At 44.6% G+C, this 69,892-nt stretch overlaps 1 protein-coding gene across 2 annotated transcripts; it reads right to left on the reverse strand.

Annotated features, from left to right (window-relative positions):
• Positions 1-1,217: 1,217 nt before the first annotated feature.
• On the reverse strand, positions 1,218-49,005 carry SLC41A2 (solute carrier family 41 member 2). Of its 2 annotated transcripts, none has more exons than XM_066634083.1 (11): positions 48,854-49,005; positions 36,387-37,126; positions 35,204-35,311; positions 33,828-33,899; positions 32,069-32,213; positions 29,329-29,475; positions 23,862-23,982; positions 22,064-22,143; positions 16,765-16,896; positions 14,650-14,798; positions 1,218-2,499 (listed from the first exon to the last, which is right to left on the reverse strand). In XM_066634083.1, exons 2-11 carry the CDS (start codon positions 36,942-36,944, stop codon positions 2,314-2,316), a joined length of 1,698 nt encoding a protein of 565 aa, XP_066490180.1. In that variant the 5' UTR covers positions 36,945-37,126; positions 48,854-49,005; the 3' UTR covers positions 1,218-2,313. The 2 variants fall into 2 exon arrangements, with proteins under 2 accessions (XP_066490180.1, XP_066490178.1); XM_066634081.1 differs by having other exon boundaries at positions 23,862-24,009.
• Positions 49,006-69,892: the final 20,887 nt, after the last annotated feature.

The following is a 69,892-nucleotide window of genomic DNA, read 5'->3' on the forward strand; positions in this document are numbered from 1 at the left end:
GAAGTGCACAATGCCCATTCATACATTACAATGAAACCTGCATAGCCTCTTTAGAAGTTTCTGGAGGTGGAATGGGAGATTGTGCTGCCTTCATTTCAAACATTATTATATTTTTTGAATATATTTATCACTTTTCTTCCTATAAGGTGTGCAAGGGAATGGACAACTAATAACAAACCATCAAATTAAAACAATAGTTAAGCAAACATTTGTGTATTCATGGGCTAAGGCATCTCCTTCCCCCTCAACCCAAACCAACCACCATCATTTCCAAATGCCAACTACTTGAACAATAATAAACATTTTAAATCTCAGAATATAACATGTAATGCCACAGTACTGCATTCAGGAGCAAATCCTATTGCAATAAACTAAACCAACTCAAGAGAATTATCCAGAGGACTACAACCAGCATGATGGTTCCTCCTACACTTGAAGCGCTAAAATGATGAAGCACCTGGCCTCTAAAGAATATTTAAAAAATGACACATTTTAAAAGTTTATGAAATGGTGTGGACATGTGATGGGAACTGTGTTGCTCATCACCAATAACACCACAGGCACTAACCAACAGGTGCCTGTGACATTCACATAACCACGTTCTACAAAGCACTTGCTACACTATGTAGCTGATGTGCAAACTGGGAAGGGAAGAGGAATCATTTTCCCAGCAATAAAGTATTCTGATTTGAATACTGGAAAAACACAGTTTCCTTACAATAGCAGCACTACATTTCAGAAATATCTGGATTTTTTGCAATGCCAGAGTAGCAATTGCACTTTTATTGTAAAATAAAATAAACCTTTGGAAAAGCCCTTCAAAACTTCAAACTGCCACATGACAGTAAGATTACAACTAGGTGTATGTGCAGTGGCATTACCCATATCTGCAGGGGTTCCATTCCAGAACCCCCCATGGTTACCTGAAACTGCGGATACAGGGAACGCCTGCCCCCCCCCTCTGAAGTCAAGGGGAAGTCTGCTCCCCTCGCCTCCAAAGGGTTTGCTGAGCCCAGCAGAGGCCGCAAACATCTGTCGGGCTCAGACTGAGCTCGGCAGCTCAAAACACGTGACTTCTGGTTTCATGGAGAAACCATTGACATTTTTCATGCCTTATAAAGCATTAGGAGACCCAGGAAAGCCCACCGGGCCTCCTAATGCCTTAGAAGGCATTAAAAAGTCACTTTCAATTTCTCTGTGAAACCAGAAGTCACGTGTTTTGACCTGCCAAGCTCAGTCTGAGCCTGGCAGAGGCCATGGACAGATGTCCATGAACTCTGCTGGGTTCAGGGGACCCTCCAGAGGGGAGGGGTCACATGCACAGTGGGGCCCCATGAACCCAATTCATGGATAACTGAATCTGCTAATACAGGATCCACAGATATGGGCCCCACCAGGCTTCCTTCAATATAATTTCTTAAGAAACAAAACAAAATGCCAGCATTTCTCACTTCTGGAGATACACAGCTTTTTCAAAAAAGCATATCAATCTCCACTTTTTTTTCCCTCATAACCAACCCTAATTTCCCGTACTCTACAAAAATGACAACATTAAACATTTTCGAACTATGACATTGCACTTTCTGAAATATATTACAGCATAATTAAATGTCAAGGCATGATCGTAATATTTCTCTTAGAAATGTCTCACCCTTCTCCAGATGATTAAATTAGTTTTCAAAATTAAAGTTGCTTTTCCTGCCTCAACACAACTAAAAAGGGTTGCTAAATATCCTATGAAATGTCTTGCTTGAACTTTTTTAAAGAAATTACATGCACAAAAGTCTGGCTTCTTCCCTCTACAATTTAGCTAATGTGCCCAATTCCAAGGAACTTAACTATAAAATAGAAATATTTTATGCTGTGAATCCATTATGTTGTGAGAGCTGAAATGCACAGTCAACCTGTCAGTTTAAATGCAACCCAGTTTGTGGTGAAGACAGACATACTAGTGGTTAAATCACGTTGCTCTCTATTTATAGTTCATCAATTGCATTTCTGGGTGTAAGTTTCTCTTGGTTCAATACTGACCCAGCTTTCTCTTTTTCTTAATGTGGTCAGCTAGCAACAGCCACACTCACGTGCAGTGTAAAAATATTCTCCTTCTTATTTAAAACAATAAGTTCTGCCAGTTCTGCCTCTTATTTAAAACAAAAACATTAAGGCCATTTAAATCCGCATCCACATAACATTACCAAAATCAAACTGAACAGGTGGTCTTGAGATCCTTCAGATGATTAGCTAGTTCCAAGCAGTTGTCTCCTGCTTGTCGTCTTCATCTAATTGGATCAGCTAATGTGCAAGTCCGGACTACTAATCTCCTACATCCCCGTCTCTATCACCAATGAGCCACAGAAAGTGAAAACTCATTGCAAGTAAGGCAGTTCCGAGAAGATCTCCCAGTGCAGTAAGGTAAGGGATAGAAAAGCTGTCTGGATCTTTCCCTTTCTTCCAGAAGTGGTGTACCATCCAGTCAGCAATCCACAATAGGGTAAACACCTATGGGAGGAGAGAAAAGTAATCTAGATAATAACATGAAAATTAAATCAACTAGGAAAAACTCATAAAACCCATTTATTTGAGTATTTAAAGTTCCCCGTTTGGTGCCTTTTTGCAAGGGTCACCTGGGCTAAATAACTAAGGGCCTAATCCTGTCCAACTTTCCAGCACCAGTGCAGCCTCAGTGCAGGTAAGGGAACAGATGTTCACATATCTTAAGGAGGCCTCTATGACTGTCCCGACCACCACAGGATGCAGTGCACACCCCACTGGCATGGCTGCCGGCACTGAAAAATTGGATAGGATTGGGCCCTAAGTTGTAAAATTAATATTTAAATTAATTTGGGCTTTCAGGAAATCAGATAACCCAAAATCTTCCTAAAACAAAACACATATGGTTAATATAAACAATTATAGATAGTCTCCATCAACACTGTGATTTTTGGTACACTGACTCAGGGCCCAATCCTATCTGACTTTCCAGTGCCAATGCAGATGCAAAGCAGACCAAGATAAAGGAACAAGTATTCCCTTGAGCAGGCCTCCATGACTGCCCCCCCCATCAGAATGCAGCGCACGCCCCACTGGCACAGCTGCATCTGTGCTGGAACGTTAGATAGGACTGAACCCTCCGTGTTTCATAGATCATTTTAAAGATTTGTATTTATTTCAAGATAAACAGGCGGCCCCCATATCCATGGATCCCGTATCCATGGTTTCAGTTAAACATGGATTGGATATGCGGGACACCACACACACCCCTCTAGAGGCAAGGCTTCCCCAGTCGTCCTAATGCTTTTATTGTTGGCAACCTTCAGTCTCGAAAGACTATGGTATCGCGCTCTGAATGGTGGTTCTGGAACAGCGTCTAGTGTGGCTGAAAAGGCCGATTCGGGAGTGACAATCCCTTCCACACTGGGAGCAAGTGCAGTCTGTCCCTGGTCTGTCTCCCTGGCTATGGGCCTTCCTTCTTTGCCTCTTTGCCTCAGACTGCTGGCCAAGTATCTCTTCAAACTGGGAAAGGCCATGCTGCACAGCCTGCCTCCAAGCGGGCCGCTCAGAGGCCAGGGTTTCCCACTTGTTGAGGTCCACTCCTAAGGCCTTCAGATCCCTCTTGCAGATGTCCTTGTATCGCAGCTGTGGTCTACCTGTAGGGCGCTTTCCTTGCACGAGTTCTCCATAGAGGAGATCCTTTGGGATCCGCCCATCATCCATTCTCATGACATGACCGAGCCAACGCAGGCGTCTCTGTTTCAGTAGTGCGTACATGCTAGGGATTCCAGCACGTTCCAGGACTGTGTTGTTTGGAACTTTGTCCTGTCAGGTGATGCCGAGAATGCGTCGGAGGCAGCGCATGTGGAAAGCGTTCATTTTCCTCTCCTGTTGTGAGCGAAGAGTCCATGACTCGCTGCAGTATAGAAGTGTATTCAGGACGCAAGCTCTGTAGACCTGGATCTTGGTATGTTCCGTCAGCTTCTTGTTGGACCACATCCAACAATCTGGCTCCACATCAGACCCCTTTGACATCCGAAGCGGAGTGAAGCAGGGCTGTGTTCTTGCACCAACCTTGTTTGGGATTTTCTTCACTGTTCTGCTGAAGCATGCCTTTGGAGCTGCAACAGAAGGCATCTATCTCCGGACCAGATCAGATGGAAAGCTCTTCAACCTCTCCAGACTGAGAGCAAAGTCCAAAGTCCAGCTGAAATGTCTGCGTGACTTCCTCTTTGCCGACGATGCAGCTATCACTACCCACTCTGCCAAAGATCTCCAGCAGCTCCTGGATCGTTTTAGCAAGGCCTGCCAAGATTTTGGACTGACAATCAGCCTAATGCTTTATAAAGGCATAAAAACACAACTTCCAGTTTTGACAAAAAACTGAAAGTCACATTTGTTCCCTAAACTGTCATTCTGAGGCCTGCAAAGGCCAAGGGAGGACGCGGGCAACCTCTGTGGGACTCAAAATACCCTCTCGAGGCAAGAGGAGCACAGCTCCGCTCACATTTGGAGAGTGGGGTTATCCAGTATCCGCAGTTTCACATAACTTTGGGGGAGGGGTTCTGAAACAGAACCCCTGCAGATAATGGGGCACACCTGTATGTAAACAACAAAATGTTTTTAATTTGTTGATGTTATAATAATGTTATAATGAAATAATAATAATGTTATAATGTTATAATAATAATGAAAGATGTTATAATATTCGGCCCATCGCAATAATGTGATATTTGTAAAAAACAAAAGAAAACCTGCACCTTTGATTTGTACTACAAAAGGATATTTAAAATGTAACCATATGGTTTTAAAAATTAGCAAATGTCTTTTCCTCAGTTCCATTATGAAATATGCATGTTATTTAGATAAATACCCATCTGAAAAGGCAACTCTGTCGTCTAAGCCAATTATGTATGCGCTAGGTGTGCTTTCCTGCAATTCAAACAAATCTATTTGAAAGCACATGTTTTCTTTGGCAGATTCTTTGAGACAAGACATGTGTGAAACTCTCATCCATGGATCAGTTTGTGGTTGTCCTATTACTTTTCCTTTCATTCTCAATATATATAATTCTATTCTATTCTAAACACACACATTATAACACAAAGAACAAGAGCAGTGTTGTTTTAAAATCAATGTGGTCCAGTATTAAAATTCCACCTAGATTTAAATTGCTTCTAAGGCTTAAGACTGAATCAGTTACCCAGTTATTAACAGTTAGAAGTTACCACTAGCTCTCTGCACTGCACAGAGTTCAGCGGAGAGGTGCACGGCTGCATGGCTGTGCAACCTTAGAGGGAACACTGCTCATAAAGCAGTCTTAGGCTAGCCACAACCTTTCCACCACAGTTCCCCAGATGTAATACTTATTTACCTTATAGGGTTGTTGTAAAGAGTAGATAAAGTTAACACAGAGAAGTACTTTGACCTCTCAGAAAGAGCTATACAAATGTTTATTATTATTATTATTATTATTATTATTATTAAAACTATTTCCTGCTTTTCTTGGCAGATCCAAAGCACCTCACACTATGTAATAAATCAATATTGAAACACAAACAAAAGCAAAGGTAATACCACTGGTGTGACAGCCTATTATAGGCAAATAACATGGCTATTTCAACCACAGTAGCAGTAGCAACAAGAGACAGACCAAGTTCAAAGTTCCTCTGAAAGAGCCAAGTCTTCACTTAGCATTTGATAACAAACACTGTTGGGCCCAGCTTATGAGCAATGAGAGCGCATTCCACAAAATCTGCACCACAACTGGAAAAACCACTTCTAGTAGATGCCTAATGGAGAAAATAACTGGAGTAGGACCTCAGATCATGAGTGTCATGTGGGGAGGAACATGTGGAAGAAAATGGTCCTTTACAGTACCTACTCAGACCTATACCAGTGATTTGCTGGTACAAGCCTGAGTGGACCTGGGAAGGCAGAATGCTGCTGCCACTGATAAGACCCCCCCCCTTCAATTCCATCTCCTGTCTGTTTCTCTCTTTCCCCACGCTGACTTACTGGTATCAGGGGATGCAGAGAATCCACTGGCAAGACTACCACCACTGCTCCCCACTTGCTGCTGTAGCCCAGCTGCTCCAAATACGTGTCACATTTTGCAATAGCCACAAAGGATCTTACACTCTGTATGCCTCCTGCGATTGGTTTACAACAGCGGAAGGCTCCTCTGCTGTTGTAAATCCTTTTGCCCAGTGCTGCATAGGATGGGGCTGCAACAGGCTGATCCAATTAACAGCTTGACAGTAGCATTTAACATCAGCTGAAGTTTCTGAATGCTTTTCAAGAGCAAATCCTTGTTATACTAGTAAAATCTGAAGTGACCAATGAGTGGTAACTGGCCAGTTCTCATTTCTCTAGAAATGGCCAGAGCTGATAAACCTATGAAACTGGTAGACGGTGCTCCTAGTCACCTGGGCCTCCAACCGAAACTCCAGATCAAAGAGCACCCCAGATTCTAGTGCAACCCCACTCAAAGAGAGCACAATCACACTCTCAGATCAGCCCCTCAACCAATCAACAGCACCTCTGTTCGATCTCATCCATTTAGTCCTTTTCACAGTTTTAAATAATGGTTCAGGATATCCTCTGCCTCCCAGGGATCTGATTAAAACAAGAGATACAGTTGGCTGTCCTCAGTCCAAATCTCCAAACATCATCACCCAGTGGCTTCATTTAAATGTTAAACAACAAGGGGGACAAGACAGGAACCTTGTGATACCCCACGTGGCAGTCATCAAGAGGCAGAGCAGAAGTTACCTGCATTTAATGAAAAATGTTCAGGATACAGTGAATCAGGATACTGGCAACAATCTCATCGGGACAATTTACTTCGGGGAAAAACTGTCTTTATATTGCTGTAACAACAAAGGTTAGCACAAATGTGCTCTTTGTTTTTTAATTAATTTTCCCCCCTTAAATCCTATTAACTTCTGCTATTGCAATACCTATTTAAGCCAATTTTGTTCCCCTAAGATAAAGATATAAATGCTCCCAAATGACATTTAATAGCCATGGAACTGAACCAGAGTGTTTTAAGAAAAGATGGGTCAGCAACTAATCTGACTTACAAGAACTAGAATACTCAAAATGTGGCACTTTGCAGGGTAGCAATTCTAATTCTTAGTGGATACAATCAATTTTATTTTATCTTGGCAAATTTATTGAGCAATAATGTCTAGAGTTTCCTATTACTTGTTTATTCCCAGAGCCCTTAACACAACTGTGTTCTGAGATTTGCCTTGGAGGTGTGAAAATTCCAGAGGGTTCTTTACTGGCTCAGCAGGAACCTGGAGCACAGAGGCAGCCTTTGAAAGTCAGAAATACTGAATCACAAAACCGACGGCTTGGTTACTCTAGTCTGGCCTTCGGTCTGATGATGGCTGACAAGTCTGAAAATGAAGTCTTTTCTTTATACTCAGCTGAATATAGTTCAAACAGTAGTACTTTATTTTTTTTATTTTTCAGAGTATAATTCAATGATACATACATAGCTGTCTCAGAGCAGGATTATTCTTTATAAAGAATTCATCAATAGCTTGAATTTATATGGCTTTTTGAACAGAGTTTGTATGCTGCACCAGGAATGGTCACGTTATAAACAAGTTCCCATTGAAACAATGCAGCAGCATCCTCAGTGATATTAAGCCACCCCGTGTGAACTTGAAAAAGTCACGTGGCAGTTGGTAAACCACATTTTGAACATTTTAGAGTATTTCAAGTACTCTAGGATGTTATCAAGTTATCTTTTCTTTGGTCTTCCTCTTGGTCTTTTTCCACTAATTCCAGTATTAGATGGGAGTTGTTCATAAGCAGTATATGGCCAAATCAGCAAAACCTAGATTTTAAAACCTGCACGGCTTGGTTCCATACATCTTTATTTCTCCATTGTTGCTCCCACCTAACTTTCATTTATGTAGACAGTTTATGTAGACAGTGGTGGCAAAACTGTCTATTTTATGTTGATCATGTTTATTTAGAGTCTGTCTTGCAGCCACATGTTAATTAAAATTGTACAGTAATTTTTGACTAGCATGCTAAATACCTACTGTTCTACTAAACCCCTCAGGTCCCAGTCTAGAGGAAGTTGGTCGTGCTTAATCCATAGAAATTGGAGTATATCCATAGAAAAGCTACAATTAAATTAAGTTCCATTCATTTTCATGGGACTGAAGCACAATTAATTTTCTCTGGATCACAATTCATGCATTTTGCCTTTTAGAAATCTCACATAAGGGTCTTTGAGGGATTGTAAATTGGGATAGGAGGGGAAAGTGCTTCTACCAATTCAAATTAGCAGCACAGAAGGACAATTTAAACTGCAAAGTGGGAAGACCGTCTTACAGGTTAGAAAAGGTGTGTGAAGCTTGTTTCACACAGTGGGCCAAATAGCATTTCTGGCACCTACTGAGGGCTGGAAGTAGCATCGTTATGCAGGAAGTGACATCATTAAGCAGATGATGGCCAGAAATAACTTTGTTCTCATGAAGAAACTCATTAGCTACAAATGACAGAAGAAAAAATATGCAAATATGACCATATTTTCAAGATATGGAGGAGTCCAGTTATTAAGCTGAGAGAGCCCAATTATAACGCAGGCCACCCTTTCATCAGCACCACTTCTGCCAAGGCATCACTTTGCAGCTCAGCAGCTGAGAGGTGCTCTGATAAGTGATGCCCCAGCTGAAGTGGCACTGCTGAAAGAGAATCCGTGGACATTATATATCTGGACTTTCAGAAGGCGTTTGACACGGTCCCTCACCAAAGGCTACTGAAAAAACTCCACAGTCAGAGAATTAGAGGACAGGTCCTCTCGTGGATTGAGAACTGGTTGGAGGCCAGGAAGCAGAGAGTGGGTGTCAATGAGCAATTTTCACAATGGAGAGAGGTGAAAAGCGGTGTGCCCCAAGGATCTGTCCTGGGACCGGTGCTTTTCAACCTCTTCATAAATGACCTGGAGACAGGGTTGAGCAGTGAAGTGGCTAAGTTTGCAGACGACACCAAACTTTTCCGAGTGGTAAAGACCAGAAGTGATTGTGAGGAGCTCCAGAAGGATCTCTCCAGACTGGCAGAATGGGCAGCAAAATGGCAGATGCGCTTCAATGTCAGTAAGTGTAAAGTCATGCACATTGGGGCAAAAAATCAAAACTTTAGATATAGGCTGATGGGTTCTGAGCTGTCTGTGACAGATCAGGAGAGAGATCTTGGGGTGGTGGTGGACAGGTCGATGAAAGTGTCGACCCAATGTGCGGCGGCAGTGAAGAAGGCCAATTCTATGCTTGGGATCATTAGGAAGGGTATTGAGAACAAAACGGCTAGTATTATAATGCCGTTGTACAAATCTATGGTAAGGCCACACCTGGAGTATTGTGTCCAGTTCTGGTCGCCGCATCTCAAAAAAGACATAGTGGAAATGGAAAAGGTGCAAAAGAGAGCGACTAAGATTATTACGGGGCTGGAGCACCTTCCTTATGAGGAAAGGCTACGGCGTTTGGGCCTCTTCAGCCTAGAAAAGAGACGCTTGAGGGGGGACATGATTGAGACATACAAAATTATGCAGGGGATGGACAGAGTGGATAGGGAGATGCTCTTTACACTCTCACATAATACCAGAACCAGGGGACATCCACTAAAATTGAGTGTTGGGCGGGTTAGGACAGACAAAAGAAAATATTTCTTTACTCAGCGCGTGGTTGGTCTGTGGAACTCCTTGCCACAGGATGTGGTGCTGGCGTCTAGCCTAGACGCCTTTAAAAGGGGATAGGACGAGTTTCTGGAGGAAAAATCCATTATGGGGTACAAGCCATGATGTGTATGCGCAACCTCCTGATTTTAGGAATGGGTTAAGTCAGAATGCCAGATGTAGGGGAGGGCACCAGGATGAGGTCTCTTGTTATCTGGTGTGCTCCCTGGGGCATTTGGTGGGCCGCTGTGAGATACAGGAAGCTGGACTAGATGGGCCTATGGCCTGATCCAGTGGGGCTGTTCTTATGTTCTTATGTTCTTATGTTCTTATGAAAGGCCGGCCCATGTGATAATTGGACTCTCCCAGTGCCTTGGCAGTGCCTCCCTTTCTCATTCCTCTTGGTCCACCCCTTCCGCCACAGTGTTCCTTGCCTTCTGAGGTCTTCTTCCATCTCTCCCTCCTAGAACCTCAGCAGAAGCAGCACTGCTGAAAGGGCAGCACTGGTAAAGCCCAATTATCACATGGGCCAGATAAAGTGTTTCCATGGGTTGCTGGCCTTATGTTTGCCACTCCTGGCTTTGAGGATCCTGGAGGGAGGTAAATTGGGTTTGGGGAATATGCATTTGGCAGCATGCATCACAAACTATTTCACAAAGCACGGGCAGAAAGGTCCCCCCTTGATTGGCATTCCCACAGGCTTAAGGACCTTAAACCACTCTGCTGTTCTATAGCACTACAGTGCACAACTAACCCAGAACCTGCTACTACAGAACAAAGAGAATGTATTTAAAATCCACAGCTGACCAGTATTCCACTACATAAAAAAGGAGAGGGTTTAGGGCAGCGATTTTCAACCACTATGCCATGACATATTGATGTTCCATGAATGGTCTGGTCTGCATGTGTACCATGGGAATTTGGAGGGCCATTTATTAGTAGGAGCATTGGGAGTACAGTCTGCCTTGTCAGTTATCAAAAAACTGATGGTGTGCCTTGAAAAATTTTAGTGCCTTGTCAGTGTACTGTGAATTAAGAAAGGTCGAAAATTGCTGGTTTAGGAGCTCTGAAATGATTGTTGACAGAAGGGTTTTTCCCAACATTTATCCACTCATTCCATGAGTCCTCATGGGCCCTCAATTTATGTGCTACCAGTTTCAAAATGATCTACTAAGGCCAAAATGAGACAAGAAAAATGTTCCTGATTATACTATTTTTGCCATTATTTTGACATGTAATCAAACGGCAGAGACAAGATCTGGGATTTGTGCTTTAGATTCTGTCAGTTCACAAGAATACAAGTTTTGTTGGGGAAAAAATGAATATATTAATAGCTTTCTTCAGGCCTAGAAAGTCACACATTTTCAGTAATGAAGCAATTTTAACCTATCACTGAGAACAGGTTCAGAAAGCAGCTATAATCATTATAATAGAAGGAAAATGCAAATCTACAATTGCAAGAGTTTTTCCTGAAATCAATGCAATGAATAATGAATTAGACAGGATAACCAGTGTTAGATCAAATCAACTCTCATTTGGGGGCAGTTCATAACTGATTATTGCTTTGGGGTATTATTTTACTCTAGCTTTCCAGATGTATTAATTTCTACTTCAAACATAGTATATTTTCAGTTTATTTCCTGAAATGCAGGTGTTGCAAAATAAGAAGTGTAGCCTCAATATAAAGTTAAAAGAGCAAACAATAATTCACTATCACTGGGGCTTAATACAATGTTGTATTGCTCAGGAACTGCATGTAACTTAGGGTACAATCCTAACCAACTTTCCAGCACTGACATAGCTGTTGCAGTATGGTGCACACTACATCCTGCGGTGGGAAGGCAGTCAAGGAGGCCTCCTCAAGGTAAGGGCATGTTTGTTACCTTATTTGGGGGCTGGATTGTGGCTAGGCCAGGGCTGGAAAGCTGGTTAGGACTGCACCCTTATTTGGTTGGTAGCTAAAATGACAGTAATAGTCCAAGAGCCCCTGTAGAATGCATTATGTCATCAGATATGGGTTCAGTTTGGGCTATTTAAACATCTCACAGAACAGTCAGTCTTAACTGCAACTGTCAGTCATTTAGGGAGTAGCAGCGCAATATTTACCCCTAAAAGGTATATTGGGGTAGTCCATCCATTTATCAAAGTGATTTGCATTGCATCAGCAGCAAATTGCAAGGGGTAAGAGGGCAGGCAACATACACTCGTCTGCTTTCTACCCACTAAAAGCAAAGAGGAAATGGATCACCTGCCTCCTTACCTTGCTCCAAGTGTGATTTCTTCAAACACGGAAGTGCAGGACTTCTGGTCTGATTAATGGGTACCATGTGAATGAAGGAGCTCCTTCACTCGCACAGTCCCTTTAAATCAAACCAGAAGTCCTGAACTTCTGGAACTGAAGAACCACACAAGGAGCATAGTAAGTGCCTGTTTTTTGGAGGGGGGGGGAGGTATTGTGCAGATGTGGCAAACCAAAGGCTGCTCTGGGTTATGCCACCGCTGAGGTTCATGGATGAAACGAGTAATATATATGCATTGAAAGTGCATGTTATAGTCCATGAAAAGTGGTCCTGTCTGATCAACCAGATAGAATGGCAGTTGTGGAGAGGCCACAAATCTGCTAAGATATTTAAATAAGATAACCCTGCAGAAGCAGCCAGAAGTGACTTCTGGTGAAAATGGAACTTGCATCCAAAAACTGGAAGTCACTTCTGAATGCCTCTGCAGGCCATTCAAAGGCCTGCAGAGGCCAACGGAATGGGTCACCGGCCTGGCACAACCCGGGAGAGGCCTCTGGGCCCTCCCAAGTAGGCCTTGCAATGCATTGTAACCCACTGTGGAAGATGAGATGTGTAGGAGCCACTGAGCCACAGACAAATAAGGGTTGGATCCCAAATGTCATGGAAGTAAGGATAAGGATAATTGTTCTGCATTGTGCTTTTAATCAGGTGCTCAGAGACCAGTATCTCCACTCATTATCAGGAAACAAAAAAGGTCTCTCTGAGATCACCTCTTTACAACTTTTGCTGGCAGGTGAATTTGAATCTGTGACCCTTCCAGTTGCTAAATTTCTACATTTGAGCAACTTGAAGCAGCTTGAACAGCTAAGTTGCCAGCTAAGTTGCTGGTTCTAAGCAACTTGGAGTAACTGTGTAAGCAAACTGGTGTGTTTTAACTCTTATTTCTTATCTCTCTTTTAATATATACCTTCATACATGACTGTTTGGAGATATTAGTTGTAAAACTATATGCCTAATAAAGGTTTGTTGTATGTTGTATGTATGTTGTATGATAAGAGAGGAAAGGAAATCAGAAGAAAAAGATAAACAGGGGGTTTAGAAAAGAGATGAAATGGATTTAAGAGGACATCATATGAATGTATACATGTATGCATGAAACCCCAAGTATTACAATAGCACATCACAGTTTCATGCATTCCAATACACAGTGTAAAATGTAAAGTCACAAAATGCTTCATAGTTATATCACTGCAGTTGTGTAGGCCAAAAAAAAATTGGATTAGGGAAGGGCAGCCCAATCCCGAGCTGCCCGGAGCTGCGGGACCCAGTGGCTCCACAAAGTGCTCCCGCCGGATCCAGAGCCTCCCGCACTACCGCGGGAGGCTCCTCAGGAGAAGGGGACATTCGTCCCCTTTCCCCGAGTAAGGGAAGCGGTCCCACAATGGGACTACTCACTTTAGTGGCGACTGTTTGGTTGCTGCTAAAGTGAAGGCACTCATGTAGGGTGAACAGCCCTACCTGAGCGCCCTGGATCCTGCAGAGCTCAGCTCTGCAGACCCACCTCTCCCCCGCCCCCAGGAATGCCCCCGACCATGCCTCCCCCCTTCCCGGAACGCCTTCCCCACGCCCCCAGGTATGCTCCCATTCCCCGTTCCGCAGCACAGCGGTTGCAGGCACTGCTGAGCTGTGGAACAAGGGCACTCGTTGGGCAGTGGCTCAGTGCCCACCGGAGCTGAGCCACCTCTGGTGGAAGCCCGGTGGTAAGCCCCGCAAATGTGCCTTACGGCACGTTTGCGACTGTGGTCCACACCACGCAGGCGCGGCGCGGACCACAGAATTGGGCTCTAAGTTAATACTGAAGTATGCACACCATCTTTTAAAAGGATTAATGACAGGTTGGGGGTCTGCATCCATCCATCTTCATAAATGTTACCAAGTTCTGTCGTTAAGAGATGCTGACACTGATGATATGCATGGCTAGACAGAAAGTTAAAAGAGCAGTTTTGTATGCAGCTTACAGCTTTACAGTGCCTAACTGGCAAGAAGGACTGTGAATGCTAGTAGAGATAAAGGGGCTATTACATGAAAATGTAAAACTCATGAGGAGCAATCCTTTGACTAAAGAAGATGAAACATGAGGATACCACACTGGAACATCAAGAGCTGTAATTCATCTACCAAAGAAATACAACATTTGTCTGACCTGGCCAAAAACTGCAGGTAACCATTATTTGAAAATCTAAAGGAAACAGCAGTGCAATCCTATGCATGATTAGTCAGCTTCATCCTCAGGTGAGTGTGTATAGGATTGGAGCTTAAGGGCCCAATCCTATCCAACTTTCCAGTGCTGGTGCAGCTGCAATGCAGGCCCAAGGAAAGGGAACAAATATTCCCTTAACTGGAGGAGGCTTCCATGGCGGACCCCCACTGTAGGATGCAGTGCATGCCCCATTGGCACAGCTGCACCAGCACTGGAAAGTTGGATAGGCCCTAAGACAACTTGGGGAAGGTAAATAGCCCAAGGGCCCTTCAAACTAAAATGGAAAAGTTGATGTTTAGTTGAACAATTTATCACACCAAGGTAGATAAAGGAATGAATAATTAATTAATTATTATCAAAAGGACATTGGCTTATTCTACCTTATATGCCTGAAAACAAGTTTCAAATGCAACATTACTTTGGAAACTAGCAATATTGTCTCCAGGCTCTTTGGTGCTTACCTGTAGCAGGGCTGTGAACAAATATACCACAATGAAGATTGGAGTCAAGGAAGTGTGACCACTCTTCATTAAATGAATTGTGTACAAGAAAATTAAATGACCAGGGATCACCAAAAGCAGAAGAACCTGGGCTGATTTATTATTTACTCCTGCAAATAAAAATAATTACACAGGCAACTTAGAGACTTTAAAAACAAGTTATGCTTTTGACTATAATAATGTGTGAGCATGATGCAATCTGTAAACAAGTTAACAATGTATTAAGCATTTTTTGGAACTCTTACAAGCAACCCAAGGATGCTCACACATGGCTGGGTTCATTACTTGTTATACTGCTGAGTAACAAACACAGTACGTAAAACTAATAGATACAATAGAACAGTAGTTTCAACATAACCAGGTACTAAGTGAAACCTAAGGGAAGGCACATTCGCTTATAGCCCAAACCTAACTAAATCCATGACCCAAGCTGATGCAGTCTTGCCATCAGAGTGTGCAGTCCTGGAGGTCTCCTTCAGACAAGGGAACATTAGTTTGTTGATTTTAATGGTGCAAGTCTGAGTGGACCTGGGAAGGCAGATCCAGGCTGGGGAGGTGGATAGGATATCAGTGGTGCTGCTACCACTGATATCACCCCCTTCCTGGCCTCAATATGCTCTCTCCCCATTCCACCGACCCCCATGCTGACTTACTGACGCTGGGGCTCCTTGGCTGGCTGCTGGCACTTGGCCACAGCCACTCACTGCTCTTAGCAGCAGCCTGGTTGTGCTGAATGGCATGTTGCCTTTTCAACAGCCATAAAGTGTGCTGTACCTCCAGAACACAAGTTCCAGTGGCACACTGGCATAATACATAACATCTTTCTTTGTAACTAGATAATAATGAGGATTAAGATACAGGTCCAGCCTATTTATACAAGGATTTTTTTATACACGGATTTGACTCAACACGAACGGCCACTGCAAATGTGAAGGAATGTGCTGATCCCTAGAGAAGGGGAAAAATGCAGCTCTTTAAAATCAGTTTAAAAATTTTAAAAGTTTAAAAAACTGAAGTATAGTCCTTTAACAATAGCTTCCTTAATATGAGAGAGGGGGGGCAGATGGCTGACAATCCATCAATCCTTCTCTCTCCATCGGACCCCTCCCTTCCCCCTGAGCAAAGAAAGGTGATCACATTGCATTGGTGAAGGGAGGGGCTGAGTGTAAGCTCTCAGCTCTTTGTAAGCTCTTGGAGGAGGACAGATTGATGGATTGTCTTCTTAATGACTCTTATCTTACATCACAAATGTCAGCAGGCCTGTTTTTAAATCACCTTTAAAGAGAAAACTTTTGTTTTTTAAATTGATTTGCTATAGTGCCATTTTTTTGCCATCCATGTGAGTGCTTGGAATGGAACCCACGTGAATAATTAGTCTCAACCTGTACACATTTTGTTTTTAACCAATACATTTCTGTAGCCTCTAGAAAGATAATAAAACATTAACACACATAAGATAGTCAAACATTTTCAAAATTTGGTACAAGGTAAGGAATTACATACTAAAATATTAAGCTCTCTATAGCTGATCACCAAACACCAGTTTTTCATAATCTATGTAGTCAAGCTTTGGCGAATTAAGGCCAGAGAATGCCAGAGGTGAAGATTAGAAACCAAGATTGCCTGATGGTCTAACTTGTCACAATGATGATTAATGATCAATCAAAAAGAACTTGACGGAAAACAAAGCAGGAGTAAGTTCCTTGGGTACAGTGGGTTCACTGATGGTATGTGACTCCATTTCCATGAATAATAAGAACTGGCAAGGATCCAGAAATACATAGAGATCTATATATACAAAGTAAAGAAACTCTCATGTCTGTGACATTTCTGATAAAAGTGAAAATTTATCAGATAGTCCTTCAATCATGAGGCTATATGGCACTCCTGACTGGGTTTGCAAACTGCTATAGATCTACAAATAAAAGGATATTATAAAAATAATATCCTCAGAAAGATATTATTGCAATATTATTTGTGAAACTACAGGAACTGAACCCAAAGAGCTGATGGCTACAAATGAATATCCTGAGTAATAATGTTTAAGGATAATGAAGATAATTGGTGAATACATACCTGTGCCACAGTATGTCCTGCATGGATAACAGCAACCTTTGGCTTCTTCTGGCAATTCCCCTGGAATACTGTGTAAATGTAAATATGTAGAAATTCTGCTTGCTTGAATTGCCACTAGATTGCCACCAATACCTGCATGAAACAAGTGATCAGAGGAAGGAAATGTCACTAAATATAGATAATTAGGCAACAAGTAAACTTTCAAATCTAGCAGTACCTTATATCTTTGAAATTATTATTAACAGTATTTATATACCACTTTTCAATAAAAGTTCACAAAGCAGTTTACAGAGAAAAATCAAATAAGTAATGGCTCAAGCTTACCTGTTATTTTATGTCTGTGATACATAGCACAGTCACATCCATGCATTGCACATACACAAGCTACATTCACGCAAGCTGCATCCATTCACTGCATGATAACCATACGATTTATTACTCCTACTAAAACATTTATTTAGTGCAGGTTTGACCTTTAAAATCCTTTATTGGGGTTTTTAAAAAACATACCAACCCTTTAAAACCCGTTGGTATTTGATGAACCACCTTGCCATCTGAGGGAATCTGGTGGAAGATGCCACCTCTAGATGAGACCACAGTGGCGACAACAAGGAGTAAGTCCTACAGTATGTATAGTCATAGTACCAGCACAGAAGAGAATTCCCTCCCATTAGATTTAAGATCAATGGGGGAATTTGATCAGGAAAATGGCCCAAGGGGAAAGGGTTAAGCTCCTCCTCTTTCTGTTTTGATCAAATGGCAGTAAAGATTTTTTTTTAAAAGTCACTCAACATGTCTCTCATATCCTATCCAGCTTCGCCCATGTTAGTCAAACAAAAAAGCAGAATTTGGGTGCAATCCTAACCCCTTATGTCAGTGCTTTCCAGCACTGGCATAGTGGTGCCAATGGGACATGTGCTGCATCCTGCAGTTGGGTGTCACTCATGGAGGTCTCCTCAAAGTAAGGGAATGTTTGTTCCCTTACCTCAGAGCTGCATTGCCCTTATGTCAGTGCTGGAAAGCACTGACATAAGGGGTTAAGATTGCGCCCTTACACACATAAATCCAGTGTCACCACTAACACTTAGTGCCCTTATTGTCTTTTAGTTTGTTGTTTGAGCTTTTCAACGCATGTTTTCAGTTCTGAAAGGAGTTGTACGAGGTAACAGTCAAAACTATTCCAGATCAATTTGAGGTATATGCCTTCAGTGAGCAGTAGAAAGAAGTTTTCCTTGCCAAATAGACCATTAGTTTCTTCTAATGGCTTCTCTGCTAATAGCTTCTCTGCTTGCTGAATTACCTAGGCTCTTCTAAAAACTAATCACCTCACCAAGGGTAGTAGAAAGCTATTAAGGGACATGTAATTGAGATTAGCTCTACAGCACAACAGGTTGTCAATATACCAAATTATAGGTGCTAATTTTTAGGAACTGAATGATCTCCTTTAAACACCTTTAGCTGCAGCAAGTTTAGAGGTTGACATGAAAAAAATAAAGGTTTGAACAAATCTGAATAAAGGTCTGAAACCTTTACACAGCCCTTAAAGATCAAAACCATATTCATTTTAACACAACATAAACACATAACACACACAAAACATGTGTTTAATACACATATAACATGTGTTTTAAGAATCATGTTGTTCTTATTGTAGTATACCCCTCAATACATTATAAATTTTGCTGGTTTCTTTCTAGTCACTCGGAAACCAACACAAATGGAAATTTCAAGTAAAAGTGTGCCAGAGTAGTCGCAGGGGTTCTGTTCCAGAACCTACCCCCGTGGATACCTGAAACCACAGATATTGGAGGCGCCTCCCCACCCTCTGGAGGCAAGGGGAGCTGCTCCCCTCACCTCCAGAAGCTCTTCTGAGCCCTGCAGAGGCCATGCGTGTCCGCTGTGGGGCATAGAATGGCCATTTAGGCTGAAGAAAGTGACTTTCAGTTTTTTCGTAAAACCAGAAGTGACTTTTTATGCCTTTAGAAGGCATTATGAGGGCCAGGGAAGCCCTCACACCCATTCCTCTATTTCTGCATCAGCTTTTCTAGTCACTGTATAGGAAATCCTCTAGTGCCAGAATTTGCTAATTACAATAATGGGGGAGACAGTGCAGAATCATAAAAAGTAGATGGTTGGGGTAGCAAACCAACTAACCAAACCAAAATTCTTTCAATAACTGGGACACCAACATAAGAATAAGAATATATTATTGTATCCACTTTCTCTAGTATACTAGGCTGACTCTTCATCACCCATACCACTGTGAGGGCGACCATTAATATTCCTGCTTTTTTTTTTAATGCAGAAACAGAAGCTCGGGGAAAATGACTTGTGCACTGACTCCATGACTGAGCAGGAAAATGAACCCTGAGCTTCTCAGAGATTAAAGGCCAACATTCTAGCTGCTATGCTGTACTGGCTCTCATACAGTCTCACTATCATGTACCACCTAGTTGTTAGTAGTTGGCAACCTTCAGTCTCGAAAGACTATGGTATCGTGCTCTGAAAGGTGGTTCTGGAACAGCGTCTAGTGTGGCTGAAAAGGCCGTACCTTTTCACCATGGCTGAAAAGGCTGTACCACCTAAAGCAAACAAGAAAAGCAAAATACTGTAGTTTTCTAGTCTGCATGGATGGGTAATTCTAGATGCTGGCAACATGATGCTAAACATCTGTGCCAATATATTTGCTTCCAATGTGGCTGTAACACATCTGCAGTGCTGAAACAATCACATTATGTCATAGGATTAGAGTATTACAAATCTTCTAGGGAAGAAAGAGAATCAACACCTCATTTTCTTATTTTGTTTTTGTTGTTCTTCACCTGAAAATATAGCATTTTTTGTAGATACATCCAAAATAGGTGATACCAATCTATACAGTACAGCCCTTTACTTCTGAAAGAGAGAGATAATATCATAAAAAGACTAAAAAAAAATTTTTTTTTAAGGCTGCAGTAGGAAATGTGAGATTTTCATGTGAGAGACTTGAGATACTCTGCATTTTTCTTAAAACCACAGTTTCTGGGCTATATGTATGATCAACACTCTCTACTTTAAAGAAAAGTTGCTATCTTTACAATTGAAAAGTGCAGCTAAGAAATACAAACCCTCAAAATAAGGGTCGCAATGTGAGAAGTACCCCTATGGCAGGGGGTTAAAATCAACATTTAAAGCTGTAAGCCTTTTGTGGGCCTTAAAAAAAATACAGTATTTCCAAACATGTAGGCAGAGAGTAGTGGAAGGAAGGACAACTGCCAGAGAGAGAGGAGCAGAAGACGTAAACATATTCCTTGGACTACGGTAAATTCCAACAGGGGAGTTGGAACCAGGTAAGTATTTGCATGGGCAGGGAGGGAGCTGGGGAAGGGACAGCAATGGCACCACAGTGATTGCAGCACTGCTGCTACCAAGAGGCTTATTTCTTACCTTGAGGCAGAGCTGGCCTCCTGCAGGATCCTGGAGGCTTACAGCCCCCTCCGATGTCCTCCAAGTCTTCTGTAAATGATCCTTATCTCCGCTCAGCATTTTTTGTGCAAAAATGGAAGTAGCTGCTGAGTGGAGGTAAGGATCATTTACAGAAGACTTGGAGGACATTAAGGGGGCTGCAAGCCTCCAGAGCCCTGCAGGAGGCCAGCTCTGCCCCCAAGGTATGAAATAAGCCTCTTGGCAGCTGCAGAGCTGCAATATCTGCAGCCCTGGCACTGCCATTAGAGTAGGACCACTCCCCTTAAAGGAGAATGCCCTGCTTCCAGCACCAGTTTGGGAACCACTGTCCAAGAGTGTTTGAATTTAAAATATCCAGGTGAATGGCCTGGCAAGACTACACAGTATCAACTATGGCATTGTGCAACAAGAAACACTACAGGACAGAACTACAAGAGTTTCAGGGCCTTTAGTGAAAGTGGCAGACCCTTGTCAAAATCCCCCTATATAATGTAATACAGTTTACACAGTCTCCGACATTGTTATACTGAGCATTTTCCTACCCTCATCAGCCAATTATATTAATCTTCAACCTAGCAGCATGCCAATGAAGAGCAAGTGTCAGCTGGACAAATTAACATTTCTAATTAATTTAACATTCTGAGACATTAATGCAACATATTCTGTGCACGCTTAAGGAATTCAGAATCCAAGGAAGTTCTGCATTTAAATAATTGGATAATGTTCAAAGAGTAATCCATATGTCTTGAAAATTATGCATGGGTGTATGCAGAAAAAAAGCAATACTATTTCATTCATTCATCAACAGTATTTGCAGAATTATTCTAATACACTGCTATATTCCCTCATACAAACGGTTGCCTAATAAATATAGAGTATGTATGGAAAATGCATATCACCTAATGGGTTGATTCAATGTGTTGGAAAATAATTGTTTAGGTCAGGGCTTTTCAAACTGGGGCATTGCCCCAGCCTGAGGGCCCTGGCCTCTGCCCCCTTCAGGGAAGGGGGCAGTGAGGAGGCAGGGAGGAGGCAGCAACGCGATCCCCAGGATTGCATCACTAAGGGGGCTGCAGGGGCTTGACTGTATTTACCAGAGCCTCCTACAGCCTCCCAGGGGTGCGGGGAGCCCTGGAAGACCTTCTGCAGGGCTAACCCAGGGCTTAAAAAGTGAAAGTGGAGCAATCACACTCCACTTCTGGTTTTGCAGAGGCAGGGCACAATCACTCCACTTTCACTCTTGAAGCTTCAGGGAGCCCTGCAGACAGTCATGCAGGGCTCCCATGCACCCCCAGGAGGCTGCAGGAGGCTCCAGTAAATCCAGCCAAGCCCGCTGCATCCCCTGAGAGACGCAATCCTGGGGATCGCATTGCTGCCTTCCCCCCGCCCCTGCAAGGACTTAGTGGAGCTCAAACTCTCCCAGAAAGTTTGAAAACTTTTAGGTGTAGGTTTAGGTGTATTTATGGGACATATTGACTCTTGCATCAATACAATGTTGCGGACCAAGACATTACAATGCTATTTCAGGGCCCTTCTGCCTACACAAATCTTTACATGGATAAAGTACACATTTCTAAGACAATATTTTGAAATCTATTTCAAGGAGGTAGGCATATAAACCATAACTTAAAAAAAAATATTTTTTCCCATTTTCACATGTACCATTGACTTTAAATTTACTTTTTCCCACTGTCACAACACAAAACCAGGAACTGTTTTTACTCTAAAATTATAGTGTGACTTTACAGTAGTAGATACCCACCCACTTAAGTCTCAATTTGGTCTGGAATAGTCTTTTATCTAACCAGCATATATTGAGCCATAGCAATTTTAAGAATTCCTGTGTCTGCCTTACCATTGATTACTGGAGTATAAACAACAATCCCAACCAAATTAGGATCAGATACAGTTGTGTCCAGAATAAGGCCACCAATACTGAAAAAGAGTTCAAGATTTCAGTCACAAACAGATTATATGCAAAAAGTATACAACAGGGCAGCTTTTACAAACAGAACAACTGAAAACGTTACATCAGTGGTTCCCAAACTGCTGGGTTGTGACCCACGAGGGGAACTGGAAGAAGGCCATTCCCCTTAAGGGGAGTGGTCGTGAAATGACAGCAGCAATGGCAACTGCACAGCCGCCATGAAGGGGCTTTTAAACGTATCTGGATGTAGCTCCGGCCTTCCAGGGGGCATGAGGAGCTTGCAGGCTCCTCTGTGGGCCTATCCGCTGCTCAGAAAGGCTCTTGTATCCAATTGCAACCCACTTCAAGGATCGTGAGCATGAAAGTGGGTTGTGATAGGAAATAAGAGCCTTCCTGAGCAGCGTGGAGTTCCACAGTGAGGGCTACAAGCCCCATGTGCCCTCCGGATTGCCGGAACTACCCCCCAGGTACATTTAAAAGCACCTTCTTCATGGTGGCAGCGTAATTGCTGTGGTACCATCACATCACCATCAGCGCCAACCCCCCCCGCCCCCTCAAAGACTTACAAGGTTCCCAACGCCCCTGTAGAAGTTTGTGAACCACTACTTTACATGGCACTAGTTTTAGCCTAAGGTTTGTTATACGTTTTGCTGTATTAAATGCTTATTGATTCTAGAAAGTAGACCACAGCTAGACCACAGGTAGACCACAGCTGTGATATAAGGACATCTGCAAGAGGGATCTGAAGGCCTTAGGAGTGGACCTCAACAGGTGGGAAACCCTGGCCTCTGAGCAGCCCGCTTGGAAGCAGGCTGTGCAGCATGACCTTTCCCAGTTTGAAGAGACACTTGGCCAACAGACTGAGGCAAAGAGGCAGGCCCATAGCCAGGGAGACAGATCAGGGACAGACTGCACTTGTTCCCAGTGTGGAAGAGATTGTCAGTCCCGAATCGGCCTTTTCAGCCACACTAGACGCTGTTCCAGAACCACCATTCAGAGCGCAATACCATAGTCTTTCGAGACTGAAGGTTGCCAACAGTATAACAGATTCAAGAAATGAATCTGGCAAAAACAGAAAATGTTTGGGCAGCGCAATCCTAACTTGCGCTGGAACATGCAGGCCACCCAGCCTGCACTATATCCAGTGCAAGTTTGGAGCTGAATAAATTCCCCTTGGGTAACACTGCAGCAGCCCCAATGAGGCTACTCAGATCTGCACTACCTAAATTAGTGGCCCAGGCTGCCCAGTAACGGGGCATAAGTGCCAGTTCGTGGCTTCGCCTCCTGCTCCCCACCCACCCACAGAACCACCCACTGCCTGCCCTCCTCCCATCTTGCAAGCATCATTCCCACCTCCTCCCTGCCCTCCCCATGCCCTCCGACGCCTGCGCTGGCCAAGCTTTGTCGGCACAAACTCACCCTGCCCTGGGGCCTTTGTCAGCATGGGGAGGCCAGCACACATCTGAGCACCAGCCTATCTCCCCTGAGAGTGGCACAGAAGTCCTTTATGCTACTTTTGCGACATTCATTGGCTGGCACAAGGGACTTGCACCGGCCAAGCGGGCACTTTGGATTGCACCCTTAGTATCAGTGCTTCTTGGTTTTTGGAGAATTGTAAGAAAAATCAGAGTTGAAAACATCTGTTTAGAGTACAATGATCCACAGCAGGATCAGGCTCTTTTTAAAATAAGTTTTCCCATACTCAGCTTCGATCCAAGATACCCACCTGCTTATAACCATAGCAGTTATAACTGGCTCCCACCCTGAATGGAGGACAGTTCTTGTAGCTGGATGTTTAGCAGCTATTACAATCCACATAGGAGTCAAAGCCAAGAACAAGGCACCAACTAAAGGAGATATATAATAATATGACTCTACGACAAAAACAAAAACCAACACAGGTATTAGTATATAAATTACTGCAACTTTCTATAATTGTGGGGGAGGAGAACTACTAATTCCACAAGGATCAACACTGCTGATCTCAAACCTTCTTGATTCACTCCAGTTTCCTTGGGAATAATACCCATCATAATTAATTAAGTCTCATCTCCCAGCATGCAAACTTACAGTGCAATCCTACTCAGAAGTAAGCACCGTTGAATTCAATGGGATTTGTTCTCAGAGGATTGCAGTTTTAGGATGGCAGGCTCAGGAATATTATATTCTGCCTGAATAATTAGTGTCAGCATTTCTACAAAAAGGCATTATTGTCTGCATAGCTAAAGACATTATCTGTCCTTACTTCTGGACCTTGCTTGCTATGGAAACCAATGACCAACATAAACCACTGGTAGAGCTCTTTTACTGTTGTAGAATGTTACCTTTCATATCCAACCTGAGATGCTAAACAGCTGTTTTGATTTTGTAAACTAAAGTAGAATTAAAAATACAAAAGGAAAGATTACGAAGAATTCTTGTACAATTGTTCTTACACCTGCAATTCAGTTCTAGCAATGCAGAAAGGGTAATTTTGTTTTTGTAAAAACAGAACTAATTCCAAATATTTCAATATAAAGAAAGCAAAGTGATTATTTTATGGATTGCCTGTTTACTTTGCAGGAATCCATTTTCATTTCTTCACTAGGACAGCTGAATCAATTGTTTCAATGAGAAAGAAATACTACAGAATTATTTCTGTATTTTTAGAAGTCTTAACAGCATCATGGCTTTATTCTTCATTAATCTCCCCTACCTTCCATCTGTCCCTTCTCTTTTATAACTGTTCAAGAAAGAGACCCTACACATTATGATTGCCCAGTTCATTCCAGTCCATCAGCATATGGCCCCTGAACCACACTCAAGCTCATTTGTATAGCTGTTTATTATTTTATGACAATACTGACATCCTCCTACATCATTTTACTCAACTGAGTTTGTCCATAATTTAGCAAAATTCTCCTGCAGAACGAAACAGTAAGGGGAAGGTCTATAATGTCAATTTAAAAAAAAAGAAGACTGCATGCTAATCCTAAAGGGACTCTGAATGAATGCACTGCCAGCACAGCCTGTAGAAATGCCCACGGCAATCGCCACTCTTTTCAGACAGACACAGCACAGTGCCCACTCATTAATGGTCCTGGAAGCTCAACATGATCATTGGAGGGTATTATAACCACAAAAGGATTCTTGTGGGACAAGTGCACCCTACAGCCTTACCCTGGAGAGAATGAACGCCAAAGACTCACAGAGTGCTAAAGCTCTATGGAGCTCTGGAGCTTCAGAGATTTCCCCTCTACTCCCACTGTTGCTCACCATTTCTGTAACTTGCCGTGAGAATATGGAGATTTATTCTATCACACCCAGGGCATCGTAGCCAGGGCATCTTGTAAGACAACTTTTTATGTATTGTAATTATAAACTTCTTACAACTGCCAAGCTGTCTCTGAGCAATAAGCACAATCTACTAATGTGAATGAATGAGGCTCAACAAAAAGCAACTTTCATCAGCTAATAACAACTAATAACGTCATGATAAAATATTTTAGAACAGCGTTTCACAAACTGTAGGTTGGGATCCACTAGCTGGATTGTGAGCCAATTTCAAGTGGGTCCCCATTCATTTCAATGTGTATTTTATTTATTTTTAATATATTAGTCTTGATGCTATGTCTATGGTATGTGACTACATTTGGGGAAATCTTACCGATCTGTACTTTTAACAGGCTATTATGTATACGCTTTTTATCAATAGGGGTTTATTCCCAGGTAAGGATGGATAGGACTGCAACCTTTGGGATGTATGGAGAATTTTTTTTAAAACAGATCAGCAACTGTTTGGGAAGGTAAGGAGGGTTCTTTATTTTAAATAAATTTTTAAACTTATACTTATTTGTGAAGTTTTAATTTACTTAAATAATTGGTTTGAGTTTGTTGTATGGGCGGGTGTTAAAAATTTTCCTGCTTAATGACATCACTTCTGGTGGGTCCCAATATTCTAAAAAGTGAGTCCCCGTGCTAAAACGTTTGACAACCATTGTCTTAGAATCTATGGAAAAGATGACAAGAGTCAATTCAATTCTTTTCTCTCATATTATTTGTGAAGCTAATCAGGAATCATGATATCAATAGTGATAACAATAACAGCAATATCAGCCATCAACATTTTGAGACCGTTTTGAGAAATAGTGCCAGGGACCAAGGAGGGCACACTGAAGTGTTTCCATACTTAAACACAGATATCTATTCAACTTTCCAGAGCCAATGCAGCTCCGAGGGAAGGGAACAAACATTTCCTTACCTCGAGGAGGCCTCCATGACAGCCCCCACCCCCGCCTCCCTCCCTCCCCACTCTCTCCACCTGGTATGCCTCCCACCCGCCCTCTCCCCTCCTCCCCCTCCCTGGAACGCCTCCTCCCCACCCCTGCTTACCATACTGTGGCTCAGAGATCCTTACCATGGAGGCCAGTGCTGGGCTAGCACCGGCACTTGCCCAGCGGTAAGGTAAGTGGGAGCAGGGAGGTAAGCCTAGCAAACGTGTCTTATGGCACGTTTGCGACAGTGTGCACCAGGGGTAAGCCGGTGCATCGACAATAGAGTGGCAATTTTCAAATAGACAGAGAAGTGGATTCTCCACTTCCGCTAAATTAAACTAATGACCAAGTGAAAAATATCTAATGCACCAGGGATGAGCACTTTTCAAGTTTCGGTCTGACTTTCTATTTTTGTATTTATGCACTGACACTTCAGAAGACATTTAATTTGGGAGTTTATTTCTAAAACATCTGCTCTCATTGAATACACTCTGTTTTTATAAGCTTTCAAAATGATCGCCAAAGCAACCAAATTATAGCCCAACAGAGCCCTCTAGTGTTGCAAAAGAGTAGTAAGACAGATTATATACAACTCCCTCTAGTAGACTACCTCAAATGCCTCAGTTTGGAAATTAAAGAGGATCGTTCAAAATAAGGTAATGTTTTCTACATACCATGGGGATTCTTTAAGTCAACAGTCAACAAAACCTTTATTAGGCATAAACATTTGATGGGTAAAGACTCTGTACAGAAACCGTACAGAGAATAATAACCTAAGCAATACACAAATATATGTATAACAGACTACTGTTAGTGTCTGTAAATTTTTTTTAAGTGCTGTGAACAGTAGTTTTCAGAGATAAGCAGATCTGATCAATCTTAGAGTCATCTCACCAACCCTCAACTCTTTGGGATGAGGGAATCTTACCTAATTTGTTCAAAAGAGTAGATATTAGATCCTCAAAAAATGGACAATCCCTGGTTGATCCAGAGTGGACAACTGAGGGATTTCCTTTGCTTGTATCAGCGCACAAAACAAGTGTTTAGAATCTGGGTCCCATTTAATTCTTTTTGTTATATTTGGGTAGCCCTCTTCTTCCTGGGTGTTAGCGTTATGATAATGATTTGGGAGATAGTCTAAATCACACAACAGAGGAAGATGGTCACTAGACTGAGGGTACAAACACAAAAGTTTGCTATCTGGGGAAGGAGTTGAGGAGGAACCAAGATATAATCAATTACACTTGCACCTCTAGGTGAGATGTAAGTGAATTCTCCATTATCCCCCAATGTGTCTAAGCCATTTAGCAAAGTAAGGCCATAAGTAATACAAAATTTAGCTAGAAAAAACCCCGCGGCATTGATTTTTCTATCTTTCGATTGCCTTTCGAATAGACAGGTCTCTGGCAGTATTGTGTCAGTAGGTAAAGCCCAAAGTTGATGAAAGATGTCAGAATTATGCCCCACCCTGGAGCTGAAATCTCCTGCGATTAGAAAAGAGGGAAATTTACCAGTCATGTCACTGATTATACCAAGATATGCCCATTGCTTTTCAGTTGCAGATTTATCTGTTAAAGGAGGCATATATATGTTAATTATCATTATGCTTTAGGGCATTAGCTTCAACTTGATTGCTTGTATTTTGCAAAAACTATCAGCCATAAGTAACAATTCCTGTTTGAAAGCAGGTTTCACTAATATGGCAAGGACTCCAACTGGACGACCTTTTACTGCATTCTTCCTTGCAGTAAAGATATAGATAGATAGATTAGATTCTTAGATATAGATATAGATATAGATATAGATATAGATATAGATAGATAGATAGATATTAGATATTAGATATTAGATATAGATTCTTCCTTGCAGTAAAGATAAGTAAAGATATAGAAAGAAACCCTTCAAACTCATAATTGCCCAAGTTTCCTGCAGTAAAATAATATCTCGGTCTCTTAAAACAGTATCTAGCTCTTTTCCACGAATCTTTGCAAACCAACCAGCGATGTCCCAAGATAGGATTTTCAGCTGGCCCCATGGAAAGCTCTGGGAGCGGTTAGGTGAAAGTCAATCTGATGAAGTTGAAATTGAGGGGATTTGAGTATCTGGATCCCTCTGATTTCTTATAAGAGGATGTCCTGTCTCTAATTCAGGGGTAGTGTCCTCGGACAGTTTTGACTTGGCATCCAGGTTGTTCGATAGGGGATTCTTTAAGTTATGCTGAAGTATATATGTTTGTGAACTTAAAGTAAAAATTTTTAGGAGGGAGAAAGAAGAAATGGTCCTAGCAGCTTATGGCAGTGGTTCCCAAACTGTTAGCATGGCTTGCTGGGGAGTTGCAGAAACCAGCCGGAGAGTCGCAGAATCCTTGTGAAAAAGCTGCCACCCTACAGAATTTATAGGTTTATAGCCCTAATGGGGAGCAATGGCCAATGGTCCAGTAGGTCAAGGGAGCCACCATTCGAAAAAGTTTGGGAACCTCTGGCTTATAGCATTCTAGAGGTAAGCAACTGAAGGTGGGTGGAACAGATGCATAGAATAGGTTTAAATGTACTCCCAATGTTACACTTCCCTCATACAGTTATGTAGCATAAATGCTTTATGCAGAGAAATGTTTTAGGTGGTTTTTAAAACAAGATGTGCATGATAGCAAACTATTCCCACAAGTTGTTGCCCACTGCAAGAAACTATTTGGGAATTATGCAGTGCAATCCTAGGCACGTTGACCCAGAAGCAAGCCTCACTGTGTTCAATGGCATTTACTCCCAATAAATTGTGCTTATGACTGTAGCCTAATTCCAAGGACAAGTATTCTACTTCATTCAATCCTTTGTCTTATTGCATACATTCTGCATTAATGCCAGCAGAAAACAGGATCAGGTATTCTAACAGGACACAAAATATTTAGCAAAACACAAGTCTTTTGACTGAAACTATACTTACCAAGGCAATTATACAGACCCTGACTTATCCAAGCGAGTATTGCAAGAGTGATAAGATCTCCAAAACTTGCTGCAATTGGGGTTGCAACATTGTCAGGATTTATGCCAGTCTTCTTTGACCCAACTATAACTCCAACCATTATTATTCCTAAAACCAATTTAAACAGAAAGTACATAAGGCACATTGAAATTCCAAACAGGAAACTTTAGAAGATCTTTTAAAAACAAAACTAAACCTCAGTGCTATATTTTTATTTCCCCACTGTCACATTAATAACAACTCTACTTATTAAAGCACAACCTTTCCTAATAGCTTCAGTTTACACATGGTGCAAAATACCATACAATTCAGAGAGCTGCTAAAAAAAAGTTTGCACAACTTATTAAACAAGCAGTCCTATGTACAAATCCAGTACCACTGGGTTTGGTTGCATTACTAATTAATTCTTGCTGAACCAATTTTAACTTATTTTTCACTCAAATCTTAAGATGATATCAATATATACAAGATGCTTTAAAATGATATAACTTTTGGTGTTCAATCATAAACAGCCAGATTAAAAAAAAAAATCAAAGACAAACAAAACAATTTAAAAGGTTCCAGTATTTAAATTTCTATGTCATATAAGTAATAATTTGAACTAATTTATTCAAAGGTTATTGCGATATTACAGTGGGCCCATAATACCTGCAGATTCAGGACCTGCAGATTTGATCATCCGCTGGTCCCAAACTCAAGGGGTCAGCCAGATATGAACCCTCCAGAAGCTACAGAGCTGAGTGTGGCCTCCTTGGGTCTCAGAAGGCCTTATAAGGGTCTAAACGTCACATCCTGTTTCCCCCCAAAAACCGATGTGACCTTCTAATGCAGGAATGTCAAACATAAGGCCTGGGGGCAGGAGGGGGCCCTCAAAAGCTCTTTATTGGAACTTTGGCCTCTTCTAGCAACACCATCAGCTGTTCTCAGCTGCTAAGGGCAGCCCACATGATAATTGGGCTCTTCCATATCTTGCAAATATGATCAAGATTTGTGTTTTTTTTCTTCTGTTTGCAGTTAATGAGTTCCTAGGTGAGAAAAAGAGTGCTTTGTTTTGTCATGCCCTGCTTAATGACATCACTTCCTGCTAATGACATCACTTCTAGCCCTCAGCAGGCTTCATGAATGCTATACGGCCTTCTGTATGAAATGAGTTTGACACCCCTGTTCAAAGGCCTTCTGAAGGCCTTAGAAAACATTGTGAGGGCCAAGGAGGCCACTATCAGAACATCCTCCAGAGGCAATGGAAGCACAGCTCTCATAGCCTTCAGTTTAGAGGGCCTGAGACCAGTGGATTTCATTATTTGCAGTGGGTCCTGAAATGGAAGCCCTGTGGAAAACGCAGGACGCCCTATATTTGCAAAACATTTTTAATGTTCAAGTAAACCAATGGAGAAAACTTTGAGCTTGGTTAGTTTTTTCCTAATTTTTTTGTCAGCAATTTTCAAAAGGCTTTAGTTTTTCTTCATGTAGCTGTCAAGTAACTGTGGGCCCAATCCTATCCAACTTCCCAGCACCGGTGCTGCTGTAATGCAGCTAAAAAATAAGGGAACAAATGTTCCCTTACCTTGAGGAGGCCTCTATGACTGTCCCTCCACCACAGGATGCAGTGCATGTCCCATTGGCACAACTGCACTGGCACTGGAAAATTGGATAGGATTGGGCCCTATATTGTGTAATTAAAATTGGTTCACACACACGACATGGGCCCAGTTCTGTAATTGTTCAGATTCTCTATAACATAATTGTTTCAGGGACTGAGGGCCCAATCCTATCCAATTTTCCAGTGCCGGTGCAGCTGTGCCAGTGGGGCATGCCCTGCATCCTGTGTTAGGGAGGCAGTCACAGAGGCCTCCTCAAGGTATGGGAACACTGTCCTTTTACATCGGGGCTGCATTGTGGCTGCACCGGTCCTAAAAAGTTGGGTAGGTTTTGGTCCTAACAGAGCAATCCTAGGCATGTTTACTCAGAAGTAGGTCCCATTGTGCTCAGTAGGGCTTACTCCCAGGAAAGTATGCATAAGAGTGTAGCCTGCGATGTGTTTTTGGTTTCTTGCCTTTTTTTTCCTTCTAAGTATAGGGTAGGGATGTGGCAGCCAAGCAAGTGCCAGCATAAAAGAAGGTCAGAACAGAAGGTCAGATTGTTGGGACAAATCAAGTTTAAAAGGCTCATTGGTAAAGGGGAATACTGCACCAAACTGAAAGGACTGCATCCTAACCCTATGATGTCTAAGAGGAAATTCCTGCATAGAAAGTTGGCCATTCCTTCCTCCCTACAACAGCCACCCATGACAATCCTCACAACTCCAAAAATCCACTCTGAGGGTTGGGGAATCTTCCAGAACAAAATAGGATGCAGCACAGGGGCTGCTGAGGAAAGGAGAATCAGCAAAAAAATTTCCCCTCTACACAATGGAAGTAACTTCGATTTGCACAGAAGCAGATCAGGATATGACCTGAAGGATCCTGTACAATAGTGGCTTTAAAGAGATGCTCTTATTATATTCAAAAGTAGCATTACTAGAAATTTTTCTCTTTCTTTGTATGAAATTCTGGCAAGGTAATATGTAGGCAGAATGAAATTTACTATTGCTCTCAACGCTATGCAATCTGTGTGATGCAAAAACACTGCAAAGTCTTCGTAATGTTAAAATTAACGATTATACATTTTTTAAAAAGTATTTATAACAGAATGTTTATTTTACCCTGTAAAAGGGATGCTATGAAGGCTGTTGCCACACTGCTAGAACACAAAAGGACTGAGTGATCAAGATGGTATTTGCCCTCAGGAATCCAGCCCAATATAACTGCTGCCAGAGCTGCCAAAAAACCAACTACTGTTGCTTGCACCTACAGAAATGAAAACAAAGAGATATTTAATTAGAGTTAAAAGAAAGCTGCCTGCATGTAAAAACTCTATCAGAGTTTACAAATGGTAAACAAGAGTTTAAAAACTCAAGCAGAGTTTACAGCTGCTATCTAGTGGTAGAATGCCCATCTCTACCCTCCAAACCCAGGAAAGTGGAATTCTTTGTACTAGAACTTCTCTTCTGCCTTTAACTTCTCAAAGGGGCAACTGAAACAGAATTGGAACAAGCACAACTATTTGCTCCATCATTTTTTTTTATAGCACATGAAACATAGTACACAGTATTACTTTTTTTATTACTCACATCTATATCCCACCCTTCCACCAAAGAGCTCAAGGTGACATACATGGCTAACCACTTTTTTATCCTGAAAATGTAGAAAATGAAGCAGTGAGACTAGAATTCCAGCCGAATAGAAAACTAGAGGAAGAGCTCCACTCTACTTCTCAATTTCATTTGTACCTGAAATTGATGACATGAGTCAGTTGCAAACTTTCTTTTGCAGGAGCAACAAACTATTCTTAAATTGCTCTTCAAGCCTGAGAGAGTTTGCAGCTTCCACAGCCTATGAAAGTAGCAAGGAAGTTGCTGAGAAGCAAAACTTGAGACTGAAAGTGCAAGCCTATGCATGTTTACTCAGATGTATTTAGGACTGCAGCTTTAAGTAAGCAAGCTTGCAAGCCTACAGTATAAACACTTATATAAGAGTAAGGTTACCATCGTAACCACACTTTTCTGAGAGTAAGCCCCACTGAGCAAAATAGGACATCTGAGTAGACCCGGTTAGGATTGTGCCCAAATCCCATTATATTCAATAAGGCTTATTACTGAGTAGACATGCATAGGGTTGCACAGTAAGTGGAATGAACAACAGAGGAGAAAAATGAACAGAATGCCTGTTTATGGAGCATTTTTGAAACATTCCTAGATGCATAGACAAAAATCTGGAATCAACCCTGCAGACATTTTTTAAAAACTCAAACTGTTCCCCAACACTCATTCCTTATGTCTTCATATCTATTTTCATGTTTGTGCATGTATTCCAGTGGTAAATATTACATTTATTTCACAAAACATCCCACATGTTAATGTTAAGAAAAATAAAATAATAAACCTGAAAATATATATTGGAGTGTGCACAGCAAGCCATTTGAAACAAGCATATGTTCCACAAAGACTTACAGTGAATTCATGCTACAAAGAATTGAGAAAAACTTCCACAGTCTGTGACTACAGTAACCTCCAACAATGCCATTCCATTTAGCGTTGTTTTGCTACAGTGTCCTTTATCCTGGGTTGATTAAAAGCTATTGTAACCAATTGGAAGGACTGAATTCTGGTGAATCAGTACCAGCTTCCTTCAAGGACAACTCCTATAATGCTTAGAGCTCAGCTTTTCAGGAATGGACCCTCAAAATTAACAGAGATATTACTCTGCTTCTGTAATTAAATTATTATAAATTCAGAAATACCTGTAAAAAAGACACATTTTAAAAAGGCTGAATCATCTGAGAATAACAGTTTCGTGAGTATGTTTCTGTGATAAGGATGTGTTTATGTGCAATGACCTTCTAAAACTTTTCTGAATCCTTACCTGTTTTAAGGCCAAATTACCAATGATAAGATTCCACTTTTCAATTGGTGAATCCATTTTCCCAATATTTACCTGTAAAAAGCAACAAAGGTGTTTTTAACTGAAAAGTGCCTTGTAGAAATCAGGAACTGAACAATTCATTTGGGCAATAGGCACTTAGCAGCATAACATCATCAACTTTTCCCTGCTACTATAAAGTTGTAGGCTGCTTCTGAAAAAATGGAATCACATGCTCAGATCTAACCCACCGGCAAACCAAATGGGGGCTTGCCTTGCCTTACAGCCCAGTCTTATGGGCTTGCTGCACCACTGTAACATGCATTCCAAAGGCACAGCATACATTACTGCACTCTCAAGGTGCATGCAGTTGGGCTGCTGCCACAAGTGGCTAACAGCCATACTCCAGCAACCTCCTCTGGAAAATCAGCATTGAGGTGTGTGAGGGTGAAAAGAATGGGAAGGGGAAGGGATGAAGGTGCGTCGAGGCCAGGAAGGGGCTGGTATTGACAGTGCCAGCTCCTATCCCCATGGGGATATCCTATCCCCATTTTCATCTTCAATCCACCTCCCTGGAGCCACTCAGACCTGCACCAGCAAAATCGCTGGTGCAGGTCTGAGAAGACCAATTGAGCAGCAGAGGCTTACCCCTGGGCAAATGAACGAACGTTCCCTTACCTGGAAAAGACCTATGGCACTGCCTCCCTGCAGGATGCAGTGCATGCTCCAGTAGCACAGCTGCATTGGTGGGAACAGGTGTAAATAGGATTGGGCTCTGAAAGTACTGCTGAAAGTTCTTGGAGGTTACCTACTGTTATCAGTTATTTTTTATCTTTAGAAAGCTCCACAAAACAATTTTACAATCATACAATTCCCTGAAACATTCTAAAGAAAAAAATAGCAACCAACAGCAACAGCCAGCCACCAAAAATGTTAACAGCACTGCAAGTGCTAACTGAAACTGCTGCAGACTGCAAAGATGCAGCAAAAAGTGCCTCGGAACTGTGGCAGTAATATTTGTTAGTGCAAATCCAGATGGACCTGTGAAGGTGGATTGAGCCCAAAGGAGGAGGTTTGGATTTGGTGGACGTTGCTGCCACTAAACCCTCTAACTTCCCGGTCCTGATCCTTCCTCCTCCTCACCCCTGTTGCCGCCCTGTTCCACTCACTCCTCGCCACTTATCACCACCTGAACAAGGGCCGGTGGGCATCTGGAAGACACTGGCATGTGAAGCTGGTTGCTCGTGGCGGCGTCCAGCCCACACACTCCTGTGTGTTTCTATGTGCAACACCTGGAAAGCACTTAGTGCTGCCAGAATACTTGTTCCAGGGGTGCTAGCCTCTAACAGTATGGGGACAAAAATGCTACAACTACTTACAGCTGTTGACAGTCGAGATGCCAATGTCATTTCCAAGTTCCCCTTCAAACCAAGTAGTGCAGGAACCAAGATAAAAACTTCAGTGATATTTTTGAATACTTCCCAATGCTATTTTACAAAAAAAAACAACCATAAAAATCAATGAGCCACTTCTATTATGCCAATCTAAACAACACTGAACTCTTCAGAGGTTTCAACTTGTGCAAAGGGCAGGAGGGGATAAGATCCTGTGTGTTCCACTGCCTCCAGATCCACCCTCTCCTGCCTCCACTCCACCCCTTGTTCTTCCTCCCTCCCTGCCCAGAAATGACCCAGTTTCTCCCATACCCTTCCTCCCCCTGCCTGCTCCCACTGTGAACTCACCTGCCCTGGCAGATGGTGACCTTGTGGCTGGTCTGCACATGGGGTTGCCAGTAACAACGCTGGTGGCGTTATTGCACTCACTGGTGATGTCAGTTAGTGCAACAAAATCACACAACGTGCACAAGGATCCAGGCACTTCCACCAGCAGAAAGTGCATTCCACTGGCAGAGGCCCGAAGATAGGATTGGGTTATAAATTAGTTCAATGATCTCTGAGCCTTTTTGGCTAAGATCCAAAGTAATGATATGCATACACAGGTTAAATTATGAATGCAACCATTCATTGTTTCCATCTGAGCAGGACTGCTAGACGACAAAACAACAGCAGCTGCTAAAAAGAAAAATGTCTTTGATGTATAAGCTATGGGGGGGAGTGGTTTCCTATTCAGCAACTTTACATATGAACATAAGAAGAGACCTGCTGGATCAGGCTGAAGGCCCATCTAGTCCAACTTCCTGCATCTCACAGTGGCCCACCAGATGCCTCAGGGAGTATACAAGACAACAAGAGACGTACATCCTGGTGCCCTCCCTTACAACTTCAAAAAGTAATCACTAGGATAAACTGGAGCACTAGGATAAGCTGGTGATGGGGGGAACTCATAATAACTTTTGATCACACCTACTAACTTTATCTAATAGAGCAATTCTATCCTCAATCTGGATGACTGATACACTGTAGTAAAGTTACAATATTGTAAACAAAAACTTCAAATGATTGTACATTCTATATCAGCTTAGTTTACCCATACTAACTGCCATCATAAACGCATCAAAAATATTAAGAATGTGCATTGTGAAAACCATAGGCAAATGCCAACCTGCACAATATCCAGAACCATGCCAGCAGACACTGTTCCAAATCCTGCCAGCAAAAATGGTACAAGTATCTGCAATGCCATAATGCTACTAGATTCTTTTGGCTGTTTTCTGCTCCCTTCTGCAAGGTTATCTTCATCTCCCCCACTAGATGCGCTGTTGTCCTGCAGCATAGCATCCATTTCTGATGTGTCCTTTGCATCTGAATAACTGTAACTTGCAAAGTTATCATACTTCGGGCTACAGCTTGATGAATTATGTCCATTACTGGCATGATGAAAAGTTGATTCAGAAAAGTGATGATAATCCATATGTTGATCAGTTCTGACACTGAAACTGTGTCCTGATGTCTGTAATGCATCTTGCCAGAGTCCATTCACTTTCTTATGTCTCTCTTCCTGGTTTTTGTGATAAACAACTGGAACCATACTCAACAGCAGGTTCAGGAACTTGTCAGACTGAATTGTATTTAGATTTATAGTCCAATTTAAAAAACTTCCTCCATCATAGGCATCATCATTTGTTTTCTTGCTGAGAAATCTTCCTTTACAATTAGTCATGCTGTTTCAAAAATATTGTTCTGATGTTCACTTCAGACCCCAATGAAGAAATCTTGCAGATGCATCAAATGGTTTACGCACAAATCTTTGAACTAATATATTAATATTAAGTTATCTGTTATACAGAAAGTTCTCTTTTCATTAACTTTTGGTCCCGAGCTATTCTGCAACGAAGCTTTGACCTGAAAAACAACCAAGTAAAACATTAAGATGTTGCAACAGTGTTGCAAGGGTATCCATGGAAGTCGAAATCAGTGAGAACTATGTGAGAACTACTGCTACTGTTGTAATTCTGACAATGCTGTTGAGAGTGCACAGGTTATGTGCAACTAGATCTGTCAATCTAAGATCTGGGGGATTGGTAGCCATCTCAAACTGCACTTCAGGACTGTCTTTCCTGAAACTTAAACAAATGTAAACAAAATGTTTAATCCTAACTGGATTCCTAACCTGGCTCAAGCCTAACCTGAACCAGGACAGCCACATCATAGGGGATATTTTTCCCCTTACCCTGTGACAAACCTCAGCCTGCCCTACAGGGCTACTAAGATCTGTGCCAGCAAATCCAAGCAGCCTGTGTAAGGCTGACCTGGCCAGAGACAGGGGTTAGGATCTGGCCCAGCCAACTCTAGGTACAAACACACCTCAGGCATGTTTGCAACACTTGGGAACCAGCGCCTCTCAACTCATAGTCTGGATCAGGCTGTCAGTTATAGTGTTGGCAAAAGAAGGCATCAAAGAAACTTACATGACAAAATTTCTTACATGCCTGCTGAATGAAGTGAGGAGCACAGAATACTATGAGATGTGACTATATTAGGTTATTTAGGCTGCAATCCTCCTAACCTCACTTTCCTGGTAGTAAGTCCCATTGAACACATTAGGACTTACTTCTGAGTAGACCTGGTTAGGCTTGTGCTCTTAATTATTTACCACCACAAATGATAATGCAGATGAACATTCTGACTCTTTGAAATGATTCAGTTTGATTCAAACTTGAACTTAGTATAACACTTTCTGAGAATTTTCATAAACATTAGTTTTTGTAGTCCTGTTTGTGCAGAATCAGGCTGAAATTTCAGTTATTATCCAAGCCCCATGAGATCTGATAAACAAGTATGCTAATTACAAGTCCTACTGATTTCACTTCTAGGGAAGCACATTTAAAATTAATAATAATAATAATAATAATAATAATAATAATAATAATAATAATAATAATAATAATAAACAACTTTATTTCTATCCCGCCCTTCTCCCCCAAAGGGACCCAGGGCGGCTTACAACATATAAAAACAGATTAAAACATAATTTTACAAACAGATAAAAACATATTAAAAACGCATTAACGGAAACCATAAAAACAGCAGTCAGATAAAAGTCAGAATAAAAAAGAGCATAAAACAGCAGTTCTTAGAGGAATCAGGCCTGTAAAAAAGCAACTAAAAGATATATAAAAGATGTTAAAAAGGCCATGAAGTCAGAAGGCTTGTTTAAACAGCAAAGTCTTCAGGCCTCGCCGAAAAGCCTCAAGAGAGGGAGCCATTCTCAAGTCAAGGGGAAGGGAGTTCCATAACGTTGGTGCCACTACTGAGAATTAAAGCTTCTCAGTCCAATCCTCTGCCATTGCACAGGTTCAGTAACTCATAAAATCCCAGTTAAAAGTTCCAGGGCTGACACAAGTTACAAATGGTACCCTTCCTTATACATTGCGACCTAAGCAAAGCAACAGCAGCCGATTATGTTGTTGTCCCTATTACAGCAAATTGCAAGAAGCACTACAACAAAAGACATTTTGGGTCACTGAAAGACACAATGAAATGATCTTAATGTACTCTTACAAAACATTTTAAAGTAGTGCCATAACAAGGCTGCAAATGTTTTCTCATATTTATATACATTTTCAATGCACGCAAATTGGAATAAATAGAAATTGCAAGCAAAAACACAGCAGAACTTTAGTTAACCACTCATTTCAGCTTTTCATGTCACTTGTCTCCTCCTTTCTCAGTACTGCCTCCAACAACAGTGATTTCACTAGGCTTAATTAGAGGGAAAGTAAATACAGTGAGGTCACTCTATGGCTCGGTTGGGATCAACTGCAATTTGGCACCATCCCTCCCATTATTGTCTCTGTTAGTGGCCATTATGCTTGATCATTATTACAATTATGCAACGTAACAATAAGAACCATAAAACATACTTTTATGGTCCACCCCTCCACACACACACTTGAGGCACTCAAAGCCCCTTGCTCCAAGCCCCCTTTCCACTGCATCTTCCTGTGTCAAATGTTGCCCAGTGGGCACCCTTTCTTAGCTGGTGATTTCCCACTGCAGCTTCTGCTTCTTTCACTCCCAGGATTCTAAAAAGAAAAAGGGAAACAGCACAGAAGAGAAAGTGTGGGGGAGAAAAGAGTGGTGGGCTAGAGCAAAGATGCCAAATATTTACTCTTGCATCCCTGTTCCAAATACATTTTATTACTTCCAAAGAAATGTGCTTATACATAATGTGTTTATGATTATCAGCAATTGTTGTTGGATCATGCCTTGCAAGTCATATATGACACGTGTGACTGGAACACCAAATTGCTGACAATGGTTACCAGAGACTAAAAGGGATTTTGAACTATGCATTTGAGCTTATCATGTATCAAACAAAAACAAAATTCCATTTTTCAGATCTCTTATTAATCTATAAGGATTACTATCGTATATTTTAAGAAAAATAACAAACTGGAAACCCAGATGATTTGAGCATCATGCTAGTAAACATAAGAATAATCTCCTTACATTAAAATATTTTGCTCAGAATCTACCTAGTTTTACCTTCTGTCAAAATATTATCTTGGCTATTAATAGAAGGGGTAGAAACTTGCAGAGCTGCTTTAATGACATGTTTGCTGGAATGTTCTGCAGATGCTACATTCTATCTTTCAGCTTTCAAGAACTGTTCCTAACCTCTTAAATGAATATGGGTATGCAGTTAAGAGGCACTTTAAACGTAGGTACTGAATTTCACTGGGTGGTTAGATTGGGTGGTACCAAAGAAATGATTAGGGAGTCTCACAAGCATTATAAAAACTGATATTCTCTACAAAACGTTCCTGAGTGCACTGTAGTTCAAATGAGTTTGCACCAGCAATTGGATTACATTAACAGTGGCAGATCCTGTTCATCCATTACTCTTCCTAACTGCTAAATTGGATTATCTATAATCACATTAACTTCATTAAAGGTAACTTGTGTCTTAGAGCCCAGTGCCTGTGGTATGCTTGTACCACTGGCTCTGGGTTTTGCGAATAATAATAATAATAACTTTACTTATACCCTGCCCTTCTCCCCAAAGGGACCCAAGGCGGCTAACAACAGGTTAAAAGCAGATTAAAACATAATATCAAAAAGCAGATAAAAGCATTAACATATTAACAGGTATCATAAAACAATAAGATAAAAAATCAGGTAAAAGGAGCATAGAGCAGCAGATCATAAAGGAATCCGGCCTGTGTTATAAAGCATGTTTACAGCACCGATAGAGTAAGCAGTGCCATGGGAAGGCCTGTGCCATGGAGGAGGTCCCAGCTGCCGGTGCAGCAAAGGGAAGCGCTGGGCAGCACAGGGGTGTGGAGAGGGAGGTGGTAATGGGGGGGGCAGGAGGCATTTTGGGGCGGGGGGGAAGGGTGGAACGTGAGAGGGACCAGCCCAAGGGGGGTGGGACTGACAGAGGCCTCCTCTACTGGACCCTTTGCCCTGTGTTGGGTTCGGAAGTTGGGTTCCATGCAAACAGCATGGAGCATAACAGTTTTTACATTTGTGGAGCATTACAAAAGCCTATGGGAAAATCCGTTATGCTGATTTTGCAGGAATTTGACTTACTCAAATGTTTAGAAGTGGGTAATAGGAAGACATTGCTGTTTACAGTACACTTACATTTAGTAGACTATACTTTTCCTACTCCCACTCATAACAGTAGCCCTATTTGTATGTAAAATCAAACCTCAGAGGGGGCAGAAGTATGGAGTTAACCTCAAAGCCTTTGGCTTGCAATGGGTGTGGCTCACAGTTGCAACTTAGTAGGGATAATGAGGACCTTGGGGATAAAGGTGAGAGAATCACAGCCAGAGAGTGTGGAAGGATGGGTGGAGATTGATTTGTGGCTGCAATGCTAAGAAGCTTCTGGGAAACAAGGTGTTGCTGTTGTGGCTGGAGAAGCTGCTAACAGGAGAGGGGAAGAAGGAGGACCTCTGTAGTTTGAACAGGCAAGCTGCCCTTGTGGTGGGGTCTAGTGGTGTTTTCTGCAGAACTAGGGTTTTTTTGAGTAAAGAAGTGAGGCTAATTAGTCTTAAGTGGGTATAATATCTCTAAAGAAAGGTTTTGAGGGGACATCTGCATGCTGCATTTCAGGAGAGAAAAGCTGAGTAGGTTTCCTCAAAGGATTCTCCACCACGGGTGTAGTCTTTCTTCCACTGAAGACAAAGGTTCAATTCTAATGTCATACAAAATCATCGATTAGAATTCATATGTTTGGAGCTTCCAAATGTACAGACAAACCATCACTTGAGATATGCTTGTCTGCTTTCACTTTCCATCTGTCTGGTACTTCCATTTCTATGGAACAGCAACCTCTGGAAGCAGAGCTACAGCCATAACAATGGTTTGTAAATTCAGAAATCACACCAAATCAAAGTTAGTACAAATCACAGTTTGAAAACCTATTGGTTCCCCCCCAGCTTGCTGCATGTTTGCAAACCATAGTTTGTGAACTCCAATATTACATCAAACAATAAAGTAGCTTTTTAATTGTGTTTTGCATGTGCTGTCAGAATAGAAGGAAATGGTTCCAATCCAGTGTGCAGGTTGCTAAATTGTATTCTATGAAATTTAAGCAGCTAAACACTCCAGTATCACAGATCTAGCCATTCCAATTAAATCCTCTGGGCAGCCCAATCCTATCCCCACCAACATTAGCAAAGTGCAGGGGCCAAGAGAGCATACACTGCATGCTGGGGCAGGGGTGACCAGACAGCTGGGCAGAGGTAAGTAAAAAAAATTTCACTCACCTCCTTGCAAACTGCCCAGCTGCCAATGGGTCTACAGGTGTGTGTCACTTATGTCATTTACTAGAGGGACAGGATCCATCCTTATGGGATTAGGTCATTATGTGAACATTCAGCCCCATCTAGTGATTTGTTGTGGACACTGTTGCAGGCGACTGCAGACTTGATTGCCTTATTAAGACCAATTAAAATTTATAAACACATTAAAATATATTCAAATTTTAAATGTAAATTAATTCTTTTTCCCCAGACCCTGACACAGTGTCAGAGAGATGATGTGGCCCTCCTGCCAAGAAGCTTGGACACCCCTGGTTCAGAGGAAGGCAAGGCATGCATGCACTTGGACCTATGCCAGCTATTTTGCTAGTTCTAAGTCCAAGGAGAGTCAGGGAGCATGCTGGGAAAAAGAAAGTAAGATCTTGGCATGCATGACTGCTGCTGTCTGCCCCCTTTCATCTTCAAACTGTATTCTGCCAGCCTTGGTCCCCATCCCATTCTCATCTGAATCACCCCTTGCAGCCACCTTACCTGCTTTGGCACAGCCTAGGTCAACTGTGAATGTATGCGCAAGGTCTCCAGCTGTTTGTACCAGCAGTCCTGCAGCACAGGACAACAGTACCCATTTTGCGGTACTGCTCCAGGACTTAGGGAAGCATATCGAGAGATCTGCTGCTATAAGTCCCCAATAGGATTGGGGCATTAATCAAGCAGGATTGTACCACAAAAAGAAAAACAGAGCTTTCCCCCCTGTTTTTCTATGAAGATAAACAAATGACCTGTGGAAATCCAAACCAAGAATGAATGACTTGCAATTTCAGGACAGAGAACTAAATTCAAATCACACAATCGCAGATTACATGACAATCTGAAATTGGGTTGCTACGGAACATTTAAAGTGTGTATACATAAGACTTGGGCCCCAATCCTATCCAAGTTGCATGCCAGGCCTTTGTGCTTTGCAACAGCAAAAGGTTAGGTGCACCAGCAGGAAGGCCAAGACTTCCCAGTGGCACCAGCATGCACAGGAACACCCACTGTAGCAGGTAAGTGAGGTGTAGAGATGGGGGAAAGGGTGGAGGGAGGATTAATAGGGGTGGAACGGAACGGAACAGAATGGGAGGTGAGGTGTGGTTGCACTGGGCCCAGGAGAGTGGCGGGATCAGTGACACCAGAGTAAGTCCCCTTACTCTGAGGTGACCTTCAGCAGCCAAAACTCCCCCTCAGGATGCAGCACAGCTCACTCCAGCACGGCTGCACCTCTGCAGGGGAATTTAATTAGGATTGGGCTTCCAACACATTTTCTTGTTTCATGTATTTGTGGAAATTATGCTTAACAAACAACATACAAAATGACTAATAAAAGGAAAGTATATAAATGTTGAACAAGTAGACAATAATCACAATGCACACAACTGTGCCTTGCTCATAGTTTGCTTACTATGCTATCTCCTAGTTCCTGGCGAATAAGCTGTCTGATGCATTTAACAAAAATAGGAGTTACAATTTTACATGCCCCCACCAGCATTTTAAATATAGGTTGGGCAGTGGCATATGAAATTGTGGTCTTTGTTACTGGCAAAAGGTCCAAACAGGTTGCCACAACTAGGAGCCAACACTAGGAAATAAGAAAGGTTGCTGCCCCAAGCATGGTAGTCATGTCTACTGATCTCAATTATTGCCTTAACTGGTATGTAGTAAGAGAACTGAAACATTCCAAACTTAACACTCCCGATGTAAACAAAACTGTGTTAGCCTGTCAAATATTTCACTACAAAGCAGTGACCAAATGTATATGAATTGTAAACATAACTATGTAAAAAAAAAATACTATCTAAAATATGTGTTGATATATTTTTAAAAGAACAAAGGTGACAGGGGTGACTGCAACAACTACCGCGGCATCTCTCTCCTTAGCGTTGTAGGAAAGCTGTTTGCCCGAGTTGTACTAAAGAGGCTCCAGGTACTTGCAGAGAGCGTCTATCCAGAATCGCAGTGTGGATTCCGAGCCAACAGGTCCACCACTGATATGGTATTCTCCCTTAGACAACTGCAGGAGAAATGCAGGGAACAACGACAGCCACTCTTTATAGCCTTCATAGATCTCACAAAGGCTTTCGACCTGGTCAGCAGAGACGGCCTCTTCAAGATTCTCCCCAAGATTGGATGTCCACCCAGGCTCCTCAGCATCATCAGATCTTTCCACAAGGACATGAAGGGCACTGTTGTCTTCGATGGCTCCACATCAGACCCTTTTGACATCCGAAGCGGAGTGAAGCAGGGCTGTGTTCTTGCACCAACCTTGTTTGGGATTTTCTTCGCTGTCCTGCTGAAGCAGGCCTTTGGAACTGCAACAGAAGGCATCTATCTCCGGACCAGATCAGACGGAAAGCTCTTCAACCTCTCCAGGTTGAGAGCAAAGTCCAAAGTCCAGCTGAAATATCTGCGTGACTTCCTCTTTGCCGACGATGCAGCTGTCACTACCCACTCTGCCAAAGATCTCCAGCAGCTCATGGATCGTTTTAGCAAGGCCTGCCAAGATTTTGGACTGACAATCAGCCTGAAGAAAACACAGGTCATGGTTCAGGATGTGGACTCACCTCCCTGCATTACAATCTCTGAGCATGAACTGGAGGTTGTCCATGACTTTGTGTACCTTGGCTCAACGATCTCCGACACTCTTTCTCTCGATACCGAGCTAAACAAGCGCATCGGTAAAGCAGCTACCACATTTTCCAGACTCACAAAGAGAGTCTGGTCCAACAAGAAGCTGACGGAACATACCAAGATCCAGGTCTACAGAGCTTGCGTCCTGAGTACACTTCTGTACTGCAGCGAGTCATGGACTCTTCGCTCACAACAGGAGAGGAAACTGAGCGCTTTCCACATGCGCTGCCTCCGACGCATCCTCGGCATCACCTGGCAGGACAAAGTTCCAAACAACACAGTCCTGGAACGTGCTGGAATCCCTAGCATGTATTCACTGCTGAAACAGAGACGCCTGCGTTGGCTTGGTCATGTCGTGAGAATGGATGATAGCCGGATCCCAAAGAATCTCCTCTATGGAGAACTCGTGCAAGGAAAGCGCCCTACAGGTAGACCACAGCTGCAATACAAGGACATCTGCAAGAGGGATCTGAAGGCCTTAGGGATGGACCTCAACAAGTGGGAAACCCTGGCCTCTGAGCGGCCCGCTTGGAGGCAGGCTGTGCAGCATGGCCTTTCCCAGTTTGAAGAGACACTTTGCCAACAGTCTGAGGCAAAGAGGCAAAGAAGGAAGGCCCATAGCCAGGGAGACAGACCAGCGACAGACTGCACTTGCTCCCGGCGTGGAAGGGATTGTCACTCCCGGATTGGCCTTTTCAGCCACACTAGACGCTGTGTCAGAACCACCTTTCAGAGCGCGATACCATAGTCTTTCAAGACTGAAGGTTGCCAATACAAATTTTTAAAATACCAGGAGAATGTTAAAAGATTTCTAGCATCATGCTATTGGGTATCAGCCCCACTGGTGCATACAACTGAAATGGTGAAGAATTCACCAGCTATACGTTGACATAGCTACAGTTGTATTGGCATCCTGTTCTTAACGTATTTAATCTCTTGCACTGCTTGGCCATTGCAATCACCTCTATTAAAAGGCTATTACCAGATATCAGGAATCTCTAGTAATAGATACTTTAGTAACAGATTAATAGAGAGCCAGGATGGTGTAGTGCAGGAGTGTCCAAACATTTTGGCAGGAGGGCCACATCATCTCTTGACACTGTGGCCAGGAAAAAAAGAATTAATTTACATTTAAAATCTGAATAAATTTACATAAATGAATATATTAGAGATGGAACTTATATGAATGAAGGTCTTGCAGTAGCTCAAGGCCTATAAAAGGCCTTGCTCAAAGCAAGGCTGAACTTTCCTTCGCTGCCACTGTTGCATCACAGATATGAAACAGCAAGTAGTGGAGGGAACCCTTGCCCCACAGCTCATGCAAGCCGTTGAACAGTAGAACCTCATGCTGAGAGCAGCTATCTCAGGCCAGCATGGGCTCCAGCAAGTCTCCAGAGGCTCATTGGAGACTGGTAGCTCCCTGCAGGCTGGATTGGGAGCCCCGGAGGGCTGTATGTGGCCCCAGGACCGGGGTCTGGGCACCCCTGGTGTAGTGTGATGCACAGTTTGGGAACTGCTGCGACGCCCCAGGGCATCGTGGACATTGCCCCAGCAGAAGATTGTGTCACGTTACTCCAAACAGCAATTGGAAGCTCTGGAAAGCCTGCCCTGGCCCCCTTACCTCTGATGCTATGTTTTTTGGCCTCTGAACCTGGAAATAACTGGCAATTATGTCATCACCAGCCACTTCTGAAGCTGTGCACTAGAGGAGTCGTGGGTCCCAACAGTTTGGGAATTGCTGGTGTAGTGGCTCTGGCGTTGATCCAGGTTCAAAACCCACTCAGCCAGGAAGCTTCCTGGATGATCTTGGGCCAGTACTATCTCTCAGCCTAACCTAACTCACAGGGTTGTTATGTGGACAAAAAGAGGGAAGGAACACCACCCTGAGCCCCTTGGAGGAAGGGTGGTATAAAAATGTAAATAAATTAAACACCAGACAGTGCAGATTCAGAGTTGGGTTAACTCTTCCCCAAAGATCTGACCCCCAACTAAACTGTGACTTGCTTTCGTTTCATTATCTGGGACTCCCTCTCACAAAGCAAAATATGAACTGAATATATTTCTGGCAATCCAGCTAATTACCAAAAACTAACATAGAAGGGATATCTGTCACTCAGTTTCTTTCTGCTGTTTCTAATGTTTTCTCTATGCGGGACTGTATATTTCCATTTGGTAAAGTTGTTTAATACCTGCTGTTTCAGACAAACAACAGCCAACAATCTCTTGTTTCTCAGTTTTATGTACTGCATTTTGGAAATACTAGTGCTGCAAGGGTGCACTTGTATGGAGGCAACGATTAAAAATATTCTAATATAAGCTGCTGAACTTTGTACATAGTGTATAATAACTCTATTACATTTCAATGGAATTCATATTTTTAGGGACTGCAGTAATATTTCAGAGTTGATTTCACCCTCATCACATTTCTTCTACTGAATCAGTTTCCATTGACATCAACAAATTATCTGTCCCACAGTCCCTTCTGGGGAAACAGAGAAACGAAGATCATAAATGATTATTACAACTGTACAGCAGTTCCCTGTAACTAGTGCCATTAAAAACTCAGGCTAACTTGTATAGCTTATTTGAAACCACTGCAGACTGAATACAAAACTACAAAGCGTGAATAACAAGAACAGAAAATGCCTGGCATTCTTAGAAGTAATAATCTTACGTTTTAACTGACCTATTTTGGAGCAGGCAGAAAGGCAGTCAGAAGAATATGAGTCTTTTAACTTTGTACATGATCGTATGTGTGATAATAACTCTCTTACAGCATTTCTCAACTTTTTCCCCTGCCACTTTGCATGGTCCACCTATTGAAAGTACCACCAGAAGTAACTGGCGATGACGTCATCACCAGTTACTTCCAGATTGGGAGCCTAGGTGCAACACAACTAACACTTGTAAAAGGCTTTGGGCAGATGGGAGGGCTTTTTTGAGTGTACAGAAAAATGTGTGCTGGAGTTCTGCCCAACCAAGCCGAACCTCCAGCTGCTGCTTGTTGCACTGAATTGCTGGTTCGCTGCCAGGTGGTGGGGGTCCATGAGTACCACTGGACACCACCTCAAGTACGACTGGTGGTGCCCATACCACTTGATGGAGAAACAGTGCTCTATTACATTTCAATGGAATTCATATTTTTTTTAATTCATATTTTATTTTACTCTGCTTGCAATTCACCCAAAACCCTGAGGATGAGGCAGGCTCATGAAGAGAAATAAAATCGGTTCTGCCTGAGAGCAGGCAGGCAGGTTGGCCAAAAGATCAAGTGCATCTCTGCCAGGAGGACTGCAAAGTGGGTAGTGGGGAAGAATGCTGGGCTTGGGAAACAGGGATGCTGGCCACTGTGGTCCTATAAGGTGGGCAGGGGAAGAAGGGAAGCCCCACCCATGATGATGAGGAAGAAGAAAGTCGGGTCAGGTGGGTGCCATCTGTGGGAAGAAGGGAAGGTGCCCACCCAGAATGATGAGGAGGCGGAAGGACAGGCTAGGTGGGTCCCACCTGGGGCAAGAAGGTGTCCAGTCATAGAGACGATGAGGAGGAAGGATGGGTCAGGTGGGTCCCATCTGGGGGAAGGAGGGAAGGTGTCCACTCATAGAGACAATGAGGAGGAAGGATGGGTCAGGTGGGTCCCACCTGGGGGAAGAAGGGAAGGAGGAGGAAGGACTGGTCAGGTGGGCCCTATCTGAAAGAAGGGAAGGTGCCTACCCAGGATGTGGGGGGGGGGTCAGATTGGTCCCACCTGGAGGAAAAAGGGAAGGTGCCCAGCCAGGGTGATGAGGAGGAGGGTCAGGTGGGTCCTACCTGGGAGAAGGGAAGGTGCCCACCCAGGGTGAGGAGGAGGAAGGATGGTCAGGTGGGTTTAACCTGGGGGGGAAAGGAAAGGTGCCCAACCAGGGTAATGAGGAGGAGGGTCAGGTGGATCCCACCTGGGGAAAGAGGAGGTCAGGTGGGTCTGACCTGGGAGAAGGGAAGGTGCCCACCCAAGGTGATGAGGAGGAAGGATGGTCAGGTGGGTCCCACCAGGGCGAGGAAGGGCAGGTGGGAAGGGAAGGGAGCAGGTGGGTCTCAGCGGGGGGGGGGGCAGAAAGAGGCGGGTCTCCCCAGGCGAAGCACCATCATGTCCTGCCCCCCTTTTGCTGCTGCGACCCCCCGCCTTCGCGCCTCAGGCCTCCCCCAGCCCTACCTGCGCAATGGCGGCGAGGCGCCCACCGCAGCAGCAGCAGCAGCCCTGGCCGCCGCTCTCCATGCTGGGCGCCGGGTCCGCTCCGTCGCCCGCTCCCCGCAGGAAAGAAGCATCCGCCGGGCGGCGCCAGGAGCGGCAGCAGCTCCTCGGGCTCCGGGACTGCCGCCTCCGCCCGCACTGAGCAGGCGCGGCCGGCAGGGGGGAGCGAGGCGGAGGGCGGGGAGCCCCGGCGGTGGTGATGTGGCCGGCGTCACCGAGGCGCCTCCCCGCCCGCTGAGGCGCCCCGGGGGAAGCCCCGCGCCTGGCCGGCGAAGCGAGCGCCCCCGGGCGAGCAGCCACCCACCACGTCTGAAGGCCCCTCTGAACACACGCAACAAACGTCACGTGTGAGCCAGGCGGCACGCGCGTCTCCTTCCATACCCCCTCCCTGGGACAGACTGACAGCCCAAGCCTATGCTTGTCTACTCAGAAGTAAGACCCATTGTCATCCATGAGGCTTACTCCCCCGTGCACACTTGGCTACAATCCCATGCGCACTTTCCTGGGAGTAAGTCCTGTTGAACGTTAGCGGCCTTACTTCTGAGTAGACCTGCATAGGGAGGTGGGCAGCATGATGCACAGCGGAGGAACAGCTTCGGATGGTGATTTGGTGCCAGTGGTACAGGTACCACCGGTGGTACTTGAGGTGGTGTCTCATGGGACCCCTGCCACCTGGCAGCAAAACCAGGAATGCGACACAACAAACTGCAGTGGGAGGCTCCAGAGCATGCTTTTCCATGCTCGAAAATCCATCCGGCGTCCCTATGGTTGGCAACCTTCAGTCTCGAAAGACTATGGTATAAGCCTACAGCGCCCGGTAGTCCCAGGCGGTCTCCCATCCAAGAACTAACCAGGCTTGACCCTGCTTAGCTTCCGAGATCATTGTATAAGCCTACAGCACCAGGTATTCCCAGGCGTCCCAACCCAGAAGTAACTGGCAATGATGTCATCGCCAGTTACTTCTGGTGGTACTTTGAATAGGTGGACCATGTGAAGTGGTAAAGCAGAGGACAAATGTTGGGAAAACACTGCTTTAGGAGGAAAAAAGCATATGACCCTTGCCTTAAATCTAAATCAGTGTTTCTCAAGGTTTGTCCTCCACCATACCACTTCACATGGTCCACCTATCCGAAGTACCACCAGAACTAACTGATGACAACATCATTGCCAGTTACTTCTAGGTTGCAAGGCCAGATGAAATGCAACAAACACCAGTAAGAGGCTCAGGGTAGACAAGAGGGCTATTTCAAGCATGGAAAAACATGCTTTGGAGCTCTACCTGCCAAGTCTCCTACCGCCATTTGTTATGTCACATCCCTGGGCTTGCTGCTAAGCAGCAGGGATCCAAGGGTCCTGTGAATACCACCACCTCCAGTACCACTGGTGGTACCCGTACCACTGGTTGAGAAACACTGATCTAAATCTAAACACTGACATTCTTAGGGCACATTCCTAAGCAGGTCTACTCAGAAGTAAGTCCTATTGTGTCCAATGGGACTTACTCCCAGGAAAGTGAAGTTAGGATTGCAGCCTTAGCTTTCATTTCCCCTTATCTGCAGTTTCTGGCCCTTGCTCATATTGGTGGGCCTGTGATGTGTCCTAAGTACTAAATAGACAAATTAAAAAATCCTTCAAAAAGGCTGATGTCCTTATTTTTCATCTCTAACTTCTGAGAATTCTTTCAGTAGTTGGTAATCCTGCAATATCCCCAGCTAAGGAAGTGAAATTTAGAGGAAAAGGAGAAAATTGGACAGCACAGGGACCAGGATCACCAGTGAACCAAGACTGTAGGTATGTCAAATCATTCCTTAAAAGAAAGAAAGAAAGAAAGAAAGAAAGAAAAGGAAAGGAGCTGAGAGGCAGATTTCCATCCTCAACCCAGAACAGAAAGGAAACAACAGGAACCTGCAGAAGAAGTAGTCGTTATAGAATAAGAATGCAGAACTAAGAATATTCCTTCCCAAACCCTAAGGAAAGGTTTTAAGGGGAAGCCATAGCTAAACGGTAAGTTTCCCCACACAGGAACAAAGTTAATTAAGAACTTCTCCAGAAAACGGCGTTTTAAATTACCTGAAGTCCAGGAAGAATGCCTTGAAATGCCAGCTTGTTGTCATATCTTTCTTCTTTCAGAGTTCAAATTAACTGACAAGTCACTTTTATTGTATGCTTATGAGGAAGGGATGTACTACAAAGAATGAAGAAAAGCTTGAAGCGTGGCATGTTCCTTCTGAAAGGTCATTGCAAAAGGAGGGGGAGTGTGCACAACCTTCTTCTCTGGTTAGCTCACTAATCACTCTGATCTCTTCCTGATTCTGTAACTGTCACACTTTCTCAACTACCTTATCTAAAAAGTGCAGGGGAGTGGAGCTGGGAGGGGGAACCTTTATTCTCTGGACTGAAAAGCAAAACAAAAACAACCAGGAAGCCAAGCAAGCTCCAAATACTCTATATGTTCTAGGCAGATGAAGAAGATGCATTAATTTCACTTATGAAAGCTTTATTGGCAACAAAAGACGACAGTCAACAATTTTCACTTATTTTAGAATTTGTGTAAAACACACTTTCCTTGGAAACATGATTTGTCTTTGCTGAATATAATATTCTTGCAGTGTTTCCTGGCTGCATTAATTGGCCCAGTGGTGTCGCTAGGGAGGTATGGAGGTGTGGGCCGCACTGGGTGACGCACGCTGGGGGGTGACGCGCTAAAATTGCACCTTTATGAGCTACCATGTCATGCCATAAACCGTTGGATGCGGAATGACCAGCGGAACACAATGCAAAAAACCGTGTTGATATCGCTCCTTTCCTTCAAAAGTTATGGCCAAAAAACCAGAAGGAAAAATGCATGGAGCCCTATGGAAATTGAAAGTGAGCTGTATCGCGCATTTACTCGCCAGTAGGCATACTTGCCATAGTCCGTCAGAAAGGGCAGGCTGAGAGGATTCCAACAACATCAGAATGGTCCTGATCCAATGAGTGTAGCCTCAAAAAAACACCGGAGAAGGAGGTTCCCCCTCCCAGCTGTGTGTTCAGCTCTATGGGAAGGGAAAGTAAGCCACGTGGCCACATTTGCTTGCGACTAGGCGACCTTGCCTTGCTCCATCCAAAAGGGCAGACTGAGAGGACTCCAAGGTCAGAATGGTCCTGATCCAATGAATGCAGCCCCAAAAACACCTGAGGAGGAGGTTCCTCCCCCCCAGCTACGAGTGTATGGAGCCCTATGGGAAGCGAAGCAGCCTCATGTAGCATTTACTCATAAGAACATAAGAACAGCCCCACTGGATCAGGCCATAGGCCCATCTAGTCCAGCTTCCTGTATCTCACAGCGGCCCACCAAATGCCCCAGGGAGCACACCAGATAACAAGAGACCTCATCCTGGTGCCCTCCCTTGCATCTGGCATTCTGACATAACCCATTTCTAAAATCAGGAGGTTGCGCATACACATCATGGCTTGTACCCCATAATGGATTTTTCCTCCAGAAACTCGCGAGTAGGTAGACATGCCTTGGCTGGTGGTCAGGCCAGGCAAAGAATGTGAGGACACCAGAATGGTCCCGATCCGATAGGACTGGAGTGTAACAAAAGCCCCAGAAGGCAGCCTCCCCCCCCCCCCCACTAGAAAGGACCAACAAAGAGGCTTGAACTGGTAAGGGGAAAGTTTTCTATTTTGCACTTGCAAAGTTTCCCTCACAGCCCAATCCTAGCCACACTTTCCTGGGAATAAGCCCAACTGACTCTAATGGGACTTACTTCTTAGACATGCATAGAATTGGGCTCTGAGGCTAGACTCCTATCCCCACTTTCCTGGGAGTAAGCCCCATTGACTCTAATGGGACTTACTTTTGAGTAGACAGGCATAGGATTGGGCTCTCAGACTTGTAAAGCCAGGTGGGTCTTTGTATTGATGTGCTTGAAATAGAAGGACTTTAAACTGGGCACTGGGGAGGGCTGAAGATCTCACTGATTCTTTTGGGGGGGGGTGTTATTGCAGGCAGACTACAGAGAAAACTCACTGGTGATGGTACATCACCAAGCCCACCACCTGGGGTGTTGCCCGGCTCACTGCATGGGGTGATACGCAGGCCTCCCGCACTGGGTGACACGAATCCTAGTGACGCCACTGAATTGGCCACAATCCAGAGTTGTTTTGGTGCAGCAATATAGTGTGCACCTGCTGCTTTTCATGGGGATAAGGGGTCAGCATTGTTAGTTCTGATAGTTCTGATCATGTGGGTTGGAGGAAAAGGATACTGGGAATCATCCCTCAATACTCACAACTCACACAAGTGTCCAGAACTAGCAGGTTTGTTGATACTGATGGTCTGTTTGGTAGTGTGGGTGCAGCAAAAAAAATGTCACCCCATCAGATGCAGGGTGCCACATTCCCATATCTCTCAGAAATCATTTCCATGTCCAGTTGCAGATCTGGGAATGTAATCTGTGCATGAAAACCTGTTTCGATACATTGAATGCAATTGAGTGGATGATGAAACAACCAAATTTAGGACAGTTTATATAATATTTATCCTAGGAAATTTTTCCATGTGGGACATGTTCACTCTTCTTGTTCAAGACATCACCAGTTACTGCTTTTATAAATTGTCATTAATTATCCTGGAACGTGCTGGAACGTGCTGGAATCCCTAGCATGTATGCACTACTGAAACAGAGACGCCTGCGTTGGCTCGGTCATGTCGTGAGAATGGATGATGGCCGGATCCCAAAGGATCTCCTCTATGGAGAACTCGTGCAAGGAAAGCGCCCTACAGGTAGACCACAGCTGCGATACAAGGACATCTGCAAGAGGGATCTGAAGGCCTTAGGAGTGGACCTCAACAAGTGGGAAACCCTGGCCTCTGAGCGGCCCGCTTGGAGGCAGGCTGTGCAACATGGCCTTTCCCAGTTTGAAGAGACACTTGGCCAACAGTCTGAGGCTAAGAGGCAAAGAAGGAAGGCCCATAGCCAGGGAGACAGGCCAGGGACAGACTGCACTTGCTCCCGGTGTGGAAGGGATTGTCACTCCCGAATTGGCCTTTTCAGCCACACTAGATGCTGTTCCAGAACCACCTTTCAGAGCGCGATACCATAGTCTTTCGAGACTGAAGGTTGCCAACTACATTAATTATCATTTTGATATAGTGGAAAGGAGGGATACAAAATACTCACAATAAATAAATTGTGCTTTTCCTTATATTCATTTAAGCCTTACATACAATTGCCACAGGTTGTGCTCTTGCATTCCATGGCTATTTGACCCCACTGTGTGTAATATTTTGCTTTTCTTCTATCTCCTCACACTTATGTGAGTGTCTGTGTGTTTGTGCTTCCCAACAGATGATACATTTCATGCATTTGTCATATTCCTGTTTATTAAAAATTTATATCCTGCCTTTCCTATGACAAAGCAAATGCACAAGGCAGCTTACAAATTAAAAAATATATAATATGTAAGACAATAAATAAAATCACTAATAAAACCAATTAAGCTATTAGGGAGAGCAACCATTTGAACCAGGAGGAATCAGCAGACAAGGCATATAGAGGAGGGCCCCCTCAGATGACCTTAGAGGACAGGTCAGAATGTGTGGGAGAAGGGGGTCCATCAGATAACTTGGACCCAAACGAAGGGCTTTTAAAGGTCATTACCAGCATCTTGAATTGGGCTCAAAAAGGGCAGTCAGTGCATTCACTGTTCAACATATTCCACCAAAAGCTTATGCTACAATAAATGTGTTAATCTGTAAGGTGGTGCAAGATTCTTTGTTTTTTTTTCCCCTGCAACTCATTAACATGGTTGCCTCTCTGGAATGTGGTTTCTTGATATTCCCACCAGCTCTTAAGTCAAGATACCAGCTCATCAGCTGCAAATGCAATTGTGTTTCGCAAAAAAAATTCCTGAATTATGACTTTTCCAGTCTTGAGAAAGGCCATACAGATCTCATCCTGCAAAAGCTTTCATAGAACAATACACAGAAATACAGCCAACCATGTATAGGTGCTGAGGAAGAAAAGATTGACTGGGCCTGGGAGTTCCCTCTGTTGTTTGAACCTGCCAGTTCCAAGCTTGTGTGTACTAAACAGCACGTATACTTCACTTTCCATCAAATGACACGTAGAGGGCAGTAAATGTATCACAGCTGATATGAACTGGACCTTGTTAATATACAAGTGAATATTGCCCATCCTATTATTTATTATCCAATTGCTTTACTGATTTCATAATATAATCAGCATATACAGCAATAAAAGTGTAGAGTAAATTCTGTTGCCAGCCTGAGTCAGCTACAACTGTGTGTGAGTAATTTTATCAACAGATAATTTAAGTGCCTTAAGGGAACATTTTTAATCTCAAAGGCATCTGCCAAACTCTGACAATTAGCACAGGAAAGTGTTCAAAAATAGCACCTAGTCATCTGACTAGTCTTGCACTTGAATGCAGATTATGTATTTGTTTAATTTAATTTAGCAGTGCAAGTGTGTTTTGAATGCCAAACCATCTCACTATTATACAGCCAAAAATCCCATAAGCAATCTTGCTTGTTGTGCATTATCGTTTCTTTGCATTTCTAATTATCAGAGTATTTGTGCACCTGGAAGAACATTCTGTATATTTCTTGTGAAATGTCTATTGGTCATACATAATATACATAGGATTTACAGCCAATCCTATCCTTCCCCACCCCTACCCTGCTGGTGCAGCTGTACCAAAAATGGGTGTGCTGCAAGTTCTGTATTGGGGGGGGGGGGGAGATGAATCAGAAGGCTTCCAAGGGGAACAAGGATTTAAATCCCTTACACCTTGCTCTGCAATGAGTCTCCTTGGACCTGCACCAGTAATTTTGCAGGCACAAATCCAAGAAGAGAACAAGTGTGGGAAGGCTGCCTACAGAGGGGATAGAATCCAGTGTACACTATCATCAACAGATTCACTCCTGCAGAGATCCACTCTCATTCCACCCCCCTCCTTGTCTAGTTTTGCCCCTCCCACCCCTGTTCCGCCCTTCTCCCACCTCCTGCTTTCCCTGCTGGCTTAACTACTCCAGCTGCTGGACAACAATCCCCCAATGCATGCAGGAAGCGCATGGACAGCTTCCCCCCAGCACTTAGACAGCTCACTAAGAGCCCAATCCTATGCATGTCTATTCAGAAGTCCCATTATAGTCTATGGGGCTTACTCCCAGGAAACTGTGGATAGGTTTGCAGCCCAAGTGCTCATTTTAGGGCCTACTCTAGTTGTAAGGGCAGTGAAGACAGCTTTTATCTCTGCCGCCGCCACCACATCTGCATAGAGCTGTTCCATGTTGTTCAAGGCCAATTCCATCTGGCCTCTCGGAGGTGCAGAGAAGAACACCAGTTGCTCACTATGACGAGTTTGTGAAGCACTTCATAGACAAGATTGGCTGCATCCACCATGACTTGGACTCCACATTGTTATTCACTTGTCTCATTTGATTGATGGGCAAGAATTTCTAACATGCAATCCTAGGTGTATCGACTCAAAAGTAAGTCCCGTTTTAGTCAGCTTACTCCCAAATAAGCGTGTAATAAGAGAGGTCAAACAGTTGCCCTCACTTTGAGAGCAGTTGCGTCCAGCCAGTGAGGGCTCCAACAAATCTCCGTAGGGCCAGAGGCTCATTGGAGACAAGGGGTTTCCTGAGGGCCGCATTGAGAGGCCTCAAGGGCCGGGGTTTGGGCAGCCCTGCTCTAGAGCCTGCTTGACCTGTTCAGTTTCATTTCCTTTAAAGGTGCCTTAGGCTAAAAGTGCTATTGAGCAGCTAAAGGGCTTTCAACTGGAAAGGAACTTCCAGGCTGTCTACAGTCAAAACATTGGTTGAGCAGTGAGCCATGCCAAACTTGTTCTCTACAAACCATTTTTATCTTCAGAATTGAGTCAAGAGAAAACCAGTTCTGCAACTTTGCATGTACTGACAGGCCTGCTGTGTATGTATTGATAGGCCAGTACCTGTAATGTTAGGAACCCACCTCCTATAACTGGCTAGAACACTTTTGCAATTGCAATTATTTCTGAGACTGATTATACACCCATTTCTCATTTTACTCTGGGGTTATGTTTTTGAAAAATAGCAGATATCTCAAAACATGTAAATTATATTTTTACCACAAGACACAACTATGCTACCAGCAAAAAACATGGGAGGGCACAGGAAGTTTCACTGTATTATTCCAATAATTTGCAAGCGTAAATTAGTTTTTGGTGTTCATTAAAATCAAATGTTCGCGAGTCAAACAGTGACCTTCCAAATTAAACAGTATTTTCCAAAAATGTCTAAGGGAGCAATCACAACCTTGTGCTGGGCCGGCAGACCGGTAAGAGTAGTAATTAGTATATACTTCTCAAACTAATTTTGACAGGCATAAACCCCACTCCTTCCAGTCCCTGGGGCATATATCTTGCCCCCTGGCTGTTTCTCCTGCTGGAAATTCCTCCCCTAGGGGAAGTAAGGGTGTGGTGGGAAAAGGGTTCATGTGACCCCTCAAACAACTGCCCCTATCATGCCTGATCAATAGAAAAGGGTTTCATGGACCCCGGACCAATGGTACTGCGGGAAAGGGGTGATGCATTCTCCCTGCACCAGTGAGAAGGAGCTTTGTGGACATGACCGTGCAGGTCCAGTATTTATTGCGGTGCACTTCTGAACTGGAGACTGCCTTCTGAAAAAGGAGACCACCCAGAAAATGAAAGATTCTGCCTGCCAGACCCCTCGGCCTTCCGAAATGGAAGCCAAAGATGTACAGTGCTTTGGAACAACAAGATGTTTTTTAAATCATGCAATCAAGGAAATGGAGCCACTCATCAAGGCTTCTGAACAACTGACAGGAATGGATGTGATGCAAGTGCTGGGAGAAATGTTCAGAATGCAGGAATTGCAATTTACCCAATAAGAAGGAATGCAGGAATTGCAATTTACCCGACAGCCAGGAAACAGAACTGGATGCATCACCCTGGTGGTTGCAGTCACAGGTAAATATTCAAGGGCTGAGGGAATAGTACTTCTGACATAGCACATTGAGTCCTAATGTATATATTTTTAATAATCAGATGGAGGATCTAGGAGATGCACAGATGGAGGAGCTAGGCGTTACACCTATCGACTGGGCGGTGTTTTGCCAGAACCCCAATCCAAGCTTTACTTGGAGAATTATGCCCACTTTCAGCTAATTAGTTCCCCTTCTTTCCCCAACAATGGCTGTAGTTCTGCCTTGCAGCATTGCTGGACCCCACCACCAGCGTAGCTTACCTGTTCAACCTGCAGAGGTCATCCTTCCTCCCCTCTCCTGCCAGCAGCTTCTCCTGCCACTGCAGCAGCACCTTGGACCTCAGCAGGTCTTGGGCGTGGCAAGATCCTATTACTAATGGACTAGAGCAGTGGTTCCCAAACAGTGGATTGGCCCACTGTTGGGTTGAAACCTGATTTTTGGTGGGTTGCAAAACTGGAAAGCTGATAGCCAACAAGGAAAATATATTGAGCCCTATGGAAAGTTAAACTGCGCCACACAAGCATATTTACTCACAAGTAGGCAAATGTGCCTCTGCTCTTATCAAAGACCAGATGAATGGGAACACCAGGTCACCCTACTGGTCCTGACCTGATGAACATGGAGCTCAACAATTTCACCAGAAACATTTGTTGAGCTCCCCCCACACACCCTCCACCACAGTTAAGGATAAAAACAGAGGCTTGAGCGGCTGGGAAAATGAATTTTTTTTTAGTCTCATAAAGCTAGATGGGTCCTGATGGAGTTGTTTTAAAAAGTGGGTCCCAGTGCTAAAAAGTTTGGAAACCACTGAACTAGGAAGATCCAAGTTCAAATCCTCACTCAGCCATGACCTCATGCCAACCACACTCACCCTAATCCGTCTCGCAGGGTTGTAGTGAGGATAGAATGGTGGGAAGGCGAAGACCCATGGATGTCATTCTGAACTTCTTCAAAGAAAGGCAGGATGCAAATACATTCTTTGTAACAACCCAATCCTATGCTGCTTGGAGTATGGGGCTACCGCAGCGCTGAAAATGGCTGTCACTGCATCCTGAGCACTAACCGGGCAGTGCTGGCAGCACTTCAAGAGAAGAAGACTTTCCTCCCCTTCCCCTGGGTAAGGCGTGTAGCCCCGCAATGGGGCTACTCGATGCCCAGGCCTTAATGCCCAGGCCTTAACCCTTAAAGGGGCCACTGCTGACACCACATCCTACTGCCTCGCCTGAACTTCCATGATTCCAATACAGGGCAGTTGGCAACCTTCAGTCTCGAAAGACTATGGTATCACGCTCTGAAAGGTGGTTCTGGAACAGCGTCTAGTGTGGCTGAAAAGGCCAATTAGGGAGTGACAATCCCTTCCACACTGGGAGCAAGTGCAGTCTGTCCCTGGTCCGTCTCCCTGGCTATGGGCCTTCCTTCTTTGCCTCAGACTGTTGGCCAAGCGTCTCTTCAAACTGGGAAAAGCCATGCTGTACAGCCTGCCTCCAAGCTGGCCGCTCAGAGGCCAGGGTTTCCCACTTGTTGAGGTCCACTCCTAAGGCCTTCAGATCCCTCTTGCAGATGTCCTTGTATCGCAGCTGTGGTCTACCTGTAGGGCGCTTTCATAAGAACATAAGAACATAAGAACAGCCCCACTGGATCAGGCCATAGGCCCATCTAGTCCAGCTTCCTGTATCTCACAGCGGCCCACCAAATGCCCCAGGGAGCACACCAGATAACAAGAGACCTCATCCTGGTGCCCTCCCTTGCATCTGGCATTCTGACATAACCCATTTCTAAAATCAGGAGGTTGCGCATACTCATCATGGCTTGTACCCCATAATGGATTTTTCCTCCAGAAACTCGTCCAATCCCCTTTTAAAGGCGTCTAGGCTACACGCCAGCACCACATGCTGTGGCAAGGAGTTCCACAGACCTACCACGCGCTGAGTAAAGAAATATTTTCTTTTGTCTGTCCTAACCCGCCCAACACTCAATTTTAGTGGATGTCCCCTGGTTCTGGTATTATGTGAGAGTGTAAAGAGCATCTCCCTATCCACTCTGTCCATCCCTGCATAATTTTGTATGTCTCAATCATGTCCCCCCTCAAGCGTCTCTTTTCTAGGCTGAAGAGGCCCAAACGCCGTAGCCTTTCCTCATAAGGAAGGTGCCCCAGCCCCGTAATCATCTTAGTCGCTCTCTTTTGCACCTTTTCCATTTCCACTATGTCTTTTTTGAGATGCGGCGACCAGAACTGGACACAATACTCCAGGTGTGGCCTTACCATCGATTTGTACAACGGCATTATAATACTAGCCATTTTGTTCTCAATACCCTTCCTAATGATCCCAAGCATAGAATTGGCCTTCTTCACTGCCACCGCACATTGGGTCGACACTTTCATCGACCTGTCCACCACCACCCCAAGATCTCTCTCCTGATCTGTCACAGACAGCTCAGAACCCATCAGCCTATATCTAAAGTTTTGATTTTTTGCCCCAATGTGCATGACTTTACACTTACTGACATTGAAGCGCATCTGCCATTTTGCTGCCCATTCTGCCAGTCTGGAGAGATCCTTCTGGAGCTCCTCACAATCACTTCTGGTCTTTACCACTCGGAAAAGTTTGGTGTCGTCTGCAAACTTAGCCACTTCACTGCTCAACCCTGTCTCCAGGTCATTTATGAAGAGGTTGAAAAGCACCGGTCCCAGGACAGATCCTTGGGGCACACCGCTTTTCACCTCTCTCCATTGTGAAAATTGCCCATTGACACCCACTCTCTGCTTCCTGGCCTCCAACCAGTTCTCAATCCACGAGAGGACCTGTCCTCTAATTCCCTGACTGTGGAGTTTTTTCAGTAGCCTTTGGTGAGGGACCGTGTCAAACGCCTTCTGAAAGTCCAGATATATAATGTCCACGGGTTCTCCCGCATCCACATGCCTGTTGACCTTTTCAAAGAATTCTATAAGGTTGGTGAGGCAAGACTTACCCTTACAGAAGCCATGCTGACTCTCCCTCAGCAAGGCCTGTTCGTCTATGTGTTTTGAGATCCTATCTTTGATGAGGCATTCCACCATCTTACCCGGTATAGATGTTAGGCTGACTGGCCTATAGTTTCCCGGGTCCCCCCTCTTTCCCTTTTTAAAAATAGGCGTGACATTTGCTATCCTCCAATCTTCTGGCACCATGGCCGTTTTGAGGGACAAGTTGCATACCTTAGTCAAGAGATCTGCAACTTCATTCTTCAATTCCTTAATAACTCTTGGGTGGATGCCATCAGGGCCCGGTGACTTATTGATCTTTAATTTATCAATGAGGTCTGGAACATCTTCTCTTTTAACCTCTATCTGACTTAACTCCTCGGTCAGGAGGGGCCGTTCGGGCAGCAGTATCTGCCCGAGGTCTTCTGCCGTGAAGACAGATGCAAAGAACTCATTTAATTTCTCTGCCATCTCTAAGTCTCCTTTTATCTCCCCTTTCCCTCCCTCATCATCCAGAGGGCCAACCGCTTCTCTGGCGGGTTTCCTGCTTCTAACATATTTGAAGAAGCTTTTATTGTTCCCCTTAATGTTGCTGGCCATGCGTTCCTCATAGTCTCGCTTGGCCTCCCATATCACCTTCTTACATTTCTTTTGCCACAGTTTATGTTCCTTTTTATTCTCCTCATTAGGGCAAGACTTCCATTTATGGAAGGAAGCTTCCTTGCCCTTCACAGCCTCTCTAACTTGGCTGGTTAGCCATGCGGGCACCCTCCTGGATTTAGTGGAACCCTTCTTTCTTTGCGGTATACACCTCTGCTGGGCCTCTATTACTGTTGTTTTAAGCAGCCTCCACGCACTCTGGAGAGATTGGACTCTTTTTACCCTCCCTTTCAACCTCCTTCTAACCAGCCTCCTCATTTGAGGGAAGTCCGCCCGTCGGAAGTCAAGGGTTTTTGTTAGAGACTTGCCTGGTATTCTTCCCCCAACGTGCACGTCAAAACGGATCGCAGCATGATCACTGTTCCCCAATGGCTCAGTAACGTTTACATCTCTAACCAGGTCCTGCGTACCGCACAAAATTAAATCCAGAGTCACCTGTCCTCTGGTGGGCTCCGTGACTAGCTGATCTAAGCCACAGTCATTTAGCACGTCAAGAAATCCGGTTTCCTTATCGTGACCAGAACACAAATTGACCCAGTCAATATGAGGATAATTGAAGTCCCCCATGATTACAACCCTGTCCCTCCTTGTCACCTCCCTGATCTGTTTCCTCATTTCAAGGTCCCCATCAGATTTCTGGTCTGGAGGACGATAGCACACCCCCAGTATTACATCGCTGCACAAGCCTGGTAATTTAACCCACAGAGATTCTACGGTGGAGTCGGACCCACCTTCAATCTCTACTTTGCTGGATTCTATCCCTTCCTTAACATAAAGGGCCACCCCACCTCCAACACGCCCCTGCCTGTCCCTCCTGTAGAGTTTATAGCCCGGGATTGCGGTATCCCACTGATTCTCCGCATTCCAGCAGGTTTCCGTTATGCCCACTATGTCAATATTTTCCCTTGTCACCAGACATTCCAGTTCTCCCACCTTTGCTCGTAGACTTCGGGCATTCGCATAAAAGCATTTATACACGGAATGCCCCAGGATGGGCTGCTTATTCGCTCCTTTGTCCCCGCATCCTCTCATTGTGCCAAACCGTCTATCACATCCCATCACCCTACCTTTCCCAATTTCTTCTCCTACCCTGCCTTTGTCTTGTTGTTCTCTAACCTCCCCATCCTCATCCCATAGGGATGAGGAGTCCCGAACCGGATGCCCCTCGGCTCCTGTCGGCCTTCCCCCAGGGATCAGTTTAAAAGCTGCTCTGCCACCTTTTTAATGTTATGCGCCAGCAGTCTGGTTCCATTCTGGTTCAAATGGAGCCCGTCCCTCTTGTACAGCTTGTCCCAAAACGTGGGAGCTTGTCCCAAAACGTTCCCCAGTGCCTAACGAATCTAAACCCCTCCTCCCTACACCACCGTCTCATCCACGCATTGAGACCCCTGATCTCTGCCTGCCTAGCTGGCCCTGCGCGTGGAACAGGTAGCACTTCAGAGAACGCTACCTTTGAGGTCCTGGTTTTCAGCTTCCTGCCTAAAAGCCTAAATTTGGCCTCCAGGACCTCCCAGCTACACTTGCCCACGTTGTTGGTGCCGACATGCACCACAGCCGCTACCTCTCCCCCAGCACTGTCTACTAGCCTGTCTAGACGAGAAGTGATGTCCGCAACCTTCGCACCAGGCAGGCAAGTCACCATGCGGTCCTCACATCCGTCGCAAAGTTCCTTGCACGAGTTCTCCTTAGAGGAGATCCTTTGGGATCCGGCCATCATCCATTCTCACAACATGACCGAGCCAACGCAGGCATCTCTGTTTCAGCAGTGCATACATGCTAGGGATTCCAGCACGTTCCAGGACTGTGTTGTTTGGAACTTTGTCCTGCCAGGTGATGCCGAGAATGCGTTGGAGGCAGCGCATGTGGAAAGCGTTCAGTTTCCTCTCCTGTTGTGAGCGAAGTGTCCATGACTCGCTGCAGTACAGAAGTGTACTCGGGACGCAAGCTCTGTAGACCTGGATCTTGGTATGTTCCATCAGCTTCTTGTTGGACCAGACTCTCTTTGTGAGTCTGGAAAACGTGGTAGCTGCTTTACCGATGCGCTTGTTTAGCTCGGTATCGAGAGAAAGAGTGTTGGAGATTGTTGAGCCAAGGTACACAAAGTCATGGACAACCTCCAGTTCATGTGCAGAGATTGTAATGCAGGGAGGTGAGTCCACATCCTGAACCATGACCTGTGTTTTCTTCAGGCTGATCGTCAGTCCAAAATCTTGGCAGGCCTTGCTAAAACGATCCATGAGCTGCTGGAGATCTTTGGCAGAGTGGGTAGTGACAGCTGCATCGTCGGCAAAGAGGAAGTCACGCAGACATTTCAGCTAGACTTTGGACTTTGCTCTCAGTCTGGAGAGGTTGAAGAGCTTTCCATCTGATCTGGTCTGGAGATAGATATCTTCTGTTGCAGTTCCAAAGGCATGCTTCAGCAGAACAGTGAAGAAAATCCCAAATAAGGTTGGTGCAAGAACACAGCCCTGCTTCACACCGCTTCGGATGTCAAAGGGGTCTGATGTGGTGCCATCGAAGACAACAGTGCCCTTCATGTCCTTGTGGAAGGATCTGATGATGCTGTCCAATTCCGATACAATGGTTTCATTGATTCCATGATTCCATTGATTCCATCATGATTCCATTGATTCCATCAATGATTCCATTGATTCAGTGATTCCAATACAATGGTTTCCAAACCCACCAATGGTTTGACTGCTCTTTTTATGACATATAAAAATAGTTTTACATGTTGTACATTGTAGTGTGGTATTTGTAAGGCACTTTGGGCATTTGCTTAGGCATGGGAAAGGCGGGACATAAATCTTTTAAATACATAAATAAGGGCACAATCCTAACCCACTTTCCAGCACTGACATAAGGGCAATGCAGATCAGAGGTAAGAGAACAAACGTTTCCTGACTTTGAGGAGGTCTCCATGAGTACCACCCAACTGCAGGATGCAGCACATGCCCCATTTGCACTTTCCCCATTGGAAAGAAAGAAAGAAAACCAATGCATGGGAAAGCCCTATGGTCAAGCTCCTTTTAATACTGAAAGTGCCTATAAGGATTGGGCTGAAATGGAATACAGTGCATCCTTGGTGGAGTGGTTTTAACAGAAAGTTTTGAATTGCAATGGGCAGCCAGGGGCTCCCCCTATTTAGGGACTTTTTCTTGGGTACAAGTGTCACCTTGGATTTTTCCCCGGTGGGGTGAAACCTGCTTCCATTTTTGTACTGCAAATGACAGACCTCTGTACCCACTGTTTGCATTGATTGAGCTCTGTATTTCCCTTCCCCAGTACCTTAGGCCAGTGTTCCTCAAACTGAGGGATGCGAGCCCATTTCAGACGGGTCCCCATTCATTTCCATTTTTTCTTTTTAATCTATTCGGCTCCGTGCTGCCCTGGGATGTGACAGACCTGTCCTTGGAACAAGCTACTCTATGCTTTGAGCAATGAGTCAGTGAGGCTTACTCCTGGGTAGGACTGCAGCCAAGGAGCGGAGGGTGTTTGAGGGCTCACCACAGCCCTGCGAGGTAGGCGCGGCTGAGAGGGAGTGCCTGGCGAAGGCCACCGTGGAGGCTTCCCTGCAGGCGGATCCGAGCCCTGCATGGGGGCAAAAGGATGTCGGCGTGCACACCGGGGCCGTTTCTCGCCAAGGGCTGGCGGGGGCCCATCAGGCTGGGAGGAGGATCGCGGCACAGAGACGAGCCCCAGCAGCAGCGGGCGCCTCGCTGCCCCGGAGCTCCAGACTGCGCCGCGCGGACCGAGGCTCTGCCCCGCTCGACAACCGCGCGCAGCCGCGTCGCCGCGAGCTGGGCTCGTTCCCAGCACCCCCGTCACGCGGACTCCGCGGCTGCGCCGTCAGAGCCAGAAGCGAACTCGGAGAACCACTCGCGTCCTGATGCTCAGCCTCTGCCGCTTCGCTGGAGCAGCCGCGCGCCAGCCTGTCCGCAGCCAGCCCGGGGGGACACAGAGCGCCCCTGGCAGCGGCTCTGACGCTGCACCCCACGGCTGGCTGGCTGGCTGGCTGGCCCTGCCCTGCGCCTCCTACTCAGCAGCCACCCCCTGTACTCAGTGGAGCTCACTCCAGGGGAGTGTGGAGTGTGGAGCAGCCCCCCTTGTACTCAGTGGGGCTCACTCGAGGGAGAGTGTGGAGTGTGAAGCAGCCGCCCCCTGTACTCAGCCCCACTGAGTACAAGGGGTGGCTGCTGAGTAGCCCCACTGAGTACAGGGGGGGGGGCTGCTCCACACTCTCCCTGGAGTGACCCCCACTGAGTACAGGGGGTGGCTGCTGGGTAGCCCCACTGAGTACAGGGGGGGCTGCTTTACACTCCACACTCCCCCTGGAGTGAGCCCCACTGAGTACAGGGGGTGGCTGCTGAGTAGCTCCACTGAATACAGGGGGGGCTGCATTACACTCCACACTCCCCCTGGAGTGAGCCCCACTGAGTACAGGGGGTGGCTGCTGAGTAGTCCCACTGAGTACAGGGGGGGCTGCTCCACACTCCACACTCTCCCTGGAGTGAGCCCCACTGAGTTCAAGGGGTGGCTGCTGAGTAGCCCCACTGAGTACAGGGGGTAGGTACGGGGAAGGGAAATACAGAGCTCAATCAATGCAAACAGATGGGTAAGAGCCCTGTTATTTGCAGTACAAAAATGGAAGCAGGTTTCACCCCACGGGGGGGGGGGGGAGCCTCTGGCTGCCCATTGCAATTCAAAGCTTTCTGTTAACCCCACAAAAGATGCTCTGTATTCCGTCTCGGTGCAATCCTTATGGGCACTTTCAGTATTAAAAGGAGCTTGACCATAGGGCTTTCCCATAAGAACATAAGAACATAAGAACAGCCCCACTGGATCAGGCCATAGGCCCATCTAGTCCAGCTTCCTGTATCTCACAGCGGCCCACCAAATGCCCCAGGGAGCACACCAGATAACAAGAGACCTCATCCTGGTGCTCTCCCCTACATCTGGCATTCTGACTTAACCCATTCCTAAAATCAGGAGGTTGCGCATACACATCATGGCTTGTACCCCATAATGGATTTTTCCTCCAGAAACTCGTCCAATCCCCTTTTAAAGGCGTCTAGGCTAGATGCCATCACCACATCCTGTGGCAAGGAATTCCACAGACCGACCACGCGCTGAGTAAAGAAATATTTTCTTTTGTCTGTCCTAACCCGCCCAACACTCAATTTTAGTGGATGTCCCCTGGTTCTGGTATTATGTGAGAGTGTAAAGAGCATCTCCCTATCCACTCTGTCCATCCCCTGCATAATTTTGTATGTCTCAATCATGTCCCCCCTCAGGCGTCTCTTTTCTAGGCTGAAGAGGCCCAAACGCCGTAGCCTTTCCTCATAAGGAAGGTGCCCCAGCCCCGTAATCATCTTAGTCGCTCTCTTTTGCACCTTTTCCATTTCCACTATGTCTTTTTTGAGATGCGGCGACCAGAACTGGACACAATACTCCAGGTGTGGCCTTACCATAGATTTGTACAACGGCATTATAATACTAACCGTTTTGTTCTCAATACCCTTCCTAATGATCCCAAGCATAGAATTGGCCTTCTTCACTGCCACCGCACATTGGGTCGACACTTTCATCGACCTGTCCACCACCACCCCAAGATCTCTCTCCTGATCTGTCACAGACAGTTCAGAACCCATCAGCCTATATCTAAAGTTTTGATTTTTTGCCCCAATGTGCATGACTTTACACTTACTGACATTGAAGCGCATCTGCCATTTTGCTGCCCATTCTGCCAGTCTGGAGAGATCCTTCTGGAGCTCCTCACAATCACTTCTGGTCTTTACCACTCGGAAAAGTTTGGTGTCGTCTGCAAACTTTGCCACCTCACTGCTCAACCCTGTCTCCAGGTCATTTATGAAGAGGTTGAAAAGCACCGGTCCCAGGACAGATCCTTGGGGCACACCGCTTTTCACCTCTCTCCATTGTGAAAATTGCCCATTGACACCCACTCTCTGCTTCCTGGCCTCCAACCAGTTCTCAATCCACGAGAGGACCTGTCCTCTAATTCCCTGACTGTGGAGTTTTTTCAGTAGCCTTTGGTGAGGGACCGTGTCAAACGCCTTCTGAAAGTCCAGATATATAATGTCCACGGGTTCTCCCGCATCCACATGCCTGTTGACCTTTTCAAAGAATTCTATAAGGTTGGTGAGGCAAGACTTACCCTTACAGAAGCCATGCTGACTCTCCCTCAGCAAGGCCTGTTCGTCTATGTGTTTTGAGATCCTATCTTTGATGAGGCATTCCACCATCTTACCCGGTATAGATGTTAGGCTGACTGGCCTATAGTTTCCCGGGTCCCCCCTCTTTCCCTTTTTAAAAATAGGCGTGACATTTGCTATCCTCCAATCTTCTGGCACCATGGCCGTTTTGAGGGACAAGTTGCATACCTTAGTCAAGAGATCTGCAACTTCATTCTTCAATTCCTTAATAACCCTTGGGTGTATGCCATCAGGGCCCGGTGACTTATTGATCTTTAATTTATCAATGAGGTCTGAAACATCTTCTCTTTTAACCTCTATCTGACTTAACTCCTCGGTCAGGAGGGGCCGTTCGGGCAGCGGTATCTGCCCGAGGTCTTCTGCCGTGAAGACAGATGCAAAGAACTCATTTAATTTCTCTGCCATCTCTAAGTCTCCTTTTATCTCCCCTTTCCCTCCCTCACCATCCAGAGGGCCAACCGCTTCTCTGGCGGGTTTCCTGCTTCTAACATATTTGAAGAAGCTTTTATTATTCCCCTTAATGTTGCCGGCCATGCGTTCCTCATAGTCTCGCTTGGCCTCCCCTATCACCTTCTTACATTTCTTTTGCCACAGTTTATGTTCCTTTTTATTCTCTTCATTAGGGCAAGACTTCCATTTACGGAAGGAAGCTTCCTTGCCCTTCACAGCCTCTCTAACTTGGCTGGTTAGCCATGCGGGCACTCTCCTGGATTTAGTGGAACCCTTCTTTCTTTGCGGTATACACCTCTGCTGGGCCTCTATTACTGTTGTTTTAAGCAGCCTCCATGCACTCTGGAGAGACTGGACTCTTTTTACCCTCTCTTTCAACCTCCTTCTAACCAGCCTCCTCATTTGAGGGAAGTCCGCCCGTCGGAAGTCAAGGGTTTTTGTTAGAGATTTGCCCGGTATTCTTCCCCCAACGTGCACATCAAAACGGATCGCAGCATGATCACTGTTCCCCAATGGCTCAGTAACATTTACATCTCTAACCAGGTCCTGCGTACCGCACAAAATTAAATCCAGAGTCACCTGTCCTCTAGTGGGCTCCGTGACTAGCTGATCTAAGCCACAGTCATTTAGCACGTCAAGAAATCCGGTTTCCTTATCGTGACCAGAACACAAATTGACCCAGTCAATATGAGGATAATTGAAGTCCCCCATGATTACAACCCTGTCCTTCCTTGTCACCTCCCTGATCTGTTTCCTCATTTCAAGGTCCCCATCAGATTTCTGGTCTGGAGGACGATAGCACGCCCCCAGTATTACATCGCTGCACAAGCCTGGTAATTTAACCCACAGAGATTCTACGGTGGAGTCGGACCCACCTTCAATCTCTACTTTGCTGGATTCTATCCCTTCCTTAACATAAAGGGCCACCCCACCTCCAACACGCCCCTGCCTGTCCCTCCTGTAGAGTTTATAGCCCGGGATTGCGGTATCCCACTGATTCTCCGCATTCCACCAGGTTTCCGTTATGCCCACTATGTCAATATTTTCCCTTGTCACCAGACATTCCAGTTCTCCCACCTTTGCTCGTAGACTTCGGGCATTTGCATAAAAGCATTTATACACGGAATGCCCCAGGATGGGCTGCTTATTCGCTCCTTTGTCCCCGCATCCTCTCATTGTGCCAAACCGTCTATCACATCCCATCTCCCTACCTTTCCCAATTTCTTCTCCTACCCTGCCTTTGTCTTGTTGTTCTCTAACCTCCCCATCCTCATCCCATAGGGATGAGGAGTCCCGAACCGGATGCCCCTCGGCTCCTGTCGGCCTTCCCCCAGGGATCAGTTTAAAAGCTGCTCTGCCACCTTTTTAATGTTATGCGCCAGCAGTCTGGTTCCATTCTGGTTCAAATGGAGCCCGTCCCTCTTGTACAGGCCCCGCTTGTCCCAAAACGTTCCCCAGTGCCTAACGAATCTAAACCCCTCCTCCCTACACCACCGTCTCATCCACGCATTGAGACCCCTGATCTCCGCCTGCCTAGCTGGCCCTGCGCGTGGAACAGGTAGCACTTCAGAGAACGCTACCTTTGAGGTCCTGGCTTTCAGCTTCCTGCCTAAAAGCCTAAATTTGGCCTCCAGGACCTCCCAGCTACACTTGCCCACGTCGTTGGTGCCGACATGCACCACAGCCGCTACCT

The sequence above is a fragment of the Tiliqua scincoides genome, chromosome 7 (genome assembly GCF_035046505.1).
Source record: "Tiliqua scincoides isolate rTilSci1 chromosome 7, rTilSci1.hap2, whole genome shotgun sequence".
Lineage (NCBI taxonomy): Eukaryota > Metazoa > Chordata > Lepidosauria > Squamata > Scincidae > Tiliqua > Tiliqua scincoides.

Excerpts from the sequence above, each read along its gene's own strand:
- SLC41A2 (XM_066634081.1), bottom strand. The coding sequence starts at position 36,944 with ATGACTAATTGTAAAGGAAGATTTCTCAGCAAGAAAACAAATGATGAT. Across the intron at positions 32,214-33,827 it reads GTAATTTGGCCTTAAAACAG|GTGCAAGCAACAGTAGTTGG; the intron begins GTAAGGATTCAG and ends TCATTTCTGTAG. Across the intron at positions 2,500-14,649 it reads TGTTCACAGCCCTGCTACAG|GTGTTTACCCTATTGTGGAT; the intron begins GTAAGCACCAAA and ends CTCCTCCCATAG.